Raw genomic sequence first — 72089 nt, forward strand, 5'->3', positions numbered from 1 at the left:
CGGCCTCTTGTCCGTGGTTCCCCCTTTGGACGTCGAAGTTTTCGGCGCCGGGGCTCCCTTCGTGGACTTTGACTCAGATTTTCTCGAGTCACCCTCGTGTTGTCGAGGTACTTTCTGTTTTGCGCTCGACGATTCTCTTACCTAGTCTTCTTTTTTCTTGTCGGTCTCTACGACCGTGAAGTTTTCGGCTGTCTCGGCGACGTTGTCCTCGTCGTCCGAGGAGAGGCCCAGATCGTAGAGCGTCGGGGGCTTCCCCTTGCCATCCATGCTGGCGTTGGCCCTTCTCTGCCGCTCTCTCACCCTGAGTGTCTTCGGCGCGAAGGCTGAGCAGGCGTTGCAGTCGATACTCTGGTGATCGACCGGTAGGCAGAGGTTGCAGACCGGATGCTGGTCTTTCTGCGCGAACTTGTGGTGGCAGTTTGGGCAGAACTTGAATGGCGTCTTGTCCATTGCGCTCAGGGTCTCTGAGCGTGCATTCTCCAAGGCCGTCGAAGAAAAAGGGCGCTGGTCCTCCTTTCTTCGCGCTCCTGATGAAATGTTTTCCTTTCTTGATATCTTCTAGTGTTTCTATCGACGAAACTCGCTTTTCTTCCTTCTTCCTTCGAGTGTAATTCTGGAGCTTCCCGATGACGATCCAGACCCAACGGCGGAAAAAAGAATCTGAAGATGGCGCCCCAAAGGTGGGACTTCCGCAGGAAGCACGACGACGTCACGGGAGGTGCACCAAATGGTGGACGTCGACGCCCACCTGGGCTACGAAAAAAAAAAAAAAAAAAAACAAAGAAAAGACTATGAATCCGGACCCAACCACAAGATCGTGGAATAATGCACAGCATAGTGAATCCAGAAAGATTCACGCTGCAAAACAACAAAGTAGGAAATCTTACAGTGTGGTCTTGCGAGCGAACGGTTCAATGGCAGTTTACTTCACGTCGACGGGTTACACGGCTCTTATTATGAACCTAAATGGAGTCTGTGTGTCACGTGTGTACCGACGTTGACACGCACACCAGGAAGCGAAACGTGAAGAAAATCAGACTGAACCCGGAATGGATCTAGAAATTGAGCATGAAGTTAGAGAGTGCATGCAATGTAAGATCAGTGACAAAATCTTAAAACCTAGGACCAAGCCTATGGTTTGTCACAGACTTCCTAATAGTCCATGGGAAGATATTGCCATTGATATTGTTGGCCCTCTTAATGGTGAACATCGTACACCCTACTTAATAGTCTTAATTGATGTCTATTCCAGATGGGCGGAGGTTTCATGTGCATCTGTTGCGACTTCTACGTGTGTCATTTCCTTTTTGCAGGATGTGTTTAAAAGAGAGGGATTTCCAAAAACTCTTTTATCTGATAATGGTCCACAATTCTGTTCTGGGCAAATGAATGATTTTTTTACTGTCATGTGGAATTTTACACAAGAAATGCTTAATTTATCATTCTGAGACCAATTGAGCTGTAGAAAGGTTCAATAAGGTGATTAAAGAGAATATTCAACTTTCAAGGGGCAATTCTTTGAAGTGGAAGGATGAGCTGCAGAAATGTATTCTGGCTCATCATTATACACCTCATACTTCTACTCGGAAGTCTCCTTTTGAGTTATTTAAAGGAAGGGCTCCCCACACAAGTTTGTGCTCAGGTTGGATAACTTCATGTAAAGGGGTAAAAGACAACAGTGTTGGTATTTGGAGTAAAAGAGAAGAAAGTCTACAACCTAAAAATAAAATGTATTTTTATGAAAGAAAAAGGGTAAAGCATGCCACTGTGAAAGTAGGTCATTGGGTTTGTGTAAAGGCTCCTGTAGGTGCATGTCATGGTCTAAATACACTGTTCCCATTGGTGTAACGAAGTGTTTTAAAAATGCTGTTAAACTGGAAGATGGGAGAATTTGGAATCTTAATTGTGTTATTCTCAAATCTAATTATGAAATGAATGTTCTTGGAAAAGTCACACCTGAAGTTTCAACTAAATCGTCTAGTTTGGATTTAAGACGAAGTATTCAAAAGTCAACTGTACCATCTTATTTAAAGGATTATGTTAAATAGTGTTTTCCTTGGTCGTATGAAGTGTTGTTAACCTTCATATATATTGATTGCGGTGTTATCTGTACTTTTCATTACTGGAAGGGAGATGTGTGATGTCTTCCTTCATATTCTTCTTGAGATACAAGTTCTATAGAACTTGGAATGTTCCAACTTGCTCATCTGTCAGTTGCTGTCTTGTGGCTGATGGATGAGGTATTAATAAACTCTTTTTACTATCATATCCTGTGTGCTTTCAATAATTAAGACCTTTTCACACATCACCGATTTTCTAATAGTTAAGGCAAAGAGAAATGTATCCTTATGAATGCCAAGAAAAATCAGCAACGACATCAAGTTTGTTAAAGAACCTTCAATGTCACAAAACCAAGGCTCCCACAATGCACTGCTCATTACTTCACATATGCAGTGACAAGGACACTGCACAGATATGGTACCAAGAACCAGGAAGACCTTAGTTAAAAGTCGTTGCGCATTCCTGGTTGGCCATATACCATGCATACACTCAACACCATGCACACTTCCCAGCCCCTCACCCCAAAAAAATATCAGTACCCATGTGTATATTACAACCATGTGTTAACCAATAAAGCTCCAAATAGTCTCCTTGTGCATACAATCCTGACCAGGTCACGTTACCTAGTGCCAAGACTACTCCAATGCTAGACTATGTATGCTCTTAGCATCCATATGCCTGCCACATATACAATAATGAGATTGATATTAAAGTACTGCAAATCTACTGATGTGTTTTCCACTTTTCTCCTCATCTTTAATTTTAGTATTGACACTTGTACCACCCATAGCACCTTGTATCCACCTGCTCCCTACAAATACTTCATGTCTACGTAATAACATTAATAACCATAACACTTTTTTTGCACTTAGATTGGTATACACTTTAAGGGCACGCAGTTTGAATGAAGTCCATATTACATGGCAACATCTATGGTGCTTAAGTGCACGGCCTTTGAAGTACTGGACAATGAGCCACAAGCTATGGAAGATTAGCTCAGAATTGATGGACCAACACAATACAGACTTAGTGTATTAGAAGTACAGAAGAATACATATAGCAAAACATGCTGGAATTTTGAAGGCACTACGTCGTAGCTCTCGCATAGTGAAAAGGAGATAATTGATTTGTAAAGATCGTGTGATTGCGAACAGAATACTTTGGGGGCAATTCACAACTGCATGAGCATCCCGTTAGGGAACACAGAAAAATTTGTAAATAGGCAGTGGTAAGGGTATATTGGGAAGGAGAGAGACCTGGTAAGACTCAGGTGGCCCAACTGCAACCTAGATGGTTTGATGGAAGTTATTACTAGCATTCGAAAAATAGTCAATGCCACCCCCCCCATCCCCTGCTCCAATGACCCCCAGTGCTGCTGGACCCGCTTTTGGCTATTTGACGAAGTTCCCACTTATGACTCCTTCATTTTTGTCGCACAGAAGGTATTTAAGCCATATTTTCTCTCTTTCTTACTAACATCCTAGAGATTCCAAAAGTACCCAGGGTTTGCGGATTCTTCTGGAGGCAAGTGCTCTGGATAAGTGCGTTTTTTTTTTTTTTTTTTTTAATGGCAAAGGGTTTGCTGTGTAAAGTCGCCATACTCCCAGCTTTCAGGAACATACAGTGCTGAACAAAAAAAAAATTACGATTTTTTTATTATCCTTACTAGCATTTTTCAAAGAGGTAACCCATTTTTCCTATTTTTGGTTCTCTCAACCTACTTCCATTTTGTGGAGGAAACCAGTGGGTAATTTCCCCCATCTTCGAGGTCGACTGCTCTAGCCGCCAGGCTACATACTCTCCCCAACACCAGCATGCACGGATTGTCAGTACAGTAAACAAAACAAAATAAATAATACTCAGGCTGCTTGTGTAGCTCTTCCCAAGCCAACAATAAAGGAATCCCTCAGATGCAGAGCACCAGATGGGCCTTTATATATCTCCCCTGTGTCAGCCAATGGCCGACATGCATTGGGAAGGTGGTACAGGTATCAGCCATTGGTCCACCTGGATGATCGGACAATGGCAAGGCTTGACAACCAGCAAAGAGAAGCATTGCCTCATCTCTCACTTCAGCTGAAATCCAAAAACATAATTAAGAGTACGCCTAACAGCTGAGCTCCTGCAACAGATTGCGTTACCAATAATTTTTGTAAATAATTCCTGGAGGACCTTACTTCCCATATTAAGACATTACTTGAACGTAGTACGGAATAGGTGTCTTCCACCTTCAATGCGCGAGAACTTGTTCAAAAGTATTATGTAGCATGGGCAGTCCGGTGACTGCAGACCACTTTCCTTACTCAATATAGAACCAAAAGCACCTGCAAAGATTTTCGCCTTTGTTCCTACGTGTCTGAGCAAGTAGGGTTTGTTCCAGGGAGGTCGACGGCATACAATCTTAGAACTCTTTGGTGCAGATTAATCCTGATGTCAATGAAACAGCAGTTTATAGACGCAGAAAAGGCATTCAACTTTGTTGAATGGGAATGTGTTTGCAGTGTTAGCTAAAATGGAAGTCTATGATAAACTTCTCAAGTTGACTTGCCTTTTATATACTGACCTACTGGCCTGTACCAGCCTGATTGGCACTACAACTGCTCTTAAACCCATAAGCAGAGGAACCCACCAAGGTTGCCTGCTTTCCCCCACTGCTCTATGTCATAGAAGCAAAAACACTGGCATGTCATGCAAACAGAGGGCTCAGATTCATAGGGTACAAACGTATATTATCGGTGTATGATCCGCTGCTTTATGACCAAAGCCTCCGTACTAATCTTTCTCAAATTTTTAATGAGATTATATATTATGGGGCGGGGGAGAGAAGATTGATCTGGCCTGAGGATCAACCGGAATAATTCTGCTATATTGCCACTCACTAAATCAACTCTATAGTGTACTTTGGAGTTGCCTCTAAAATGGAGTACAGAACATGTCCATTAACTGGGCATAGTGGTGCATAGTGATCTGCTGAGTTTATCACAAACAATTACAAAGTGGCCTTTATAACCCTCTGGGACACCACATTGATAAATGGGTTAAACTACTACTGTCTCTTGAAGGCAAGGTTGCTATAATGAAAGTGATAGTTTCCCCAGATATCTTTTTGTCTTGAATACTTCCATTGTCTTGCCTTGTACTTTTTTCTGCACATTACATCACCTGATGACTAAACTTGCATAGATGGGTAGACAGCCACTTGTTACTGGGCAAAAATTAATATTTCTTTATGAGACAGGTGGATTGGCTGCCAGGGATTTTTTGCTTTATTATAACATAGCACAGTCAATTTGCTATTTTGGGGTACACAGTCCTTCTTACTTGCCGAATCTCTAGATGGAAAAATACACTACCTCGCCCCAGCCTCGTGACTGCGCTTTGTAGCTCTCCCACCAGAAAGTGTGGCTCTAAAGTTCTGAACGGCACCACTGTGCATTCATGGATGTGGCAGCTTAAACGTGAACAAGGAAGATCGTTGTACACTCTTGCAATGCAAGTGAGTTGGAGTTTCTGGCTTCCCATGTGTCTTGAGAGAAGGGTTTGTGACCAGTTAGAAAGATTATAAATATCCAGTATGGCAGATTTATTTTGTGGGGAAAAAAAAAAAATTAAAAAAAAAATATCACATTGGACCAGATCCGAGAATAATACTCTAATCATAGCGCTATATTCCTTTATTGCTGGATATGCAGTGCCCTTAAGGATACTATTGGCAGCTCCCTTGGCGAACCAGACTCTCTTCCTATTTCTGACATATCGGATACAAAATGCCAGTTTCAAATAAAGTGTTCCACAATTATAGGCATTGGCCAGAAGTACAAGACTTTCAACAGCCATGAAACCCTGCTGGGAATCGCAACTAGATATTCCGCAGGATTACTCTGATGATCAGTGTTTTTTTTGCAGTTCAGATATTAACAATATTTAGTTAACAAATGTACAGTTGAAAGTGGTATATTTATTAGAGAAGTCAAAAAAATAAAAAGCAAAGTAAAAATTATATTTTTTTAAACTGCAAACAGACTCATACAATTTAAGTATATTTAGAGGTTTATTATACCCCAGCCAGGCAAAATTGGTAGAGCATAAGAGAAGACCCAGGGTGTCCTAGAAGTCATGAAGAAGCAGCAGACTTTATAGATATTTCTTGAAAATGTCCTGGAACATAAGCTTATAGGGGTGCAATTTTTGATGAATATAGCACCTGACCCACTAATTGCTTTGCTGGGTTATGTTAAAGACGTACCTGTATCAGTCAGGAATTTAACAGCATTAGAACTTTCACTGGCCAAGATAAGCATAGCAATGAGATCGTGTAGGGATCACTCCCGGCCCTTGGCAATTGGTTGCACGACTTTACTTATGTAATGTTGCTTCTGATAACTTTTGCCTATTAATACCGCCTAAAATCTTGGTCTCGAAATATCTGGGTGCCCTACCAGGTACAATGAGCTTCGATCAATGAGACTGTTGATTAAGTGTTATTTTGGAAATGGGTGCTTACTATTCTCTCTCCCTTTTACTGAGTTATTGAATTATGCCAGTGTTCCTAGCGATGGTGCAACATGTCGGATATCACTTTCAATTTTGATTTACTGTAAAATCGTGCTGCAGAAATCACACAAGCCATTGAATTGCATTTGCCTACTTTTAAATGTCTTCATGTCCTTTTATTCTAAATTATAATGTTTATCGTTGGATAAATAACATTAAAAATTGTGTTTTAGAAGTGAATAAAAATCCACTATTAGAAACAGACTTTGGGCCACAAGAGCCAACAGTTTAATACAAATTAACATTGTGTCAAAATAATGAGCAACAAATGAATTTTCAATATTTAGAAAAGAAGACCAGCAGAACAACACCCAGCCTCCCACACACTACGGACGTCAGCAGCCAACACCCACATATTAACCATATGATATTCCAGTCCAGTTGGTCTGTGGCATCCAGATTCCCACTGTATTGCTGCTGCTATCAAACACTGAAAAGCCCTTATTGGGTGCCTCACTCGCTGGCCTTGTACTTCTGGTGGAGGTCTGCTACGTCATCCTGAGACACACATACCCAGCCGTCCTCACGCACGTGGTAAAGGCGAACTGTGCCGCCAGAGTAGGCATCACGAAAGGTGGCCTGGTAGATAGAGCGACGGGCCAGCTCACAGGCATCCTCCGCTGACATGTCATACTTGTAGCCGCGGTCCATCACGCCATAGGCATACATGGAACCAGAGCCCACGGAGAAAACAGAACCAGAGATTCGATTTCCCTCACTGTCCACGTAGTAAAGACCTGTAGAGAGAAGACATTTTAGATACAGAGAAAAAACTGGTATCCAAGCATAAGCACCAACCTGAAATTTTACAAGAGGAGGCAGAATGAATACAACTAAATGGTGAAACCAGAATGGAATCCCTGATGAACAATCAGGAGCTTACAACTCGTACTTCTCCAGACAGCCAACCATAATGTATTCAAATTTAGCAAGAGTCAACAAATAACCTTAATGAAGCCCCTAAAGTGGTGGAATGCGGAATTATAAGACCACAAAATCGATCTTACGGCAAGCAACACAGTTTACCTGACTGAACAGCTCACTTCACACATGTGTGTCTATTTGCCCTTTCCGCAGTGCCATTGTTTTGAGGGAGTTACAATTGCACCTCTTGCGTAGTATTCCCAAACTTAAATACATTTTTAGATCATTGTATGTAAATTGCACCCAGTTGTCAGAGAAATATTCATTTTGACACCCTTGCTGCGTGAAAAACGCTTAAAAATTAAATCACACTTAGTTTTGGGTTTCCATACAAATCACAAATCTAACCACTTTAATGTGTGATACGCCAAGACTAAAGCAAACTTAACTGCAGTCGGTAAAACATGAAGTGGTCCAAAAATCTATACTTTCCCCCCACAATGTCTGGCACACCTACCACAATCACCTGCATGCTAGGACTGAACATTATGTCAGACTGATAAATCACATATCCCTTTACCATTCTCTCAGCATCCTAATCCATTGCTGGAATTTATTACCTTTCACTCAGCAGTTTTTTTCGTAATGCCTCGATGTTATACATAGAACTTATCAACCTGTCCCTCAATTGTACTGGGCCAGTTAGTTTATCATACCTAGACAAAAACATCCCCCCGCTTCAATAGACTAGTTGGACTCCGCCTTAAAAAAAAAAAATCAAATTTGATGACAAAACTTTCTCTGACACATTTTCTTAACATTACTGCACTACTTGCTTTAATCCTGTTCACTATTGGTCTGACAATTCCCTCTAACCACACTACATTAGATACCAAATATCCAGCAGCCTTAAAATATTATGTTGAAGATACTTATACAACGCGCGTCTAAAGTTAGGTGTATAGGCGCTAGCATATCATGAGCTACTAAGCTACGGCATTATTGATTTCTAAACAGCCCAAATCTTCAGTTCCCTTCTGAAAGCAAGAAGGGTGGGTATGGACCTATGATACAATGGGATGGAGTTCCACAGCTTAGCTGTGCTGTTAATGAAACTCCTTCCTCCCCATTTCATTCCAGATTCTTATGATGGTAATCAATTTTGCATTAGTTCACCGTAAAAGTTTACTTGGTGAATGCCAGTTGAAAACCTTTCAAATGAATTTTGGTCCTTTTCTGTGAAAGGCTTTATGGGCCACACAGAGTGCCTTGAATTCAATCCATTGTTGCACCAGGAGCCAGTGTAGCTCCCAAAGGCCTGCAGAAATCAACTGGTATTTGGGGATGCCCAAAGTCAGTATGGCCGCTGCATTCTGCACCGCCTGGAGCTTATCAAGTAGTTTAATCTGGAGATTCATATACAAGTCATTACAATAGTCCAGTTTAGATAAAATCAGTGAGGAAACAACAATCTTTCTGGTATCTCTGGGAATGAAAGGAAAAATGTTCTGCAAGATTTTGATTGCAGAAAAGAAAAAGGATACAACTTTTGACACCTGCGCATCATATATGAGCTTATCTATGATAAATCCAAGATTTTTAGCTTTAGCCACCAGGGTGGGAGGAGAGCCCAGACTGTCCGGCCACCAAGCCGGAGACCATACCGAAGAGCAATTTCCAAACAGAATAACCTGTTTTACTAGAGTTCAGGTTTAAGCAGTGTCTACTCATTCAGTTGCTCAGGGCAATCACGCAATCGTGTAATCTTAGAGAATAGTTAATATTGTTATCTACAGCTGATACGACCAATTGGGTGTCATCGGCATAGGGTGTTAGATTTAAATTAAATCTTTTCATTAGAGGGGCAAGTTCTGAAACGTAGATATTAAAGAGCGTCGGGCTCTATGCAGAGCCCTGAGGGACTTAACACGGCAGAATAAAAGGTGAAGATTTAAACTGACTAAGATTCAGAATTTTAGATCTGATAGAAAGGAGGTCAGTAGCGAAATAGCTTTACTTTTAACTCCTATGGCATTCAAACGGTTGACCAATAATCCATGGTCCACCGTATCCAAAGCTGCAGATCGGTCAAGCAGGATGAGAGCTGCTGACCATCCACCATCCAATATTATTCTTATCTCTTCAGTGGTTTTTAATCAGTGAAGTCTCTGTACTGTGATTCGCTCTAAACCCAAACTTACTGGGGTCCAAAAGTTGATTGTCAAAAAAAATAATTCAATAGCTCAGCATGGATTATTTTTGCCACCATTTTAGCTGGCAAATGAGTCTTGAAATTGGACGATAATGTGCCGGATCACTGGAGTCAAGAGAGGGTTCTTTTAATAAGGGGAGAATATTAGCTTGTTTCCAAATTACAGGAAATGTCCCTTGCTCGAACATTTGATTGAATACTAATGAAAGATGAGGGGATTGGCTGATTTGCGAGCTTTAGGATCTTAGGGGGGGACATGGATCGTCAGGAGGCCCAGATTTGGCAGCTAAAAGAAAAGATCCTACTTGGGTAGGAGATATAGTAGTATATTTTGTTAAGGAACAGTCTTGATTACTTCCTGGTCCCTAGAATCCATGTCAATAATTTGTCTAATTGGTCAAAGATTAGGTCCACCTTATTTCTAAAAGTCTGAGCAAGAGTGTCGCAGAAATCTTGATTGTGAGTGATGGAATTGTGTTTTGTAACCACAGTCAATTTTGTTAAAACTTAGAATACATTCTTTACTGGAATTACCAGCTTTTTCAATTAATTGTGTATAGTAAAGGCTTTTTTCTTTGATAACCATTTTTTATAATGTGCAAGAGCCACTTTATATCTTTGGTTTTCAGATTTGTTGTGGTGTTTACGCCAACTCCTCTCTTGCCTCCTGCAGGCTTGCTTTTGGAGTCTCAATGCTTCTGAAAACCATGGAGCCGAAGTGCCCCTCCGTGCTTGTTAACAGATAGTGGGAGCTACTTTGCAAATGTAGATTTCAGCCATACGGTATAATTCTTGGCAGAGGAGTTAAGAGTCCATGCAAATGTCTGGTGGGCTCTGCAATAGTTGAGTCGTTAAAACCTCTGCGTCTATTTTATGCCACGGCCTACTAGAAACCTTGAATACTGGTTTAATGGAAGTCCGACAGGACGGGGGTAACGAACGTATAGTCAAAGAGTTAGGAAACGGTGGAGGGTGGTGCCTTCTTAATTGGTCCACGTCAGTGGATAATCAACATCAAGAACATTGCTCAGAATGAAATTACTTGTGTTGTTTTTATTTCTGGCAGACAAAACAGGTATAAATTGTGAGAGGAAAAGCAACAAGCCGACACGTGTTTCGCCCTAGTGGCCCATTGGCCTTGGGCTTTTTCAAGGCGGTTTTCAGTAAACAACAAGCACTTCCTGCGGATGAAATAGATGAGTCTCTGCGGTCTCAGGGAAATCTGAGGAATGAGCTGTCAGAAAGGTATAGTCAAAGAGTATCGCTCGGTGGTCTGACCAAACTAGTGGGAGTACTCCAAGTCTAAAGTCTTCTCTTAGTAATGTCTCAACCTAGCAAATATAGCTAATCTGCTTTCTTATTATTTTTTTTGCACCAGTCATGTTTTCCTGTTCAGGGGAGTTAAGGCAATCATAAAGGTGAAAGTATGTGCAGGATGTACCAGAGGGTAGTTAAATGCCTAAGCCTGGTAAAGAATCCTATGTGATTTTGGCTGAGATTGTCTGAACACATTTGTTGTGGAAAATGGTCGTATTTTATTCATTGAGTGTTGAGCACTAACTGTGTAAAGTTTATGCTGTCCTTTGTTTCAGCTGAGATTTAATGTCTGGTAGTGGTAGTTCCATGAGTGAGTGGTCGTCTTCAGTTCAAGTGAGATTTGTTGCTGTACTTGGTTCCTGTGGGTTTTCCATTAATTAGGAACTCTATCTCACCAATCTATCCGTTCCCCTCGTAGAGTTCCAACAGCTTATGGTCAGTGCAAAGAATGATTTTCATACCATACTAACAGATCTTAATAGCATCCACAGTGATCACCACTTCCTTCCCAGGAACAAATGGACTAAAAACTGGGGCATGCATGAGAGCTCATTTTTATCTTATCAAATGCCATCTCCTAGTCCCTTTCCTAAACTTAAAATGTTGCTTTAATAAAGTGAACAATTGTTCTAACAACGAAGCAAACCTTTGCACACATTGTTTAAAATTCAGACATTCCCATCAAGGATTTCAGAACGAAGAAAGTTGAGATCAGCCTTTAATGGAACCACACAAGGAGTTCCTTCCAAGGGGGGGGGGCGAGGCTAATTGCCAAACATCGCGGCCGCAACTTAACAGAGCTCTGATATGGCACCCAAGAATCCTATCAATATCGCTGGAACTGGGGACCATCCGGTCTTAATCTTTCCCCCGACTCTTGTACAGCCATAAAGGTAGTGCAAAACAAGAGGCGTGACCGCTGAGGTGCAGTTAACAGTGCAGTCCTGGCCGAGGAGTTGGCGCCATACTGCGTACTTGCCCTGAAGTCGGCACGAGTGGCGGGGCCTGGCGCGTCCCTTGACTCCTGTGTGGATCTGCTCTGATGCCCATCGAGCCGCTCTGCGGATGAGCCAGAGGGAGGTGTGAATACCCTTGGCGGGGCTCTGCGGTGGGCACTGTCGGCAGCTGTGACAGCGACTGGGCCTGAGAAGTCCTGCACCCCCGCCCCGTCTGTTCCTCTGCACAGGCAGAGTAAAGCCAATGTCGACCGGGTGGCGTGACTGAACGTTCACCAAAGGCGTATGTATTTCTTGCAGTAGACCAGTTAGGATGGGAGTGCCGCAGGGCTCCATTTTGAGCCAGACACTCTTTAATCTTACCGCGACTCCACTGGCCAGGGTGATTAGATCTTCTGGCTTTGACGTAATGTCATACGCCGATGACACTCAGATCCTGATCACCCTTGGCCCATTTCTAACAGACACTAAGTCACGTTTTAAAGATTGCATGACCCAAATCAACTGTTGGATGAACATATATCATCTACAATTAAATGGGGGTAAAGCTGAGATAGTACTCTTCGGCAGGGCTCATGAGCACCGGTCCAGCGATTGATGGCCCCCAAATCTCGGCCCTTGTCCAACACCCAGGTAGTCAGTCCGAATTGACAATCAGTTATCAATGAAAAAAAAATCAGGTAAATTACATAATAGGTTGCTGTTTTGGCATTTTGTGCAAGGTCTTCAAATGTATTCCGATGGAAGCCTGGAAACCACTAGTTCAGGGACTGATAATCAGCCATATGGACTACGGAAATGCCTTATCGTCTTCAATAAATGAATACCTTTTATCTAAACTTCAGGTCCTGCAGAACACCGCAGCCAGGCTAATCCTGAACCTCCTGCCTGGTTCTCCTTCTGCTCCCAACCTGAGACTTCTTCATTGGCTTCCTGTCAAGCAGCGAACTCTTTTTAAGATGCTCTGCTTAAAGTACAAGAACATGTACTGCAGTGGCTCAAACTATTGGGCAAACAAGATCAGTTGGTAACAGCCTTTTAGGACCTTGAGATCCAGCAATAGGTTTCTCCTTACTGCCATCAGAACCTGTAGGATCAGAAACGGAGGAAGATCCTTCTCTTATCTGGCACCCACTCTTTGGAACAAACTGCCTTAACACCTACGCGCCATCACTGACCACAATTATTTTCGTAGGGAACTAAAAACGTAGCTGTTTGATAACTAACCAACTTTCTTTTCTTAGCTGACTATTTGAGTTGTCAGCTAGCGCCATGAGACTTATGGGTGATTTGTGCGCTTAATAAATGCCCCCGATTTGATGGGAGCACGGCGATTCTCGAATGGAGCAGCGCGAAGATCTGTTGGCAGCCTGAGGCCCGCCGGTATACCCAATAAGTCTGTGTGCAACTGCGCACAGAAACTCACAGAAGAATTGGTGAGTCACAATCCCCCCCATTTTCTGCACAACAGAGGGAGACCCTGGGCATTTTCCGTAACTGAGCCTGCACTCCGCTAGCGCTGCTGGAAGGCAGCTGGTCCCACACGGTCCATCTTGAACATTGCCCTGCCCGGAAGCCTGTGAGTGGGGAGCCCCTTAGTGTGCAATGACCGTACCGGTCTAAGGCCTAACTAGCTGCAGGATCAGACGCTACATTACCGGGGCATGGCTCCTATAACCCGTGGCCCCTGCTATGCTTTATTCACTGAACTGCTCTGCAGCGTGGTGGTTTACGAGCTGGGCTGTGCGAGGCACTGGTGGTAGCCTGATGCCAGATGGTACATCCCCGATGAGATTTGAGCGACACGGTGGTAAGCTGCGCACAGAAACGCAAGGAAGACTGAGTCTAAAACCCTCATTTTCTGCGCTGCGAAGAGAGGCTCCGGACCCTGGGCCGTTTCGGACTCTGAGCCTGCACTTCTTTAGCGCTGCTGGAAGACAGCTATGCCCGCACTGATCACTTTGAACATTTCTCTGCCCGGGATCGAGCCTGTAAATGGGGGGACCCCGGATGCAACAAGACCATGCGGGGAAAGGCCGAAATAACCGCAGGATCAAGCGCTACTCTACCGGAGCTTGGTTCCTGTGACCCGTGGCCAATGTTCCCTCTAATTTTTTTCCTGTGTGTGCGGCAGTGGAGGGTCTCTGTGCGCTGCAACCATGGCTATGTGCGCCAGGAACCACACCGCGCGTGTGCGCGGCGCCAAATGTCACTCAGAACGTTTACTTTAATAAGTAAAAAGATGGTGCATTTTCACACATACAGTGCCACAATAAGTGTCTTAAGGGCAGTTTCCAAATCGGATAAACACGCCATGACATGAATTGGTTACACAGGCAAGTACACTTCAAGTTTAGAAAAGCACAAGACTTAAACGGTGGTACCATCATAATATTTACAAAAATAGAAAAATCCTCATGGGAAGGTTGGTGCTGCATCTCGCGACTAACTTTCCATTGTTTGGTTTTAGTTCACAGCCTGGAGGTCCTGCTCCTGCCAAGGCTGGACTGGAAACTTAAAGCTGCTCTGGAAAATGTTGGCAGACTAGTCCCTATATAGTGCACACCAAGTGAGTCTGACCACTACAAAGGGGGCATTGGAGGCCTCTCCCCCAAGAACGTTTTGGGGGAAATTGTGCATTTTACAACAAATTTGTCATTATATATTGAATTGAAATGATGACATTACTATGCACCAGCATACAACAATCTCTTATCAATCTTCATAGATTCCCTCACTACTACCCTCCAACAGTGCCTCTCATCTCTCCAAAGCCCCACTGTCGCATGTCTTTAATTTGTTTTATAGCACCTTTCATACCACTGTAGGGTGTCAGAGCACTTTACATCACACACATACAGAGAGAAAGAATCATACGTCTGTAAATCAGTGACTAGAAAATGTTACATAAGGCAAAGGGAACTACAAGGTGTAGGATTCACAAGTCATCCATACTGGTAGGCATTTTGTAAGAGGGCTTGGTCTGGAGAGCACAAACTCAGGATTCAGAACATAACACAGGGGTTCGCATTGACTTTACTAATAAGGATTTATTTCTAACCAAACAAACCTTTTTAGCAGCTATGCACAAAATATACTGTTTTTTTAAAAATGCGTGGTACACATTTTTTGCAGCAGGCATATTAACAATCTGGGCTTCCTGAGAGGACTCAAAGCTGCCACTGGACAAGTGTCATTCATACTGGTAGGCATTTTTAAAGAGTGCTTGTCTGGAAAAGCACAAATTCAGGATTCGGAACACAACAGTGGTTAGCATTGACTTTCACAATAAATATGTATTTCCACCCAAACAAACCCCTTTAGCAGCATCAGGATAATGAAAGACAGGGAAAAACATAAATTACTAATTTGTACCATGCAATGTGTAAGCAGATCTTTGATGACAGTTTTTAGGTCACTGTGCTAGATTATGATTGTCTCTTATGAGCTGCAGAGTAACAAAAGAATCTATGTGACAAAAGCAGTAACCAACTGACCTATGCACATAAAATACATGGTATACGTTATTTGCAGCAGGTATATAACACTGTGCTACATGAGATAATTGAAACCTGCCCTATACCTCCCCATTTGTCCGCCTACCCCTCCGCCCCCACTTACTACTGTCCCACTGCTTTTTTTTTTCCTGCTGCATCACTGCTGTCCCTTCGTTGACTCCCAAGTATAAAACATGACACGTCAATGAGACGCACATTTTTTGGAACAGACATGGCGCTGGCAGCAGGCTGGCACACACTCCCAAAAGATGGCAAAAAGTGCTTTTCAGCCACAGAGCGTGACCTGAAAATGGGTCAGTGTACAGACGAAGTCACCGGACATACAAGTTAACACCAGGCAAGAGCTGCCAGGAAAACAAACAGTTTTATTGGTAGACAGCAGAGTCTACCAAGAAATCTGCCACGGGAGGCCAACATCCAACTTGCTGTAAAAAAGCAACACGCAAACACTGGTACATGGTAGGAGTACCTGTGTGCGACATCTTGCAGGTATTGGAACGCTTTAAATAAACACCATCTTTACATTACATATTAAGGCACAGGGAGATTAAGTGATTTGCCCACAATCACAGGATGTGGGCGCGACCTCGAACTCTGGCCTCTGGCCCCAAACTTGCTGCCTGAAATTGTCCCCGCACCATGCTTTAATAACAAAAGAGTAGAGCCAGTTTAAAAACACAGCGTGTACTTTGGTACACGCTGTGATTTTAAACCGACTCGGTTTTGTTAGTAAAGCGCGGGGAAGATTGTGGCGGTTTCTGCGCGATTAGTTTATCAATCCCAGATTTTCTGTATCCATTCTGGGACATGTACTTCTGATTTGGACAGGATAAACAGGGCTACAACTTTAAGAATGAAAAGCTAGAATCTGGACTGGTCATGGTTTGTGATGTAGGTTTCAGACAGCTGATTGTCACTTCCTCCTTTCCAGTCACTTATAGATCAGCTTGGCTTTGTGTATGCAAGAGGGACAACCGTCAGGATTTTAGGTGGGGGGGGGGGGGGGGGGGGGGGAGAAGAGGAGGTGCCCTACTTGGGTTCTAGCTTGGATGAGGGGGGAAGGAAGCAGGGCATTTGAATTAAAACCCACCTAAAATGGACAGTCCAATAACCTGGAATTCACTTATGAACCATTGAAGCATGCAAACAAAGCTGAGAACAGTTATTTACTGTTCCTGTAATTTTAACCTTGCTTTCACCATATTTGTATGGCTTTGTGTGGGCTTCACTGGTCCAAGAGCCATTGTAACAAGCATTGGCATAGCCAATAGGTCTCGCATTTGGGACCTTATAAGTGTTTAGCAATGCAATACTTGATGTTGTTGCACCAAGGATATTGTGCTGGATAACTAACCCATTCCATTTGTAAACTTTATTTCGATCAAAAGATCATAAAAGTCGCATAAAATACATTTAGACAGGTAATAAAAACATTAAAAAACAAATAATTTAAAATGGACCAAGACAGAGTATAAATAAGAGCAAGACATTATTTGAAACTAAGACGCTTGATCCACATTGCTTGTAAAAAACGTGAAACAGCAAAAACTACAATAGTTCTTGTATCACTAGCTAAGATGCGATGGGCTTCAATACATCTTGTGAATCCTAGACTTTTACATAAAGGAATAAGCCAGTATTTTCTAGGAGCTCTATATGCGACACAGAGAAATAGTACATGTATTAAGGACTCAGTCGACCTTCCACAGGCTGGGCAAGTTGTTTCTGCGTTTTTTGACCAGTTCTTGGTAAAATCCCTGAGTGGTAAGGTGCCCAACCTGAATTGAATGTATAATTTCCTCGCCAAAGGTGGACACAATTCATTCAGGAAAGGCTCAAAGATATACTGGTCTTTAATAGATAAAAATTGCCTTGAAAGACTACCGAGTGTTTTACTTCCCCGTAGTACACTTAGCCTATACTGTCTATATGCCTGGACCAGTTTTACACGAGGAAGGGTCGAAGAAAATACACCAGGATTAGTCCAAAGTTCAGACCAGCCAATCTTAAAGCACATTTCCTTGATATAGACAAGCCAAGGAAACTTCTTAGAAGTGCATAGTGCTAGTATTGAGCCAAGATCACTACAATAAAGTCTTAGCTCCTCAATGAGCCACACTCTTCGCCAATACGTTAAAGGACATAAGCCAGCTTCTTCGTCTATTGGTCGAATTGCCAGATCAAGACGTAATGGGATTAGAGGGGTACTTTGCGGTAGTCCCAATAAAAATCTAATAAACTTGTTCTCGAGTAGAGAAAGACTTCATCTGGGAGTGGCCCCACAATTCTGCCCCGTATAAAGCTGCATTTCTCACTTGTATTTTATAGATTTCTGCGGCGGGGCCAGGAGCCTTGTATGTAGCGTATCTAGAAGTTCTTAGAATCGCTCCAGAGAGTTGGGCAAGCCGCATAGCTGCTTTATCTAATTGAGGAGCCCAGGAAAAAGACTCAGAAAGTGTAATTCCCAAATATTCAAACAATGAAACCTTTTCTAGGGTCGTTCCATTGAGTGTGGGATTAGATCGCGTTGAGCTAGCTGGATTAAAAAACATATATTTGGTTTTCGAAATGTTTATTTCGAGCCCATGGTCTACACAGAATGCTGAGAAACTGTCTAAAATACGTTGAGCACCCATCGGGGATTTAGATAACAATAAAGTGTCATCTGCAAAGAGCATAACTGGAACCTTTCTACCATTGAGTCTAGGGGAGTCACCATTATCCGTCCTGTTGATATGAGATACCAGTGCATTAACATATAGGCAGAACAGGGTAGGGGCTAGTACGCATCCCTGCCTGACACCTCTGTCGACTGGAAAGCGCGCTGTTAGTTGGCCTGCCTTCCCATATCTGACCTGAGCATAGTTACCAGTATGCAATCTAATAATCATAGCTAATAGGTCCGGGGGAACTCCCATCTCATGTAGTACAGCCCAAAGTTTAGCTCTCGGAACCATATCGAAGGCTGATTTCAGGTCGACAAATATCAGGTAGAGACTGCCACCCTCCACTGATACCATCTTCCAAAATAGTAGTTGCAGCCTTAAAAGTTGATCAACAGTTGACACCCTTTTCCTAAATCCCGCCTGTAGGTCACTCAGAATGTTCATCTCTTCCATCCATAAATGCAGACGATTAAGTAATATTCTTGCAAACAGCTTTTGGGCAACATCTATTAGGCTAATTGGCCTGTAATTTACAGGGAGCAATGGTGATCCCTTTTTGAATATGGGAAATATTTCAGCTCCTAGCCACGTATCTGGGAAACTCATACCTTTCATAATTGCGTTAAATATGGTCCATAAATATGGTACCCATATGGAAGGTTCTTCTTTATACAAATCCCCGGGGATCTTATCGAGGCCAGGTGCTTTAGAGTTAGAAAGAGTTTTAATAGCACCCTCTACTTCTAAAGCTGTTATTTCCTCAATAGGTTCAGATTGGACTAATGGGAGGGAACCCTCCACAGCTATCAAGTCATCTCCAGTAGAGTACAGAGACTTAAAATGAGCTTCCCAAACAGATGCTGCAATGTTCTGGAGAATTGGGGATCGTTCGTCCTCGTTACCTGCATTAGAGACTATTTTCCAAAAGCCCCTCATATCTTTATTAGAAAGAGCTAATTTCAGGGCCTCCCATTTTTCAAGTTCCCATGCTTTTTTTGCCTTTTTAATAGTCTCATTGTAGACCCTCCTGGAGGAGTTCAATCTAACCTTGTTTTTTGATTTAATTGCACCAATAAGAGCAGTTTTAGCCTGTCTGCATGTTTTAGTGTACCACGAGTAGGAAGAATATTTTGGTCTAGATTTACTTGAGGAAGGATTAAAAAAAAGTTTTAAGAGCCGAGGTGAGATGAAAGTAAGTAGATTCTACCGCTTCTAAATCCCAGACACTCGGAATTGGGGTGACTAACCTTTCTGTTTCAAGAAGTGCCGGAAGAATCAACCCGTAAAGTTCCAACATTTTATCCGGGGTACGTTTTACTGAATCCCATCTAATTCTTCTTTTATTGTTGTCCAGAAGGAGGTTCTGTTCAACCATTGGGCCTATAGTGGGAGATACTTGAACAGGAATTAATACCTCGAGCATCAATGCATCATGATCACTGTCATATCGAGAGATGACAGAAAAATCAACGATGCAGTTCCAAAAAGATACTTCCACCAGAATGTACTCTATTAGGGAAGAGTGGTTAACCCTATTAAAGGTAGGCTTCCCTGGCTGGTCTGATTTTAGGCGGCCATTGCAGGCCCTCATGGAATGCATAAGAACAAATGCATTAATTTGCATGACCAATGGAGTCCAGGCCCTTACCTTCTGGATTTGGGGATCTGGTATTAGACTACAGATATCCTCCTCATTAGATAATGTATATGGGAGATCAACAAGCGGTTCATATTGACAGTTAAAGTCGCCCGCAATTATTAATCTATCATGTTTGGGCAGATCTAGAATACAAGTAGATAATAAGTCAAAAATCGGGGATTCCTGAGAGAGGCTCATTGGACGTGAATAAACATTGATAAAAATTAGTTTAAAAAGAAGAACCAGACCTTGAAGATCCAATGAGAAGAAATCGAATTCAGTGATGATACAATCTAAATAAGTCGCAACCCATAGAGAGCCCTCCATAGGGTCTGCCCCTCTTACCCTTGGTTGCTGGTACATTATAAACCGAGAACCCTGAAAACAATATAGGGTCAAGTGACCAGGTCTCCTGGAATAATACAGCATCATATTCTGATATAAACTTGGACCACTCTGGATTGTCTAACTTCATTTTTATACCAGCACTGTTCCAAGATAGGATCCTGATTTTAAGGTCAGAGCAGGGGGCAGTAATAGATTGTAGTGGACGTAGTCTCCACATTGGGTGCGTTTATGATTTCTTCCCTTGATGCTGGTTCATTGAAACTAAACAGTGTGCGATAAGTTGACAAATGGTTTGAGCTAGCTGTATTAACCCCTTCGGTGCTCATGACGGAACGGTTCCGTCATGAGCCACGGTTGAGCTGTGCTCATGACGGAACCGTTCCGTCATGACCACGCCCGCGCAAGATTCCGTCAGCACAGCGGCGGAATCTGCGCAGCATGGAAGGGGTTAAAACAAGACCCACTGGCATTAGCGTTTACTTTCTTATGTTTAGTGGGGATTTGTTTTGTGAGTAAAGGGTTTTTCCCTAGTCAGTCGCACTCTTCTAGATTGGAAAATACTTCAAATCTATTGGAGAGCGGTATCATATTACCACAGGATGGGTTAGCCGTGATTAAGGCGCTAGGCTGTACTATGGAACTGGTTACCCTGGCTAGGCTCGTATTTTTAAAATGACGTTTGTTATAAAAATAATCAAATGAAGGCACTATTTCATATGATCTCCTTTGGGGGGGGGGAAAGAAATTTCTAAGGAGAACAGGCAAGACATTACTGTTCGAAAAATGTACGATCACACAGTCCCCCTTTAGCTTCTTTTCCTGGGTGCCCACCCAATCAACTCTTCTCGCCATAATGATCTCATCTACAAGCGAGTGGCATACCCAGTCAGGAGCATTGAGATTCGACGCAATCCAGTATGCACATTTGTCCATTAGATGGATAGTGGACTCTCTTTGGTTAGCTTCCAACGGAGGTACCTGTGCCAGTACCAACACTAGGGGAGCTGCTGAAGGAGATAGGTGGAACGTTGACTGCGTTTGGGCTCTATTCTTCATTGTGGGTATCACTTTGGGTGTTTTCGGCTGGTCTGGTACACAAGGCCCATCTACTCTGCATTTAGGAGCATTTGGATGGTCTACGCTCCTCATGGGTTCCGTGCGCTCCAAAGATATAACTGTTGTAGCCAGGGGTTGGGCTGTCTGTGCACTTAACATGGGGGAATTTCCTGTTAAAGATGGCTGAGAACAGTTTGAGGGACCATCAGATATAGGATTACCCCGAGCCTGTATAGGAACATTATCAAATAGGGTCTCCAACCTGGTGATCCTTGCTTCGATGCTAGCCAGTTTGTCAATAATCGGGTCTATAATGGAATCCAGTTTCTTTAGTAAAACGTCCCATATTGAGGCCTGGTTAATGACGTGAGGGACAGAGAGCTTAGATGTTGCAAGAGTTACTTTAGGCTGAGGAAGCTTTTTAGTGGATTTTTTTAAGGGTACCTTCTTTTTCGTGGCACAAGCCGTTTTAGCGGGCATAGGATTATTGACGGCCAACGTGTTCCTAGTTCTGGTCGCTCTCGGCTTAGGTGGTGGTGTTATGGCCTCGATTGAGGAGGATGGACTTTGGTGGATACCGATTGCTGGGTTGGTTTCTTCAGTGCTTGGAGTCAATTGTGTTATTAAGCCTTCACTTCCAAGTAAGTCTCGTGGGATACCTGGGGAGTCCTGGATAGTTATTGGAGGAGTTAAGGGGGGGGGGGGGGGGGCAGGAAAACCGTGGCATCTCAATGGAACACACCCAGGTTCTAAAGACAGTCTCCTTTCAGTTAATTCAATTTCATGTTCTAGTAAGTTTGTAGCCCTGATCAAAAACGAATCCAAAGTGGCACCCGCACCAACTGGTGTTTTTCCCTTGGAACTTTTCCGTTTCGCCATGTCACACACCATTTAAGCACTTTCACACTGGTTACCTTGTATAAGCGTGTATCTCAGAGGGGTGGCCCAGCCCGGCCTCTTCCGGCCCCTGATGGCCTAAGACGGGCCCGCCCTTGGCCCGGGCTTCGCCCGGCGAGTCCCACGCGCGATCCCGCGACGCGGGGATCGCGAGATTCTTTTAAGTCCGGTGCGGGAGGCAGGGAGGGGCCGCTGATGGTCACTCTGCCCCTGAGCCTCCTGGAGCCTGTAGTCTGGTATCACCTCGGGTCTACAAATCTGCACTCGTCGTCCCTTCTCTGGCGCTGCGCTTCCCTTGGATTCTCCTCCTGCTCTCAATAGACCTCGGGCACCTCTTGGTTTATCAGGGAGTCTGCAGCTGCCTACAATGACCCCTGCAGCCCTAGTGCCTCACAACAGGCCTTAGTGCTCTCAGCTTCCAGCAATAGATGCGGGCGATCTGCCTGCCACAGAGTAGGTATGGAGTCCCCAAAGGACCGCTGCAAAGCTGATGACCTCTGCCTTGTCCTGCTCATGCCACTCTTCCCTTTATACTTCTGGCCTTGGTCTGACAATATTAAAAACCCAAATAATTACTGGACAGACTAGAGGCACTAGGGGCACTAGGAATGTTTGCCGTTACGGCTTCCAGAACCTCCCCCTCCTCCAACTGATTTCCTAGCCCTCCACTCTCCTCTCCTTTTGCTTTGAACTTTTTTGTTTCCAGGCACACTCCTGCGTTTCCTACCTTTCTTTCCTGTTTTACCTCCCGATTTATCTCGGTCTCCACTGTCCCCAACGTCTTCTCTGGCGCCTATCTGCGCACTGTTTTCTTTGCTTGCACTTGAAGTTCCAGGAAATGGGCAGGAGATACGTCCTCCACTCTACCTGGAGGTGCCTTTAATTCTTTTGGTGTTGCAGTGGCAAATGTGGGGTCCGGAGCTGCCCACTCCGTGGAAATATCGCCACCGACACTCCCCGCTCCGCCAGCGCCCGCTGCTCCGAAAAAAGCACCCGATGCTGGCGCTGCCGACCCGGAGGAGCCCGCAAACCGCCGCTCTGTGGCTGCGCCTCAGCTCCAGGGCGGCCGAACACCAGCGCGGGAAACAAGATAACTAAACACTTATAAGGTCCCAAAGGCGAGACCTATTGGCTATGCCAATGCTTGTTAGAACTGCCGGTGCGAGCACCGGCTGAACCCGGCCCACATAATGCCCTGCTTAAAAGTGTGCACTGGATGCCAATTAGAAGTGTTTGAAATGAAGGCGTAAATGTGTATGTATGCAAGTACTTTGTATAGCATGTACGTGTGGTGTGTGCTGTGTAATTTAGTTTATATGTAATTTGTCTATGTTGTGTTTAGTTTGTGTGCTTATGTGTGTGGAATATGTCCGTGTGTACTGTATTTTCTGTGTCTCGTGTGTTGTGTGTTGGTGCCTGATGTGTGTGTAGATGTGTGTGTGTGTTTTATGTTTTTGGTGGGGTGTGTGTTTATGCTCGTTCATGCACTGAAAGTGTGAGTGTCCACTTTGGCACAAGTGAGTGCACTCACACACAGTGGGTCCAGCCGCCTCCTAAGAGTGCAGCCAGGGGGGTCCGGGTCTCGGCTGTAGTGGAGGGGACTAAAAGCAAAGCAACGAGCGATGACTGCAAAATCGTATGTACAATAAATCCGTGACCCGTCCCAAACCCTCCTCTCCAAATACCCCTCATTATTAATTCATCCAACCCCATTCATTTCCATAGTAACAGACGTGCACCTGCCCGCCACAATGGGGGGCTTTCTGAAACTAGAGTGCGGTGTGCAGAGTACAAAGACCCCTCCTTCCGGCCGGGCCCTCCGCCTGCAGTGAAACTGAGACATCCTGCTCCAGAGGCAGAACAGGGGTGACAGCACGTTTGCGCCATGGCGCGTCGGAAGAGGGCTGGCACATGCCTATCAACTGTGCTCCGCATATCACAGGTGACCTTACACTTCGGTATCTCTGCTTCCTATGAAGGGGTATATTGAGGTATTCAGGGGGCGCGAGGCGCAGCTAGGAGGGATGAGATTTACTTCTGAGCCCTGCTCTGCATTTCAACAATTCTCTGCAGTCTTTGCTGAGGTCTCTGTGACCTTACACAGCTGCATCGTTGGTTACTGGGGTATATTAGGGTAAGGGGAGGCATAACTGCAGCGAGGACGGCTGAGAGCTGCTTCTCAGTCAAGCTCTGTATTTCAACAATCCTCTGCAGTCTTTACTGAGGTCTCTGTAACCTCACACAGCTGCATCGTTGCTTCCTCATAAGATGGTATATTGGGCTATGAGGAAGTCACATCTGCAACAAAGCACCACAAGGAGGGCTGCATCTCCGCCTGTTCAGAAGGTGGTATTTAACGGTATGGGGAAGGCATGTCTACAACGAGGTGCAGCGAGGAGGGATGAGAGCTGTTTCACAGCCTTGACCCACATTTCATCCAGTAACCTCACTGTGTGTACACGCTTCTCTTATCTGACACAGCTGCATCTCCTCCTTCTCTGGGAGGGGCGTTTGGAGAGAGTTGGGGGGGGGGGGGGCAAGCAGCTCAGAGAGACTGCTTTACATGTACCTAACTACCTTCGCACCCATCTAGCCGTTTGAAGCTTGCTTACACACCAAAGCCGGCGCTGACCTTACACAGGCGGCTGGAGGGTGCGGGCTATCTTGTTACTTCACTCAGTGTGGGGTACACTGGCCAAATCAGGGCCTGTTGGGTCGGGGGTGCAGAGAACGTTATCCTTAGAGGCAGGGCTTTAAGTGGGATGAAAAAACTGGGGGGGTCCCTCAAAGGGGCGTGGACAGTGTAATTAAGGGAGTGGCTTAAAACGCACAAGCTAACAATTTGTGTTTATCATAGTGTGCTGCCTGACTGGTATTTTTCTGCTTCTGTCATTGCATCCAGATATATAATACAACAAGCAACATTATACCTACAACAAGCCAGTACTATTGGCTTTGTCAATGACTGTTAGTTGCCTTAGATAAAAAAGCAACAACTATGGCTACCTTGTATATAACATGGAAAATGCTTCAGTTTTAAAATGATGAGACTGTGAAAGATCTCTAACAGCTGCAGAGTTAAGATTTTTTTTTCACAGAGGGTGAGGGACCGGTCTCAGCACCTGCTTTTTAGAACTGCCGGTGCTGAGCACCGGCTGGACCCGGCCCACTTATAACCCTGCTTAGAGGGAACTTAAGCAAACAGGACCAATCACGAGTCACTACGAGCCCGCTTCCCTGCACCATGAACTCTGTAGCCACATCAAATAAAAGATCCTTCTTGTGTTCGGAGAGGGCACACACCTCAGACCTAAACACACCATAAGAGAAAGACGGGCCATTCTGCCCGAAAGGCCCACTCAGTGCACAGACTCCCTACCCACATTCATTCATTTTACTTTGTAACACCACAGCATGCATCAAGCCGGTATGGTCTTTAGGTTTTGTGTTAAAAACAGGCCCAGTATGGTGCACCATCAGTAGTCCAGTCTTGCTCAGTATTCATTGCGTGTGTGGTCATTAAACTATTTAAGACTCTTCCCCCCCCCCCCCCCCCCCCCCATTACTGAATGACTTGGATGCGGCGAGGTCCTTGACACCCCGACATCCCATCCAGTGAGCCCACTCCACTCCTCACTGGCTACCCATTTTCGCAGTGCGGTGTTGTTTAATCTGCTAATACGACTATAGAAGCCACGTGGCCTAATCTTGTGCAACCAAACAAGAGCGATGTCAACCTGCCTCTAATTCTATGTCAAATAGTAAAAGCGGTGCGTATGTTGAAGGCACGTTCAGGCAGTGGCTGTTTATTGGATAAGACACACTGGGATGTTCTGCTGCAGTAGTGCTGTAAAGGCCATATTTCAACCATGACAAGCCCTTTCCACGCCACTGCTTGGTGCCCCACTGCTTCTGGGTGAGGCACTGAACAGGGGTTCAGGCATAGCATGAATCTCTCTGCGGAGTGGTGGTGGTGAGGGGGGGGGGGGGTGCATGTGGCCTGCGCTGAAACTGAGTAGATAGAACACACTTACTTTTCATGTAAAACAAGAAAACACCATTAATCTATTGACACTTTGCTGCCAGAGAGAAGTCAAATCTGCAGATCGGAAACATACCCCTACACATGCCTTTGATTTCGCAACTTCCAGCCCGTGTGCAAATAAATGAAAGTCCTGTAAAAGGAACATAAACAGTCGTTAAAAATTACTGTTTTATCACCATAAATTCTTGATGTTTTATAGTGTGTGTAAATCGAGCCATCGCTGCCCCTTCATGTGTCTCGCCAAACAAGCAGAGCCGGTTCTATAAAACAAGACAAGCCCGGCGGAGCGTGGCGCGCGCGCTTGGCGGGGGCGCGCATTCCAGGCGGGGGAGCGGACCCTTTGAAGTGCTCCCAAAAAGCGGATTGCATGGCGGCACGATGCGCGTGCTAGCCATGCAATCCGCTTTTTGGGAGCACTTTTAAAAGCCCCTATAGTCTCGTTTTGCGATCGCTTACGCGATAGCAAGGCGAGACCTAATAAATGACCCAATTTACTAAAAGGTATCCGCCCATATTTTTTAAATGGTTTGCTTCCACTGCTTTTTAAAATTGGCATAATAACTTGAAAAATGGCTGTTTGTACTTAATGAAACTACATTTTTTCCTCTTCGTTTTTCATGGCACAAAACAGAGCAAGAGTTTTCTTAACCCCTTCAGTGCCCGCCCCTTTCCCCGCCCTGTGCCGCGCCTTTCATTAGCGGGCGGGGTCTATGACGAGCTGGACTCGTCATGGGCACAGCGCAACCGCGGCCCATGACGAGTCCAGCTCGTCATGGGCACTGAAGGGGTTAAAGCTAAGTATTATGAGAAATAAACACGAGGAACTGCATTTGTATATCATCATGAATTAAATTTTGGAAACCAGGTAATACGAGGGGAAAATAGCCGTGAAAACCAATGTAAACAAAAACAGGTCAATAGATACATATAGGTAGCGTTGTGTGCCAAAACCGCAGAGCATCAGGGGGCACAAACTAGGAAGTGGGGAATGCAGACTGAGGTACAACTACAGGCTTTGGGATATGTCAATATGTCTGTGCCATACTGCAGAGACCAATCCCAGGACTGCTGTGCAGGGAAGGTTTGACTGCTTTCTTGAAGGAATCTTTGAGGTACAGTTTTCCTGTATTTACGCCATGGATTATGAAAGCGCGGGCCCCACTAGGCTGATTTTAGGGGAAACCGGTTAATGCTGGTCATCATATTGGAAGTCATGGCCTTACCAAATTTAAAGGTGGTTATAGGAGGGAGTTTCCATCAGGTAACCAAGAACAATCTGAAGTTCACGAACTGTACAGTTAATCTCTCCTCCTGGGTATTGCTGGCGCTATGCCAAGTGATAAATTCTGCCACTGCACCACTCATATCAACTTATTCGCATTATTTGCAGAACCCAGTTAAAGGCATTGATTAGTGTTTGGGATTAGTGTTCTCACTACGTTAAAAAGAAAATAGCAAAATTCCTGCTGCTTATGGAAGTTTGCTGGACTATCTGCCCATGTCAACTGCATGGCTCAAGTCAGCTTCTTCTTGTCTACGCCATCGCTTGGCTCAAAATTAATCATTCAAGTGCAGCATAAGTTGTACTGAAGGCTCAAGTGAGGAAGGTGTATATTTTAATTTCTCACCTTTGGTATTTAAGGAACTTTTGAAACTTTTTTTTGTCGTTGAGAAACTATGCTTATTTGAGGCATTTTGTTCAAATTTGTACGTGTTCATAGACACGCTCAATGGGAGACACTACGAATGAGAGGCACATACATGGGGGCTGAGAAATACAGCCACGGAGACACCTAGCTAGGCAGACACAAGGCAGGAGATTGGAGACACACACTAGCCGTCCCAAGCCGCCACAAGCCCCCCCAAGCCGCCACAAGCCCTCAAGCCCCCTTACCTGCACTCTCCACGACTCCTCGCCGGCACCGCTGAAAAAAAGTGCCTGGTTTTCACGCCGCACGCTTCTTAAAACGGCAGCGCGGCCGGCGCCTCTCCGTCGGGAAGTCCTGGAATCGTTGTGCGCGCTCCACATCCGGGAGTGCGCGGTGACATCGGGGAAGGCGAGTGCGCGCGCCTTAAAGGGAACGTAGCCCGTGGCCCCTTCTGCTGTGCCTTATCCACTGAACCACTTCACTGCATGAGCAGCGTGTGGACTTGAGACCCCCAGCGCACACTCGTAATACTGCTGCACGCACTGAACTGCATCACATGCGAAAAGCACAGGAGACAAGCTGAAACCAACACAGGAATTGTTCCTTCGCACCGCTGGTGGTAGTCTGGGCCTCTCTCCTTGAAATTTGCAAGAGCAGCCGGCAAAAGAACAGCTAAGCGGCACCACCTTGTTGGCAGTAATAGATCAGTTGACACTCCCCGAACACTGCATCATGGGGCGCACAAAAGGCAAAACGCTGGAAATGTAGTCTGCAAACTCGCCGGCACAGGAGGAATCAGATGCAGCCTCCTGAGCACCCCCACTAAGCTGCATACCGCCGACTTATATGGCTCCCACCCCGGACAAATTAGATCTAATCCAGCAGGAAATACGTGACTCGCAGAAATCTATAGAACAACAACAAATAGGAACTCTTACCACTGGACTCACTCTTCTCTAAGCTGACCATGAGAAACTATCTGCCACAGTAAAAAGCAACAAACAGACCTTAACGGAGTTGCTGCTACAGCCCAAAGAACACGCAGGACACAGATCTCAAATGCAATGACAGTTCGCAAGTCTCCTTGATAGGGTGGAAGACGCAGAAGGCAGGGCACGATGTAGCAACCTATGACAAATCCAGATATGACTCCCTGATTCTGGTCCGACCACCACCTTATCAAAATTTCCACAATCTTACCAAACCTAAAATTTCTCTACCTGACCCTGGATCTTTTAGGAGCTGGATCATCATCGACAATTGTCAATTCCTAGAAACACTGGCCAACACACTCCCCATTAGCCAATCCTCGATCGATCAGAGTGAGAAAAACCTGTATGACTGGCTTTTGACAGCCAGCAATAAACATGCCCAACTTAGGAAAATACAGCGAGCACGTCACCACGAAACCCAGAAATGGTTTTCCACTGACTTACAGGAATTAAAACTTGCTCTACGTCAAGCGGAAAGGAAGTGGAGAAGTAAATACTCACCGGATGACAAAAGAACCTATCTAGCAGCCCTCAGAACTTACAAAAAAACGATACTGACCACAAAAGCCGAATATTTCTCTTCCAAGATCATCACCGCCACAAACCGATCAAAGGATATCTTATCAATAATTAACGAATTATCCAACCCTGATAGAGTGACATTAAAAACTACACCTTCGCAATCCCTATGCGACTCCCTGAACAACTTCTTCATTGACAAAATCAAAACTATTAAAGCAAGCATCCCCATATGCCCAAGGCCTACTTGTCCAATTAAATCAAAAAACCCACACAGGATAGAACAGATCTCAGTGATAATTCAAGAAGTTTTCACAGACCTATTGACCAAAGTAAAATCTGGCTCTCAAAAGGACTTCTGCCCCCCTTTGATCTTAAGGTAAGCCTTTACTGCCTGCCCAGACCCAGCCATGGCCCTCCTAAACAAGTCGCTATCCCAGGGTTACATGCCTGACGCCTTTAAAGAAGCGTCTGTTATACCCCTCCTGAAAAAGCCAGGAGCTGATCCGGGAAATCTAGCCAATTACAGACCTCTCTCGTTGCTTCCTTACCTGGCTAAACTATTCGAAGCCCACGTAGCCGAAAGCCTATCTGCCGTTTTGGAGCAGTCCGATTATCTGGACTCACATCAAGCAGGGTTCTGCCCAGCTAACTCTACAGAATCAGTGATACTGTCAGTCCTGGATACCCTGCGAGAGAAAGCAGATGGAGGATCCCCACAAGCCTTGGTGCTGCTGGATCTCTCCGCAGCTTTTGACACGGTCGACCACAACATCCTGGTCGACCGGGTCAAGGATGCAGGAATCCAAGGATCGGCCCTTGAATGGATTAGCTCCTTTCTAAAAAAAACGATATCAGGCTGTTTGCCTAGGAAAATTCGCAACCCCCAAACTTAAACACACTTGCGGTGTTCCCCAGGGCTCCTCACCTATCCAATTTATATCTCCTCCCTCTGGTCCACGCCCTGAAAGAAAGTAAAGTCCAAACGTTCAACAACGCAGATGACTTCCAACTAGTATTCCCCATCAAGGACTCCCCTACCACAGTTCATGAATTCCAGGCGACAATGTTTTTCATCCGCGCTTGGATGAACAACAACCACCTAAAGTTAAAATCGGACAAAACGGAAGTGATCCTTACGGGAGGCTCACTGAACCCCTGGAGCTCCCACTTCTGGCCTAAAGATTTGGGATAGCCTCCCATCCCTTCCACATCTGCCAAAACCTTGAGTCATAATCAACCATGACCTAACCATGAAAACTCAAATTGGATCCGTGATCTCAACATGTCGTTTTCAACTAAGGAAAATAAAGAAAATCAGCAGGTTCCTTACACAGGAAGCAAAAATACAGGCAGTACTCGCTATGGTGATATCCCACATCGATTACGCCAACTCACTATACTTTGGCATCCCGGCCTGACCTCACCCACCGTCTTCAAACCAGGCGACCAGACAGATTTTTCAAGAAAACAGGCACCAACATATTACCCCTCTTTTGAAGAAGATACACTGGCTTCCAATAACCCAGAGATGCGCCTTCAAGGTAGGATGCATTATCTTTAAATCCCTGAATAGCAAAAACCCAAAATTCATCAACAGTTTGATCAACAGGTACACTCCGACACGCACACTACAATCTGCTTATATGCATCACCTGATCATACCTCCCTTTAGACTAAAACACGTTGGTGGGACAAGGTTCGCCACTCTAGGCCCCAAATACTGGAACTCCCTACCTCTTGAGATCAGATCTTGCACAGACCTCATGACCTTTCGCAAACTCCTAAAAACATGGTTATTTAGACAGGCATACTAGTAACATCTCAGTCCAACACTGTCAGAGTAGCGCCAAGAATCCAACCTGGTGTACGTGCGCTCTACAAATAAAGGTTAACATAACGTCCGTGTAATAGGTCTGCCGGAATGCACAGAAGGCCCTAACGTGACCGGATTCATGGAGCAATGGCTGCGAGACGAGATAGCCCCAGCGGCCTTTCGAATTTATTTTGTGCGGAGAGAGTACACCGGATCCCAGTGGGTAGACAGACGGCGGGTGTGATGCAGAGACCAATGAGAGCCCGTATTTTAAATTATAAGGACCGAGATATCCTGCTCCAAGCCAGGGAGAAAACACCCCATCAATATGAAAATCATCGGATCTCCTTGTATGTAGATTACACTGTTCTGGTTCAAAGACAAAGAGCCTCCTATCAGCCCTTTAAAAAAAACACCAAGCCTTAAATCTTCAAGTATGCTTTACCGTTTACAACCCGCTTGAAAATGATCTATGACCAAAATTCACATTTCTTGGCTAGCTCGGAAGCAGCAAATGACTGGCTGGAAATCACCCTCCCCTCTCAAACACTGGAAAGTCTCGACCAGAGGATACGCCAAGACCCAAAACGGACAACAGGACAGAGTACCCGCCGGAATCGATCGGCTTGCAGAGTCACTGATAAAAAAACCACACCGGAGCAGGCCCTGCAGGGGCAGAAGTCTGCATTAGCAACGACTGCTGCCATGCGAGATGCTAACCCTCCCCTGCCCCCCCCCCCCCGTCATCACCTGAACAATCGGACGATAACATTATGCACTCCCGACTCCGAAAGTAACGAATCACTGTTCCCCTCGATTACTCCACAAACAGTGCAGGAACTATTCGGCTAATGACACACGGGAGGTCGAGAAATGCTCCAAGAACATTGCTGTATGGCCTCACTTATGGTCAGTAAGACCTTATTAATGCAACTGCCTATTTTTTCTCTCCCCAGCTCCCCTTAACCTTAATTTACAGCAAGGGTCCTAGCATACATGTAGCTCCGCCTTGGTTAAGGTACTATGTATCGCACAGGAACCACCCCCCTGTAGCAGATACATATTGTAACCGAATGGAAGCACAGACTGTTTTGTATAATGTTTGGACCAGCATAGTTCATGCGTTAGTCCTAGTATTGGGAGTTTTAGGTATTGCTCTTTTGTTGGGTTCCTGGCTCACCCTACGCTATACCATACATATCGCCTCTTACATGACTCCAGGCTACCGTACAACTAAACAAACTTATACGTGGCTACATTGGGTAAATATCAGGCAATAACCTAGAATGTTAGAGGGATGGGATCGGTGCACAAACGCCATAAGGTCCATGCAAAATTAAATAGACGAAAAGCACAGATCTCCCTAAACCAAGAAACCCATTTCAGTGACTCAGAGGCAGTCAAACTCCGCAAAAAATGGAGAGGCCAAGTATTTACCACATCTTTTTCTGTATTCGCGAGAGGGGCACTTGTATGGATTAGACACGGAGTCCCATTTGTGATCATTGAGCAGCGCACAGACACTAAGGGGAGATATGTGCAAATATATGGTACACTATATGACATACATATAGTTAACAGCATATAGGCCCCAAATTACGAGCAAGACAAATATCTCACTAACTTGAACACAGTGTTGGCAGACTGGGTAGAGATTCCATGGGTGCTTGGGGGAAGACTACAACTCCATCCTAGATATCCATCTGGATCGTTCCCACCCCCCCCTTCGGGGACCCGCCTCAATTAAACAAGCAGAGTGTTTGCGGTCCTGGGCGCTAAAAGATTTATGGCGCCTCAAAAACCCTGCCAATCATGAATATTCCTTTTATTCCCCACCAACTACATACTAGAGTAGATAGAATATTCTGCTCCCTGCCCATCACAACCCAAATTTACCAGACTAGAAATCTAGGAAAAATCCCTTCGGATCACAACCCACTCTAGATCACTTTAGATTGGGGACAAATACCCACCCATGTCTACATGGAGACTATGGCTGCAGATGCTAGAAGACGCGGTCTTCTGTGACACATTTGGGTCGACCATTACAAATTATTTCAATGAAAATGCTAACTCTGCCTCTTCCCGCCTCATAGAATGGGATGCATGTAAGACAGTGATCTGGGGCACAGCGACGGTAGAAGCCCGCCAGGAGGTACATAAAAACCAGAGGCCTCTCTAAATACACTCGAGCAAGAAGCAAGTAATGACCCCTCCAAACAAGAGAAATTACAATGGCAAATACCGCACGCTGAACTCCTTAAACAACTCCGACCACTCCGACCGATAGATAAATCGGGAACCCTGTTAGCACGATTATTACGAGAAACAACACCCCCCCCCCCCATACATGAGGTGGCACTACCGGCCGACACCATAGTACACACTCAAAGAAATCAACCTAGCCTTCAGTAATTATTGCAAGACGTTATACAGTACCCCCAATATTACAATAGTAGAGCCCATAGAGACATTCTTAGATGGTTTGACCTACCCTAAATTAACTGATGCTGCTCAAGAGGAATTGGAACCCCATCACATGGGCCGAAATTAAAGTGGCTATTCGTGAGCTCCCACGTAATAAAACCTCGGGCCTGGACGGGCTGCAGGCAGAATTTTATTCTACCGTTGCGGATAAATTAACACCACACCTCGAAAGTTTGTATCAATCAGCTCACGAGGCCCATTCTCTCCCATTAACCACTATGCAAGCACTAGTCACCCCCCCCCCCCCCCCCAAACCAAGCAGAGATCCAAGAGATGTCTGGTTACCACCCGCTCTCCCCCTTACCCGCTGAAAACAAAATACTTAGCAAAATGCTGGCCCGCCGTCTTCTTCCTTATCTCCCAAAATTAATTCATACTGACTAATGCGGTTTTGTCCCAGGACGTAACACACCTCTGAACATCAGGCACCTGCATTAGGTCATGGAAGCTGCCTCTGAGATTCCCGTGAGACTGGATGCATCTCCCTAGATCTACAACAGGCTTTTGATACCTTAAACTGGGAATACATGGCAGCAGCCATGAACAAATTTGGCATTCCAACAGGTTATATGGAATAGATCAAGCTATTATATACAGCCGGCACGGCCCGTGTCCGTAATGGTTCCCACATATCCAGTGGCAAGAGGCACGTGACAGGGCTGTCCCCCTGTCGCCACCGTTTTTCGTTTTAGAACCCCTTGCCATTAAGTTCTGGAAGGAAGCAGAAAACAAAGGGATCCGACTGGGTGAGACAGTACATGTAGTATCAGCGTATGCTGATGACCTCATATTATATATACACACCCTGACAGAAGACCTAGAGCCTATTCCAAATATATTCAACAATTCGAACGTATATCAGAGCTGGCCAATAATGAAAAATCACATGCATTCTTTATGTATCATGGGGAGGGCCTGGAGTCCATCAAATTTGGACAACTCACCTGGTTAATCGCCCCACAAACTTTCAAATATCTGGTTATACAGATTTACAGGACCCGACAGGACCTTATAGAAGGTAATTTGATGAAAACGATCAGGTAGTTATGTGCTCAGGTCTCTTTTTGGACATCATTTAGCCTTTCAGTGATGGGTAGAATAGCCATCTTTAAGATGGTGGTTCTCCCACGATTGTTATATTTCTTCGTGAATCTGCCGGTCCTGATCCCTGCAATAATTTTTCAGATATTAGATTCCCTCCTCTCAGATCACATCTGGGGGAAAGGGTGCAAAAGGGTGAGCCTGGCCAAGATGCAACTGAGGCCAGGGGGGGGGAAATGGTGGCCCCCAGACTTTTGCGCATACTGCCTGGCTAGCCAGCTGCAATGGCTGTCATATTGGCTTGCTGGACGCAACTTATATGAAATCTATTATACGCGGCAAACACTGAGCCCGGGCTCGCTCCATACACTATTGCTACTGGGGGGGTAGGGTGCCCCCCGGCATCCCCCCCTTTGCTTCAAATATCTCTTCTTTATTGGAAGAGGGCATTGCAATACACCAGGTGGAATCCCCATATGCACCCAATACTCCTTTACAACAGGACTAATCACTAGACGCAGTATTTCCCAATGGACACAAGAAAAGGTATCAACTATAGGAGCGTTTATAGATGGTATTCTAGCAGACAATGAGAACTTCCTTCATAATCAGGGAGTTCCGCATTCACTGTTCATACTACACGCTACCATCACCCGATTCATTAAAAAGTGCTGGCCGCCGGATGGGAACGAACCCCCTACCCATAGGCTAATATACGACGTACACCTGATGGGAGAAGGAAGTCATCTAATCAGAGGACTGTACAAGGGCGCCAGGGCTCACACAGGTGCTTCGAAAATGGACGAGGGATCTCGGTAGAGATCTGACTGAAAAGGAATGGTCCTCTTCTGGAATTCCCCAAGAAAGTGTCATGTAACGCCAAATTCAAACTCATACAGTACATGATTCTACACAGGGCATACCTTACCCCACACTGCCTTCATTGTATATATCCTGACGCACCATATATTACACATGCAGATATACTACACATGCTTTGTGCATGGACACACTTGAGGGGATTTTGATACATATGGGCAAATGGTAAAAGACACGACGGGCACCTCTGGTTGGGACACAGTAGAGAGTGGTCTATTAGGACTACGCCGCCGCCCGAAAACACAGAAAGTACAGTATCATTTTGCAGACATGGCTATCTTCATAGCGAAACGTGTCATCACAATGAGTTGAAAATCAGATTTTCCCCTTACACTCATCACCTGGCACAAAGATGATCCGCTGGGGTAGAGCGGAGAGTGCTGTCATTAGACGTGAGGAGCTCCGAGGTGTACGTAAAACAACAATTTCCTTGGAATGGGACCAGATGTTAGAATCACTAAAGGCCACCGATCCTTTTGCCCCCTCCAATACACAAAACATGTCAACCCCTCCGCCGAGCAGTAAAAAAAACTTGAGTCCACACAGAACTATGCCGCTCCTTACGCTATTCACTAGAAATGTTTGAAAACACAATACCTTATACACTCCACACCGCTGCACTCCACACACCGCTTTTATGAGAGTTTATGCTACTGACATTGTAAATGACAATGCCTTTTATTTGTTTTAAAACCAAAACATAAATAAAAGGCATTGTAATTTTACAATGCCAATAGCTCAAACTCTTATAAATGCGAGACCTATTGCATGGCAAATGCTTGTTCTTTTTTGCTCCGATTCTCATGTATTTGAAATCCTAGGAACTGCACAAATATAACAGTTACTGTCAATGGTAGAGATGCAATGCAGATGCATGACAACAGCTGCCAAAACGGCGCATAGAACAGATCAAATGTAAGATCCTAAAGATATTGTTAACATGCACACTTTGAAATGTTGTAAAAATACCCCATTGGGTAAAATAATGCAAGATTACGATACATCATGTAAAGTCAAAGGAGTTCCTTCCAATACCACCAATAACCTCTTCTAAATGGATTTGTGCAGTGCATTTACATTCCATAACTTAGCTATGCAAGTTCCACTATGGTGAGACACGCCTCAGTATAACAGAAGGAAGGCAGAGGACAACAGCGTTACAGAGAATATATAATTGTAAAAGGGAACAGCGGGTGCTCTGAAAAGCACCTGATTGGACTGGGGTGGCCTAGGACAAGACAAGACGATTGAAAGGTGCCATCTTGGGCGCATTGGATATTTAGGAGATGTGAGACTTGACTAACAGTGCAAACGAGGCACACAAATCCATCTTTCTTCCAGATTTTTGGCTACACTTGGCAGTCCTCCATTTACTTCAGCACAGCAGGACTGCAGAGATCTGTACCAGACTCGATCTTTTGAGGTCAATAAACAAAGACAATGGCGAAGTGGAGGGAATATTTTATTTAAGAAATAAGAGAAAAGTTAGCCTGTGGTGGTGCACTGCATTTGCTGTAGAGTAATTTTCGCAAACTACCTCAATAGCAATGACCTACGAAATTACTCATGGGGGCTGCAAGGATGAGACTGTATATGATTAAAAAAAAAAGGAAAATCACAGATTAGGAAAATCACAGAATTAGGAAAAGATACTGGACAATATGCTTACTGGCAACAGAAGCAAACTCTACACCGCAAGGACCGACTTAGGAGTCGTTATTACAGCCGCAGAGCTAGAATATGCCCTACATAGAAAAAACACAACAAAAGAAAAAACACTTAGGAGAAACTTTAAACACTTACTAAACAACTAGATGAGCAATAAACCTCACTAGCTCGACATTAAATATTCAATGAACCCACATTAATACTCAAACACCCACAGGAACCAAGTCCCGCAACAAATCTCACTGAACTGAAGACAACCACTCACTCTGTCGTACTTTGCAATTTGGGACCGCGTAGGAGGCAGGGCCCTACCCCTGTCTATCCCGGTATTAGCGAACCGCGAATGGTCAATGCGGTATGAGCAAGTGCTTTGTGTAACGTTTTAGCTATGAATGCACTATGTATACGTTATTATACATCACTACGTGGGTTCCATCTTAGAGCGGTGGCCATCTTATGGTTGCCCTCACATAGGCTACATAGCATGAAGCAAATGCGGGCCTTTTAGAGCACATGTGCTTTCCTTTGACTTTTCTGTGACCTGGGCAGCTTGGCTCCGCTGCCCCAGGTCAGTCCGGTCTCACGAGCTCCCAGTCCTCTGGCCACCTGTGATTAGCATGAGGGCTTGACACACCATAAAGTCTTTTCATCCTACACAAGCCTCCAGCTAATCTCTTTCGCACCTGACTGTTCCTGCTTTATGGCTTGTTTTCCAAACAGGAGATGCTCATGTTTATTGGGGCCTATCGATATGTGATGTGGGATCTGAGCCTTGCTGGGTAAATAATTGTGGGCTGGTTTGACTGGAATGTGGGATGGTCATCATGACTCTGCCTTTTCGTTTGAAATGTATACATATAAATGACCATGCCATAAAACAAGGAATGTATGCCTGAAGCAGGAAATTTTGTATTTCAGGAGAAGCCCGTTTCTGTGATTTTTAGCAGTCTCCTGAGAACATACACGCTGTTGTACTTCTAGGATACCTGTAATTGGTCTGCAGCCAATAAACTGATCTTTGACTTCACCCAGAAGACTCTGTGTTTCTGTAGGTCTGAAACAGGAAGAACCCGAAGTCATAGGGTGTGTTCCCCTGCACCGCTGGGCTTAAAATTCCTTGTACTTCAGTTGGCGCCCAACTCGGCGCGATTTCAGCGGTACCGGTCCAAGCCAGAGGTTCGTGAGGAGCTTCGTGTGGAAATTCTGGAGGAAGGGCGCCACTTCATCGACCCCTGCATGTCGACGTGGTCCGAAAGTCTTTTCTGCGAGGTTATCCGCGTCCCGACGGCTACGAAGGACTGCTGCCCTGATTAATCGCCCTGTTTTGGACCCTTGACGATTTTGGTAGAGCGAAACAATCGAGAGAGTCTTCTGGTGACGCCATTGATGATCGATATTCAGTTAAGTATAAGTGGAGCGTCTCCCAGTTTGAATTTGGTATCCTTCGGGATTATTTTGATTTGGAGTTTGCAAACCCCAAAGCCAGAGGACTCGTGTATTCACGAGACTATCGTAATCGATAATCCTTTGAAGTTTGGAACTAGACTAGTGAGCGAAGATGCCTGGTGCTAGTGTATTTGGAAGATTATTTTGTTTGAGTTGTGGAAGGGATTTCCAGTTAGAGGATTCCTGTCCGGTTCCTCCAATTGGAACTCCAACTTATGAGCTGTATGTAAAACATGGCGTGGGCCCCATTGCATATAATGAAGTATGGATCCGATATACCAGAAAGGACGGTGTTTTAAAATGGCCCCAAAATGGTAGTTTCGATACAGATATCTTAGATAATTTGGAAGTGAAATTGTTTCAAAAGAAAGCCCGGCCGGCGAGGTTTGATTCTTTCCGCCTATGGCGAAAGGAAGCCAAACAGAAGGAAATTAAGCTAGCGAAAAGAAATAAGAGAGAAAGAGGTATGTCAGTGATGCAAGCAGCTGTGCAATTGCAGCCTCCAGTAAATATGCCGCAAGCCTTCCCGCAGCTGCCAGCTCCTCTTCAGCTGGCTCCTATCCCTGCAGTGCAGCCCTCTCATGGGCCGCCAGTTTTGCTACCTGTTACCCCCGCTCCTGGCGCTCCTTCTTACACTACCCAGGTACCTGTATCTGAATCTGTTTTCTTCCCTCTGTCTATCCCCCCGTTTTCGCCTCAACTTCTCCTTCAGCACGACAACGACTAGCTAATGTAGTTACTAGTTTAATGTCGCCTCTCTTTGGGTCATCTAGTGCGACTCCTGGCCTACAGCGTAAGCAATTGCGCAGTCAGCTGCCTGGTCCCGACGAGAAAGAGGTGTTAGATCATCTGGCGCGTAGGTGGATTGGTTTCCCTTCACTCTATGATGTGGAATCAGTTGTTAACGTTTTTCACCAAGGGGATGCCCCAAAGCAGAGGTATGTCTTTGATAAGATGTGTGAATTCCTCTGTGAGGAATTGGAGGATAATGGTGCAAACCCAAACCCCCAGGAAATGTGTCGAGTGCGATTTGATTTTGAAACAGGTATAATTGTGGGCCCCAATGTAGATAAAGCAGTTGCGACTTTACTGTCCCTCAGAAATGGGGATTGTCAGCAATCATTGTTCGAACAGGAATTCCCTGTGGGGAAGAAGGGAAAAGCGCGATAATGAGAGAAGTCCCTCCGGTATGGAAAGAAGCTGTTGCGGCTAATGCCGCTCAAGGTATTGCTGCTGCTCCAGCACATTTTCAGCGTGTTTGGGTGCATGTACCTTGGAAGCGTTCTGAGGTCTTAGCGCTTAAACAGACATTGCCTAACCCCCGTAAAAACCCTACAGGTTATTATAAGGAGTTATCCCAAACTGCAGAATCATGTGTAATGAATCTGGCTGACCTAGACATGTTGTTTGGGAATGTTGTTCCACAGCCTTTATGGGGATCCATTCGTAATGTAGATCACGCTGCAGAATTGGGTAACACATGGGCTAATATCATTGCTGCAGATGCTGGCCAAGTTGGTGGCGCGAAATCTGACCCTTTAGTAGCAGAACTCCCTGGTCGAATTATTACCTACATGAAAACTATAATGTCTGCGATGCGCGTAAATTGTGATAAACTATCCGCATGTAAGCAGAAGAAAGATGAGACAGTGTCCGATTTCTTTACCAGGTTTGAAGAAACGTTTATCGACCACAGTGGTCAAGACATGAGCACTGAAGGTGGCCAACGGTCATTTGTTGATAAATTTGTGCAGAATCTACTTCCAGAGTTGTGTAAGAAATTAAAAGACTCAGAAAGTTCCTGGGCTGTTTCCTCTTCAGCGCAAATACTGGCTACTGCACAGTATTATGAGAATAGAGACAAAGATGAGAAGGATAGAACAGATAAGAAAACGAAAGAACTGAAGACAAAGGTCCTTTTGCAGCAGGCCAATCCGCCACGTGGAGGAAAGAATAATTATAGGCAAACACAAGGTATCTATCAGCAGCCCCAACAGTTTCAGAGTAATCAGCAAATGAACGGGTATTATCAACCACGTATCCCTGTAGGTCCCAACCAATGTTCATACTGCAAAGAGGAAGGTCATTTTAAATATAGTTGCCCTAAATTAATGCAGCGTAACAGTAATGCGTATGGCGCAAGAGGTAGAGGTGGTCAGCAAGCTCCTAGAGGCAGAGGGCGTGGAAATGCTCCCCAGAACGCGCGTCCTCTTCCGCCTCAAAATACCATAAATAGCTTTGATCAGCAAGCCAACGCGACTGGTAATACAGCTCAGTACTACAATAACGATTATTATGCAGAAGATGACAATGTAGAAGATAACGATGTAGAAGATAACGATTACTAGGACAGCCGTAGACAGAGAGAGGGAGTTGTTTCAGTGCCAGTGGATCAGAGTGGACCCTACGTTAAAGTAACTACAGCAAATGTAACGGAGCCCTTTCTGCTGGATACTGGTGCTGCAAAGAGTTCAATCATGCATTCAAAACTCCCTGGCGCGCCTTTGTCTGGCGAAATGAATGTCTCAGTAGGTTTTTCTGGTGCCCCAGTTAGGAACCCGATTTCTAGTCCTATGTCACTTTCTGTTGGACCTTGTGAGCTAAAAGCACCCCTCATTCTAACGACAGGTTGTGGTGAAAATTTGCTAGGCTTAGATTTGCTAAAAAGATTGCATGCAACGTTATATTGTTCTCCCTCAGGAGTACAACTTACATTAGGTAAGAAAGTGATTTCCCCAATGTATTTGTCTAAAAATGCAATGCCACCTGAATTGTCATCCCTTCCGGATGTCCTTTGGGCTACTGGTCCCAATGATGTGGGTCTTTTGGAAATACCGCCATATGTGGTCACTTTAAAAACCAATGTCAGACTGCCACGTATTCCCCAGTACAAGATCTCCAATGAAGGTCAGAAAGCATTGTTAGCAATTGTCAGTGATTTGATTAAAAAGGGTGTAATTGAAGAGACAAGAGGCAACGTTTGCAATAGTCCTGTTTTACCTGTCTTAAAACGAACGGACCCTTCACAGCCACCTGTTTACAGATTTGTGATTGATCTGAGAGAGGTTAATAAGATTGTTGTACCACAGTTTCCAGTTGTCCCTGATATAACTGCCTTGTTAACCATGATTCCAGCCTCCGCTGCATGGTTCTCAGTGATCGATCTGAAGAATGCCTTTTTCAGCATCCCAATTGCACAGGAGAGCAGAGACATTTTTGGCTTTAGTTTAGGAGGCCGAAGCCTCCGCTTTAAACGCGCTCCCCAGGGCTACTGTGAAAGTCCATCAATATACAGTCAGGCTTTAAAAGCGCAGCTTGATGCACTGGTTTTACCCAGTGGCGCTATTCTTATTCAGTACGTTGACGATTTACTAATCGCCGCGGATACTGAAAAGATTTGCAAAAACGCTACCTTGTCATTGTTGCGTCATTTGTCTGCCTTCCATCACAAAGTGTCTCTCTCAAAGCTGCAATATTGTCGACAAGAAGTGACCTACTTAGGTCATCTCTTATCGAAGGAGGGAAGGAAACTGACCCCAGAAAGAATTCAAGCCATTACACAGTTGAGTGTGCCAAGAACACAGAGAGAAGTGCGTGCTTTCTTGGGCATTACTTCATACTGTAGGCATTGGATTCCCAATTTTTCCTTGTTGGCAAAACCTTTGTTAGCATTAACATGCAAAGACACACCGAATCCTATTCCATGGTCTGAAGAGTGTCAGAAAAGTTTTGTGGAATTGCGTAATGCATTGTGTTCAGCTCCTGTGTTGGGTACCCCTGACTACAGCAAGCCTTTTACATTGTATGTTCATGAGAAAGATGGTTGCGCATTATCAGTGTTAACACAGCCCTTTGGCGATAGACCGCGTCCATGCGCATATTTTCTGTCAACCTTGGACCCGGTAGCGAGGGCATTGCCAAGTTGTCTGAGAGCCACAGCCGCCGCAGCTATGTCTATTCGACAGTCTGCTGGCCTAGTAATGGATAATACATTGATTGTTATGGTTCCACATGCTGTGGACACATTGTTAAACAGGACCAAGACACAGCACTTAACTACTGCGCGATTATCTGGTTATGAGCTGACACTGTTAGCAAATCATATACACATGAAGAGATGCAACACGTTGAATCCAGCTACATTATTACCAGTTCCAGCAGACCTAGATGAGATTGAGCAACATGATTGTCTGTTCAGAACAGAAGAAGAGACGAAAGGGAGAGTAGATTTTAAAGATACTCCCCTGACTGAGTGTGATGATACTTTATGAGTGGATGGTTCGTGTTTCAAGCTTCCAAATGGTGATACGACTGCTGCATATGCTATCACGACTTTGCACACGATTGTAGAAACTGCGCGTGTGCCACAGAATTCGGCTCAAGCAGCAGAATTGATTGCCCTTACGAGAGCATGCGTGTTGTCTGAAGGAATGAAAGTGAACATATATACGGATAGCCAGTACGCCTTTGGCGTGGCTCATCGTTTTGGGCGATTGTGGAAAGAACGTGGGTTCCTGACTTCGCATGGAGCTAAGATTCAGAACGGCAAGTTGGTGAATGATCTCCTTGAGTCGCTGACCCTACCGTTACAAGTTGCGATTATGAAATGCAGTGCGCACAAGAAAATCACTGATGATGTTGGTCGTGGTAATGCGTTTGCTGATGAAGTCGCGAAAGAAACAGCAAAGGATGTGAAGACTCGAATGTATGTTGCAGGCCCTGCCAGATGGGTTGGTGATGTTGGAATGTGTGAAAACACAATAGAGAGTGTAAAGTCCCTTCAAGCTGAAGCCACAGAGAAAGAGTTGAGCAAGTGGAGAGAAAGTATGGGTAAGTTGGATGAGTGGTTGTTGGATTGATTTGTCAGAACATAGGCGATGGTTGTTACCTGATGCATATGTGCTTCCAGTTGTTACTATGGCACATGGAATGGCACATATCAGTATGAAAGGAATCTGTAAGTTGTTGGCTCCAGTATGGCAGAATGCTGGGATTCCCAAGTGTGCAGAGAATGTGGTCAAGAATTGTATGGTATGCTTGAAGTACAACCCTGGTAGGGGAACCCCAACTCCAGCTGGTCATTTTGCGCCTCCATCATATCCTTTTGAAGTTTTGCAGCTAGATTTTATCCACATGGAAAGGTGCAACAACCTGAAATATGTATTGGTGGTTGTTTGCGCTTTTTCAAAATGGATAGAGGCCTATCCCCTAAAAGATAACACTGCTCTATCCACAGCCAAAGACCTTGTCTAGGAATTTTTCCCTAGGTTTGGAATGCCAAGAGTGGTGTGGAGTGATAATGGGAGTGAGTTTGTGGGTCAAGTGATGAAGAATGTGTGTGAGGGATTAGGGGTTAAGCAGAAATTCCACGCTGCAAATCACCCCCAATCAGCTGGATTAGTAGAACGCTACAATGGTGCTCTAAAACTCAAGCTGGCCAAAATCCAAGCGAGCTCAGGTCTTAAATGGCCGGACGCTCTGCCTCTAGCACTCCTGTCCACCAGAATGACTGTGCATTCACGAGTGGGACTTAGTCCCTACGAGGTCGTTTTTGGCCGCCCGGCTAATGTATGGGGTGTGCCAAGACCGGCAAAATCGAACATCCAGTACTGCTTGATTATTTGTACGAATTGACGGCTAAATTACGTGTTTTACACCAACAGGTGCACGATACTCTTCCCCAGGCCTCTGAGGCTCCAGGACACCCTATCGACCCTGGCACGTGGGTTTTGGTGAAAAATTCTCAGCGCAAAAGCAACGATGAGCCTCGTTGGATCGGCCCTCATCTCGTACTTCTGTCTACAAGATCAGCTGTTCGAGTATAGGGGAAGAACTGGATCCACGGCGCCCATGTTAAAAGGATACCTTTGCCTCTGCCGTATGACCAGTGGGTCCAGGAGGGTATCGCTGACTCTGAAACAGACACTGTACCTCGTTTTGTGCCGTTCAGTGATGCACGCATAAAAGGCACAACTTCAGCACAACTGAGTGACGATATTTGCAAGAAGCTGTGCCACCGTCAATTCGATTGGACACCACAGAGCCTGAACTTTTGTTTCAAGATCAAACAGTACCTGGCCGTCTCCACTATAATCTAAGACCAAGGCCTATGGACAAATAAATATTCTTTTTTGATAACCAGAGCTCTCCCATCTGAAGGACTTTCTTGATTTTTGTTTTTCGAACCACCATCCGGGTTCAGCCGCAGGGTCGCGGTGCCAAGACTTTGGGGTACAGGCCGAAGACGTTAGGTCAACGGTTCTGGTTGGTCTAGGGCGTTCCCTGGACTGACAGGCGTACTCCTTAGCAGAAGATACTCACCCGCCGCGAGCGGCACGATTAGAGGATGGAGTTTTTCAAGATGGAGAGACTCGCTGAGGAAATGAAATTTAAAGCAAGAATGTGTAAAATAATGAAGAGCAAACGTTTTGTATTTTTATGTCTGTTTATATTATGTAGTATGGTAGTGTTTACTGTAGGATTTGTATTCTTCTCCTCTCAAGAGCCCATTGCACCCACTGTACAGCCTATACCTCCTCCTACGGTCTCCTCACACTCTTTTCACCCTCTGCCTGAACACGAACAAGCTAGACGATCAGAGTTTGTGAACAACTCGTTTATTCAGCTCCTGCACCAGCACCAACTAGTTATGAATACAACCAATTGTTGGGTGTGTTGTTTAATGCCATATACCATTAATAAGGGTATTCCTTATCTAGTGCTGCCGTTTAGTTACAATGGATCGTCATGGGCATTCCAGACCATGTTTCTCTTTGCCCTAGATGCCTACTCCCCGCGACAACCGCGTCCATCAGACCTAGCACCAATAATAAAGCCCTAATGAAAGGAGTTACCGATATGAGCAGAGATATCGATGCATACTCATCTATTCCCAAAGAAGAGTTGAGAGCTTATGTAGGGTGGAACGCGACGGGGTATAGTGTTAGTCTGGGTGAAAGACAGCGAAAAATCTCATCCCCAATCTGGGTCGTACCCCACATAGGTCGGTTCTGTTTACAAGGTAATGGTCAGAATCCTAGAGCTCAACTGGGAAGAAGTGACTGTACTGAAACGTACACTTTTCCGTCACAGTTTTCCCCTGCGTTTTTGGCTGCCAAGGGTACATATTTTATATGCAATGACCGAGCATATACATGGTTGCCCCCTGATTTCTCGGGCACGTGTTATATTGCAAATCTGCTACCGCCAACATTTACTGCCGCCTCCGACTATCACAAGACCAGAGTTGTAAGAGGCGTGATTAGTGAGGAGGATACTGCCGATCAGGAAGCGGGAGATTTCTTTTTGGGTTTCCTGCCGTTTTGGGGACCTATGGTCAATAGTAGGAACCTGAGACAACTGACTCGTGTGGTTGAATCCACTGTTAATGTTACGGCTGGTGCCCTTGGTAATTTGACAGCTGAGCTCCAAGCGGATCGCCTCATGACTTTGCAGAACCGCATGGTTCTAGACGTTATACTTGCAGACCGCGGTGGGGTATGCAAGGTTATCCAATCTAGTTGTTGCATTTTCATACCAGACAACGCTCCAACAGTTTATCAAGCCATCTCCAAACTACATAAAATATCTGAGTCCATACACGTGGATAAAGGAGATTGGTCACTGGTGGGGTGGTTCTGGGAACTGATATCTGCCTGGGGTTGGAAAGTTCTGATGGTCATTGGAATGATCTTAGCCATCCTTTTCCTGTTCTGTCTGTGCATACAGTGTGCTCCTGCGATATGTGGCCTCTGTGCTACATTATGTGTAAGGAAACCTGTATCGAGGGACGAGCTAAGTAATAGGATGATGCTACAGCAACATCTCCATGACTTCATGAATATTGACCTAGACTCGGATTGAAATGAGTATAGTTATTGCCTATGTAAGGGCAAAAGGAGGGTCTGTCGTACTTTGCAATTTGGGACCGCGTAGGAGGCAGGGCCCTACCCCTGTCTATCCCGGTATTAGCGAACCGCGAATGGTCAATGCGGTATGAGTAAGTGCTTTGTGTAACGTTTTAGCTATGAATGCACTATGTATACGTTATTATACATCACTACGTGGGTTCCATCTTAGAGCGGTGGCCATCTTATGGTTGCCCTCACATAGGCTACATAGCATGAAGCAAATACTGGCCTTTTAGAGCATATGTGCTTTCCTTTGACTTTTCTGTGACCTGGGCAGCTTGGCTCCGCTGCCCCAGGTCAGTCCGGTCTCACGAGCTCCCCGTCCTCTGGCCACCTGTGATTAGCATCAGGGCTTGACACACCATAAAGTCTTTTCATCCTACACAAGCCTCCAGCTAATCTCTTTCGCACCTGACTGTTCCTGCTTTATGGCTTGTTTTCCAAACAGGAGATGCTCATGTTTATTGGGGCCTATCGATATCTGATGTGGGATCTGAGCCTTGCTGGGTAAATAATTGTGGGCTGGTTTGACTGGAATGTGGGATGGTCATCATGACTCTGCCTTTTCGTTTGAAATGTATACATATAAATGACCATGCCATAAAACAAGGAATGTATGCCTGAAGCAGGATATTTTGTATTTCAGGAGAAGCCCGTTTCTGTGATTTTTCGCAGTCTCCTGAGAACATACACGCTGTTGTACTTCTAGGATACCTGTAATTGGTCTGCAGCCAATAAACTGATCTTTGACTTCACCCAGAAGACTGTGTTTCTGTAGGTCTGAAACAGGAAGAACCCGAAGTCATAGGGTGTGTTCCCCTGCACCGCTGGGCTTAAAATTCCCAGTACTTCAACTCATGGAACTACCACTACCAGACATTAAATTTCAGCTGAAACAAAGGACAGCATATACTTTACACAGTTAGTGCTAACCACTCACTGAATAAAATACGACAATTTTCCACAACAAATGTGTTCAAAGAATCTCTTAGCCAAAATCACATAGGATTATTTACCAGGTTAGGCAGTCAACTATCCTCCGGTACATCCTGCACATACTTTCACCTTCATGCTTCCCATAACTCTCCTGAACAGTAGTATCAGTCCTAGCCATAAGGTGCTCCATTTCATGTCTGGAAGATCCTTGCCCCTCTCGAGCTTTAAAGCCGACCCCCCCCCCCCTCCCCCCAAGTTCCACAGATATCTGGATTGATTTAATACTAAGGTGTGGGTGACAGAGCATACAGGTTAGGAACAATATTAGGTACAACAATCTCACAGGGAACCTGGGGTGTTGTAAGAGTATCTACAAAAGGCACCAAGCTTCAAACCCAATGCTTTAAGTATCCTACTTCTTTTGCAGTAGGAATCTGTATGAGAGTCACAGGCTGTGCACAGATTAAAAGCTAGTATGCGTGTTACATGAGTACCTCTGTGAGACTTCTCACTCTCGGAATAAGAAATCAGGAAAAGTCCCACACCCCCCCCCCCACCAAAAAAAAGTCCAGGTCTGCTCTTTGTAGGCCTCCCAGAGAGGTATATTTTCACAGCACAACCATTGTGGGTTGTATTCAATGTCATGGACCTGGACAGTGCTCTTACATCGACTCAAGGCAGTGGACAGGTGTATGCGTCATGTGTATGTCCGAGAGTCTGGGTTCCTCGTGAGGGGACATAAATAGTGTGAGAAGTTGGCCTGGTATATGCTGTCCACTAGTTATAGTGGGCACCTTGCACCAGTCCAAACAACCCTTATTGATGATTAGGTTTAAGACAACCTTTATTGAAAGCTATCCTAGTGGTAGCTATGGAGAGCAGCCTTCAGGCTAAGTCTCGAAGGAGTATAAAGCAGCTTGGTATACCAGATTAGAACCTCTTGAATAACCAAATGAAAGGAGAACCACAAAAGGTATATATATATAAAATATATGTATTTATTTTTAAACACTCTCTACTCACCTCTTTATGAGATTAGAGAGCAAGGCCCACAATAATACAGTTCTAAAACCACAGTAAATAGCACAATATACAATGTGCCCCAGGGGAGACCATACCATATATCAAGAAAGTGGTATAAGAAGCACTACTTGACAAGACACAGTGCCTAGAGCACGTACAATCGATGGGACCCCAAGGAACCACCCAAGGTAGTGACACAGGGGACCCACGGGGGATGCATGCAGTGTGAGAACACAGCCGCGAGCTCCGTACAATCCTGTGGGAAAGTCACGGTTGGAATTTTAGAGTTTAAGGACACTTAGGAGAGGACTTGGAGATAACGCCTTTTAGACTTAGAAAGTTCTAAGGCCAGCACCCACATGAGCACCGGAGTACTCGTTTACCTAACCCAGGGAAGCCGGGTGCATAGGTGTCAAATGGTGTCGGGAATCTTCGATGTCGTCAATGGAGAGTTGCTGCCAAGTGCTGCTGCCGTGGAAAGGAGAAGTGTCCGGTGTGATAAAAGCCTGAATCAAAGATGGGAAGAACCTGAAAGCAGAGGGGCCAGAGTCTGGGTCACTTGCCAGTGACCAGGGGCACGATAAGACGAATGCCAACCGATGTCCGGTGTTTCAGGTGCGATGAGGTGAAGCTTGACTACACTGCCACGGAGACCAGGAGGCGTTCATGACGACCAGTCTGCAGGCGAGCTGTCCCACGAAGGATGTCGAGTGCTGGGGGTTCGATTTCCGGATTGGAAACCAACAAGCCTTGGCAATGGCAACCCACGCAGTGAGTAAAACTGCTTCGGTGTGGACCAGCAAGGTCTCGTGGACTCCCCAAGCGATGGAGTCAGGGCACGTCTGGAGCAACCAGGTAAGCCTGTTGAAAATTAAAGTAGCCTTCTCCGGGACCCACAAGTCAACGGACAAGGGATCGCGAAGGGACCTCGAGATACCAGCCCACGGGTCACTCGAGGAGGGTAGGCCAGTAATCTTTGGTGGAATTACTGCTCGGGGTCTGGACTATGAGTAGCCCAAAGCACAGCCTCAGGGATCGCCAAGAAGCATATGCTGCTGCAAATGTGCACAGTGTCCAGGGGTTCGGGTTGCACGGTCCCCACGAGGGCTTTGGATCTCAGGGTTGCTGAGAGCACGGATCTGTGTAGCAAAGTCTTCGGAGTCCTTCAGGAGCTGCGTAGTTGCAAACCGGACAGATGTGTCTTTTTGGTGCCTACCTTGCAGGGGAGTAACTCCTTTACTCCAAGGGAGATTCTTCGGTCATCCAACGTCGTGTAGATTGTAGAAGTTCTGGGATTCTGTAGCAGAGTTTCTTCCAAGTAAATCTAAAGTCCTGTAGTCAGGGGGTTCCTACTTTATACCCAAGGAAGGGGTGGGACAAACTCTGGGGACCCACCTATGAGAGGGTCAGGACAGAGGGGTGGCTACACCCATATCCTTTGTCCAGTTTTGCGCCAGAGCAGGGGCTGGTAGCTCCTGCAACCGGTTTGAGCTGTACTATGCACAGGGACACCAAATGTGCCCCCAGTGCAGACATCAAAGCACTCTTGAAGTGCACCCACCCAGCCCCAATACAATAAAGCCTGTCTGGGAGGTGGTCACAGCTCCCTGTGACAGGAAACCTATTGTCCAGGCCTCCCCTTCCGGAGTTTCGTCCAGCAGCAGGAGGGCAGACTCGTGTCTGTGGCTGTCAGCATCCATTTTGTGATGCCAGTGTTCTGTTATGCTGGTACCTGGTAGGTCATGCTTCTCCCTCTAGTAGGGTGGAATCATACCTCCCCCGCCAGTTACTGGCAGGGAGGTATGATTCCAAGGTGTTTGACACCAAACACGACATGTTTCCATGCAGCCAATCCAAAGTTAGCATTTACTGCGAGGTTATAAGGCACTTAAGAGTATATGGTTTGGCTGCATCACAAACAACCCCGGAATAAAGGTTCCCGAAGGCTGAAGAGGGGCTCTGCTCCTGCTTGGGCTCCCTCTCACATAAAACCCAGCACCCTATCTTCAGGATTGATAAGGCCTGCCATAGGGGTGACTGATAGGTTTATACGTACAGTGATATGGCTAGATATAGGGAACCTACATCTGAGTAAGGGGTGCATACACCACCTTACACAGGCTGTTGTAGCAGACCTGTGGTGTCATTTTAAATGGTCTCCCAGGGGTGGCATAATACATGCTGCAGCCCCCGAGAGGCCTCTGGGGCACCCATTACCTGGGTATATAGTATACCATATACTAGGGACTTATAAGGGTACCCCAGAATCCAATCTGTGGTGCACCTAAAGTACATGCAATCAATTTAGAGAGGAAGCAGCTAGGCTGGGGCCCTGGATAGCAGGGTCCCAGCCAGACTAAGGTCGAAAAACAGTGAAACATCAGCAAAAAGTGGGGGTAACCACAAGAAGCAGATCCTACTCTCCTACAGATAGGAGGTAAAAATTCATTCAATCCTTCGGGTTTGCTAGTCAACAAAAATTCAAACCTGGTTTAGGTCATACACTCCTGTGACAACTGATTGGGGTAATTAATAGTTTGTGACTGAACATTCAAATATACAACAGCAAGTAACTTGTTCTGCCAACAGATAGAGTGTGCCTTGTGGTTTTCTCATTCCCAGCCTCCTATAAAGAAACTGATTGCAGTAGCTGGGTAATACTTCTTACCTGGCCCTCTTTTGTCCCAGCCACAGATCATGGTTCCCATGGACAACCCCATGCCTTTGTACTGGTACACCATATTGGCAAGCAACTTTGAGGCGGCTGCCACAGAGATACGTTCCTTGTTGCGAAGTTCATAGATCCGACATTGCCGCGCCAGCAGGCGCTCCCAGAAGCTGCAGTCAGCGGCTCCACCTGCCATAGTGCCCAGCAGATAGGGATTGATCTCAATGACTTTCTTCACAGTCTGCGAGGCAATGTAGGAGCCAGCTGTTGCACGGGAGTCCACAGCCACAATCACGCCATGGAGGAACTGAAGAGAAACAAAACAGTGCCATGAGCATACAAAGCAATGATGCACTAAGGCTGCAGCTCTTCTAACAGAGGATGCTACAGTAAAGTTTTATAGCGCTAGGAGTCAATGTAACTAATACTATAATCCACTGTAGTCTGTGTATTAACCATAGGGAGCAAAGGGGGTATCAGAACAGCAAGGATTTGAGGGGGATATCTGTGGGTCACAGAGACCTCAGCAAACACTTCTTAATTTTTTTTTATTTGAAATGTGAATCTCTTCTCAAACTCATTCCAAATTCTTCTCCCGTACTACAAATTTTAATATAATAAATTACTCTTCCTGATCTGAAACTAACTGATGCCTTCTGGTGTCTTACATATAAATCATTAGATTCCATACTCTTCACCAGACTGATTAGGAAACAAGCTTGCACTATACTTTGTTTTTGACCATGCTTTATTTACAACAACAGTTCTGAACTAATGTAGAGAAGTGTAGGTAGTGCCCAGGGTCAAGGAAGCAAGAGACACACAAATGATAGACCGAATGCAGAACAAATCAAGCATTCACCACCAGTCAAGAGATCTGGGTTAAATCCATTGTTCACTATACCACCTCAGTTTAGACCCAGACATAGGCATATCAGTCTTGACCCTGCTCATCATGGAAGAGTACAGCCCGAACTGCCAAGCCAAGTCATCCCTGAACCAGAAACAAACATCCTGGGACCAGTTTCGGGTGGTCTTATTTCTTCCAATATTTGATTAATTTTGTTCTTAATTTTGCTACTGTGGATATATTGATGGCTCAAGTTACTGTTTTAGTATTACATTCCGGGTTACCACATCAATATTATAGGGTTAGGCAACCCTATTAAAAAAAGGCAAAGGATGCCATCTAAATTAGCTAAACTAAAAACAGATATTGTGTTGCTTCAAGAATCGCATCTTTCTGAACTTGAGGCTAGCAAGTTAAAAAGATGGTGGGTAGGTAATGTGTTCGCTTCTTCAGCTTTAGGGTGAAAAAACAGAGTATGGATTCTTTGCCACAAAAAGTTGCATGTTACAGTTGTTAACCAAGAATCTGATTCCGAAGGTCAATGGATCATTGTTAAACTCCTTGTGGATACCATACCTTTAACTATTTTTAATATATTCGGTCCAATGTCTGATGACAATAGTTTTTGGATCCAAATTTCTGATAAACTGCCTTTTTGTGATGTGTATTATATTTGGTGGCGACTGCAATCAAATTCATGATCCCATACTGGATAGCCATTCGACAGTCAAGTTTGCCACACTAGAATGCACTCACAATTCAAGTCCAAAATACAGTGCAAATCATTAGTTGATATTTGGCCGTTGTGCCACCCTGATCTCCGAGAATACACTTTTAGCTCAGCACCACCTACAATCATGTATAGATTATCTTTTTCTCAGTAAATCTTTAGCCCAATAAGCCCTTCAGTCTGACAAAGGATCAAATTGAATAACGGATCATGCACCAGTAGATATGGATCTTGACCTTATACACTTCTCACCGCATGCAGGTAGATGGCACTATACTTTTGGATTCCAAATTCAAAGTCCAATTTGAAGCTCCTGCTTCCGAATTGTTTGCCATAAACACTACAACTAACTTTTTTTGCAGTGACTTGGAATTCCTTTAAGGCGGCGTCAAGAGGTTTTATAATGTTGTCTTGCAAAAGAAACAAATCTATGTATGCTTAATCTAATCAATTACTTGAGAAAATTAAAAAAAAAAATTAGAATATGCCTATGATCACTTCAAAAATTAGTCCTCTTTACAAAGTCTTACAGACGCCAAACTCCCTACTAACAGGTTACCCACGAATGCTGCTTCCTCATTTTTATTGAAAAGCAGTGCTCGTTATTAGCGGTCAAAATAAAACTGAGAAATTGCTGGCCAACAATTTCAAAATAAGAAGAAACAGAACCAAACTAGAATCCTTACAACGCAATACGGGGACTACTCTCTTTCAGGACAAGGGTAGCTTAAATTAGTTTGTCTCTTTTTATACAAATTTATATTCTATAGAAACACAAACGTTGCAATCAGATGTGTTCAAATACTTTCAAACACTTACATCTCCTCCCTCACACCATATTGATTTATTTTGATTCATTAGGGGCTGATATCTCTTTCAGAAATTAGTCATGCAGTTCTGTGCTACGCAAAGGGAAAGCCCCTGGGCCAGATGCTTTATTATTGAATATTATAGCCATTTTGGGAAACTTCTCCTTCCCAAATTTTTACTTTTATTTATTTCTTTTGTTGCTAAGGGTGCCTCTCAAGGCTCTTCCAAGTTGTCATGATCTGCCATCAAAAAGACAATAAAGAACTTTCCCTGTAGAAGAATTATCGGCCCATCTCCTTAGTCAATACTGACTAAATTTTTGCATAGATTTTGGCACTACACATTGACCCTGTTCTGCCCGATCTCATACGCCCTGAACAATCCGGCTTTGTTAAAGGCCAGTTAGACTCTGACAATTCTAAAGTCTTTTTTAACATCTTAAGCAAGCCTTCCACAGACTATCCTATTTATGTTATTGCTTAGGATACAGAAAAGCTTTTGATAGGATTGGCTGGGATTTTAGGTTTCTAGCGTTAAAATGGATTGGTTCCCCGCCCAAATTGGTTGCTTTAATTTCTTTGCTATAAAAAGGCCCTAAAGCTACAATTTTTGTTAATGGTATGCTTGCAGACTATTTTCCTTTATTCAGGAGGTGTATGCCAAGGTTATACTTTATCACTTTTGTATGTCATTGTACTTGAACCCTTGCTAACCAAAAAAATCCAACTAGATGCTCGTATTTCAGATTTCCAAATTGGATCTCAGAGTTAAAATGTCAGTTTATGCTGATGACATTCTCCTGTATTGCTCCAATCCTACAACCTCCCTGCATCCTTTTCTTCAACAAGTTGACACTTTTCCCCTTATTTATCAGGGTGTCGACTAAATACTGATAAAAGTGAGGCATTACCTTTAAATGTTTTATGTAATAAGCAACTTTTTGAACACATAGGTTTTGCATGGCAACCCTCCAAAATAAAGTACCTAGGATTGTGGTTTTCAAAGACGGTTACAGAAACTTCAAAACTGCGTTTCGACTACATAACCAAAACACTAAACAATACTATTGCGCGCTGGCACCCCCTCCTCTCCTGGTGGGGCAGAGTTTATTCTGTAAAATGATGTTCACTCCCTTGATATTATAAGTCATTGCTATGATTTTGTTCACATTCCTGTGTACTACTTTAAGAAAGTAGATTCTCTCTTAACAAAACAAAACTCCTTGGGAAAGGCAGGGCCCCACATATAGCTTTGTCTGTCCTCTTTAAAAAAGTATAAATTTAACGGGGGTCTTAAGATTCCGGATTTCAAAAACTACCATTGTGCTTTCTCTTTGAAACAAGCTGCCCGATGGCGCTCCTCTGAACTCCCCTTACATACCCCTTTGTGGCTGCAATTAGAAAAATCTCTTACTTCCCCTTTAGTTTTAAAGAAGTTCTTTCTTTAACAACAAATATTCCTAAAATACGCTCCCCAAATATTTCCACTCCTGTAAACCCAGATTTGACGCCTCTTCTACCATCGTCATACCATTCGGTTGCTACCTATAAACAACAACCCATTTGGCATAATACATTGCTACAAATTAAGAATGGTTTGATTTATTGGAAGACTTGGCGAGCCAAAGGTTTGCGCTGGATATCACCATGTCTCGCTGATGGTCAACCTTTGTCCTCTTCTGATTTCCAAACTAAATTTTCACTGCCATCCGCTGTCAGAACACAATGTGAACTTTTTTGCATCTCCCTCTACCAATATCTTCGCACACTGCCAATTACCTCCTGCCCCACCCCTCTATTTCTGCTACACCTTTGTCATTTTTAGATAATTGCCCATCTGCTTCTGCTATATACAAATCCTTACAATGGTCTTTGGACAGAGCCAAATCAAAGACTGAACTGGCCTGAGAATGGGATTTAATGCAATGTTGATCTATTACCGTATGGGATAAGTTATGGCTTAAGCTACACAAAACTACGAGTACTGCATATACTAAGCAGACCCTCTACTTTGTCCATCATCATCCGTTATTTACCCCAGTGACTAGCATCCTTTTCCCCAGCTACACCCTCTACTTGTTGGTCTGGTTTATGCTGAACTGCCGATTTAAAGCGCGTGTTATTATACAACTCTCCTATTAAGCAGTTTTGGGAATTGGTCTGGACGCAAATTAATAAGATTTTTAAAATTACTATTTCATTTTCCTCAATGAATATCATTTTAGGTACCTTGTCACCCCAGTAGCCGCACCCCTCCAAATTATAAGTGTCTACATTCACTGTTAGCTGTTGCTTTTCACTGAACGTTAATCTGAAAACAAGCCCAAAATGTCACTTTCAGGTCGTGGTGGTACGCCATTTGTTTTCATCGTGGATTAGATACTAACTCTGTTTCTCTAGCTGTAAAGCAGGACCCCTTATGGCTTCCATTAACTATTTACCTATCCCATTCGACCTCATCTAATAAAATTATCACTGTATCAGATGAAGTAGGGAAGTCACCATGAATTACATAATGCAGTTGCATATTGTTCCCTTTTCCCCCCTGTCCCCCCACCCCCTTTACTCCAATTTCATGTTTGTCCAGTGTGGTATTTATCGCTCTAATGTATACAAACTGTTGACAATTCGGCATGTATTGCATTTTATGCTTGCGGTTATCACCTTTATTTTTTGTTAATAGGACTTACTCTTATTATTGTATTGCTGTTCTTTGTTGCTCTTTATGAACAACTCAAATTTAGTACAGAGTGGGCAGATAAATAATGAGCAAGGGAAGGAGCAAGATGAAGGGGAAAGAGAATGGAGGGAGAGAGGCGGAGGAAGAGATATGGAAAAGGAAATGCAAAACGGAAGGAAATACCAAAGTAAACAGAATGCACTAATGGATAAAACCTCAGGTGGCTGCTCACCATTAACATTATCTTGGGAAAACATGATGTCAGCAGTATCATGGAACACGACAATGGAGGATTTCAACAACTGATTAAAACACATTTGGTGGAATGTGGCTGACAGTCAAATCTTGTGCTGCCAATTCCCCCTCACTGTAATATCATTTCAAGCATACGTAAACAAACAGTTGGCCACCAGTTTCAAGTAACTTGGTGCGCACGTTAAACATATAAGTTCCTGAAATTAAAATGAATTTTTAAAATGTTAGTCCGCTTTTTTTATGTGCTTTTTTAAAACAAGCAAAGAGTACAAAAACATTACTACTATCAGTGCCACATACATTTGCTTGGTTTAAATTATCTGTGCAATAATATATCAACCAGTGGATACATTGAATCCACACATCCATTAAAACCGACCACCTGCGGACCACCGCCATATATGCCGTTTCCAAGCCAGATAGCAGATATGTAACAAGAGGACCCCAGATGTCTTTTGACATTGAGGGCTGCAGGAGTTCATCTGCATTTAGTTCTAGTTGGTCACTGCAATACGCCAAATAAGAGAGCTACTGTTGCTTAGTAGGCACTGCTCTTGTGCCCCTGTGCAGAGCAACCCTCCGTTTTACCAGCAACAGGGCTACTGCCACAAACATACAAAGCCCTTTACCAGACCCAGTAAACATAGTTCGGAGCTAAAGTCCATCGGTTCCAGCACCATTGCCACAACAGCCACTGTGATTTGATTCCAGAAGTTCCTGACAGAGACGCACCCCCAGGCCAGATGCAAAAAGTCTGCGCCTGGTTTGCCACCGCATAAACAGCTTGCATCCCCTATCCAACAATATTTATACAATCTGAGAGGTGTGTAGTACATTTGGTGTAGATACTTGAAGTGTATGATGCACAAATTACAGTTGAATTTAAGCATATTCATTTGAGCACAGCAAAACTCCAAATCGACCAATTCCAACGGCTGATCTGGAGTTATTTGTCTATCGGTCTGCGCCGCATTATATAATTTAGTGGTTTTGTGGCCACCCAACCAGGGCCCATCAATCCACTTCCAATAGGCCAATCAATGCATATCTAGACACCAACTGTCACGATGTCAGACTTTTTTTTTTTTACCAGTGTTAACCCCTTCATGAGCAATCCGAGCTCCTCTTTAAATGCCGATTTTGTGAAAATGGCAGAACAGATTATCAACAACAAAAAGCCTGCTTTTTGAGTAAAGTTCTAATGCTTTCCCAAATTTGGTGCAATTCCGCGCAGCCATTCTTTCTGTAACTGAGAACAAACTGCTCAATGGGGAAACCACACTCTCGTGACCCCCCCACCCCCTTCTTCTTGGCCACTGCTTCACGGATCGGTACAAAACTTTCAATGAAGGAACCAAAATGGATGAAGTTTTTTAACTGGAAAATCTCAGGAAGATTCATCAGATGGTACCAAACTTATTAAGGAAACAAAAAATGCCTTTTCAAATGGAAACTCTGAACTAACTATAACTAATCTGTTATATCTTTGTAAGAGACCAGAGATGTCATCACCCACAGTGAAGTTAGTTGGTGGCTAAATTTGGCTAACCAACTGTCCCAAGCATACATACCAACAGACCCGATGCAGGTGGGAGACAACCGATTTTCGAAGCAAAAAAAAAGACTTTAAATTGTGTTTACATAGCACCTACTACCCATGATGAGGCTTTGGCGTCTACCGCTTAAAACAGACTATGCCGCAACTAGAGACAAATTTCGGGGGGGGGGGGGTGAATCTTTTAAGCCATAGGCAGAGTGGAGCTGCAGGGGCTTTTAGAAGGGGTGAAACACCAACGAGGCCTCATTAACATGCAAATGGTCTTTTAAAGACCTGTGAAGTGCTCGGGTGCGGCTGGGTGTGCGCCGGGAAGCTGTCTCACCCCGGGCTGCCACACACGGGCGGGGGGGGGGGGGGGGGGGGTTGGGGCTGAAGCCCTGTGAGTCCAATGGGTGTTGCGCGCCTGAAACCAATCCATGCTCGTGTACCTACTACCTTGGAGAATCGACAATGGTCCGGCGCTTCCGGTATGTACTCCAACTTTCCCGATTGGTAACTTGAACCTCAACTGCACTTCGCAGTAGTATTACTCCCTGGAAAATAATAGGCAATCTAGGAAATACTTCCCTGTACCCCTACCTCACCTAGATAACGTGAAACGCTTGTGGTGTCGTATCATCCTTTTATTGTCATCTCTAAACGGCATAGTTACCTTGAAAGCAAGGGTAGTTGTCCCGTGCTCCATCTCCAATCCGAGTGGGGCCTCGACATCGCCTCCAGGCTTGACTGCGAAATTCAACCCCTTATCGGAGACTCTCTCCAGGGGTCCCAACGGCTCATGAAGCCCCCAACTCCCGGCACTTCGAACGATACTAGCAAGCGCCATCTTTTCTGTGGGTGCGTTGACTGACAGTGCTGTGCGCATGTGCGACTTCACCCAATGACTTAATACGAGGTGATCGCCATCCTTACTGAGGGCAGTAATGGCGATGACGTCAGGGCACCGCCAGGCATACGGCTTCGTCATCTTAACTAATGGCATTGTAAGTGGCTTCATGTCTTTTGCCTGTATGTAAAAAAAACCCGCCATATTTTTAGGGCATGACGGAGCAGTCGCCATCTCCTCTACCCGGATCTTCAAAGCTGAACTCAAAACTCTTCTCTTCCAAAGACACTTTCATAACTAATACTTTCATACTCCGGCCCCTCTTGGAAATTCGCTCTTCATCGTAAATTTGTATTTTTTCCTGTGCATCCCTCACCCCTGCGTGCTGTGTTGGATTTTGTGTTTGTGTACCCTTTATTCTCAGGCCCCTCTTGGAAGTTCGCTCTTCGTTGTAAATTTGTATTTTTTCCTGTACATTCCTCACCCCTGTGTGCTGTGTTGGATTTTGTGTTTGTGTACTCTTCATTTTTAGTCTGTGTAATGTTATATTCTGTACCACTTTTCTCTTGTAACATAACTAGCTCTATTGTACAGCGCTCTGACACCTTTGGGTAATGTCCGCGCTTTATAAAAATGAAGCATGACACCTTTCGGGGTGTGTGAGGGCAACAGAGGACATAGAGTGGTCTTCCACTGACCTGAGTGGGTTTTTAACTAGGAACTCTTTCACTCTCTTTTTTCCTCTTTTAGGGCTTGGGTGACTTTTTGCACCCGCCCGTAGGAACTTCGTCCTCCTGGCGATATATACTTAGTCTAGGGAGCATGGACACTGGACCTTTTTTTAGCTCCCAGATCCCCCCTCTTTTTTGTGATTTATATGTAGTACGGCGGTGGAGCCGTGGGATCATTTACCTGTAGTTCCTTTTCTTGGGGCACACAAGCCTTGATAATCATTACATGGGTAATATATGAGTGCTCTACACGATCCAGATATGGCACTACCTGTCCACCACTCACCTTATTTCAGTTATTTTGGCAGCGAATTTGATGGGGCTGATCCTCCACGGGCATTTATAATGTCAATACATTCACCTTCCTCACGTTGATACTCCCCCCCCCCCCCCCGTTCCATTAGTTTTAAATTACAGTATATTCCAAACCCTGCATGTCACGTACATACTCACTATCATGCATATGTACTGCTAATACTATGAATATACCCTGGGATAACTTTTATACAAACTATCTTCCACATTTGGTGCGCATGGGAGACCTTTCGATCTTGCTCATTTTTGGCAGTGCGATGGAGTGACGTGATTCCATATGTATTTGGCATTCCCATATTGGGATAGAGGGGATTAGTTTTCCTCTTACACGCACGCGCACTTCCTGAAATGCTATACGCATGCGCAGCTCTTGTTGTTGTGAGCCCGGGACCCGGAACAAAAAAGTATCCCGTCACTAGTTCCCGTGACCTATATAAGAGGCATGCACTGCCGTTGCCATATTATGTTTGGCAGCCGCATGGATGGGGGTGGCACAGCTACGTGACTTCCCGGACGGAATCCCCGTTAACATGAAGGAAGTCCATGCGCCTAACTGATGGAGTATCCATCCTTTACCAGTCAGGTTAGCTCCGGGCATAACCTATTACTCTACCTATACAGCTTTTTTCCTTTGTTATTAAGGGTGTATTTTCCCTATTGGGATTAGAAGCGTGATGTATTAGGCGAGATTTCGTTACCCTGGCCCAGTATATGGTTTTTAGTCTACAGTTTTTGACATGCCATAGAGTGACTACTGTTGGGTGGGATATTGTGTAAGATGCCGTACATGATGTTGGTGCCCTCATACACATTTAGGCGCTGTGTCCCTTCTTTGCTTGGGGTTGATGTGCACACGACTGTGGCACACTTATGTTGTATTAAGTTGTACTGATACACATCCCTTTGTCCTTTCTTTTCTTTTTTCCTAGATATTTATCTGGAGCGATTTTCATCGTTGACCTGTTACCATACTGAGGGTGTACAGGCAATTGCCCAGACCGATATTGAGGGTATTTTTAACTTGTTTATGTAATTTCACGTGCACCTTTTTTTAAAAAAAGAATATGGTCCTGATGAAGCGCCACCGACCCTTTGGGCGCAAGAGGCGCGAAACATGTTGGCCTTTGATCCATGATTCCTGGGCGTAATGTACCTACAGGGTCAATTTTTTTAGCAGTTTATTTCTGCTCAGGGTACATCTATATGATTCGCTGCATGATGACCCTCCATATTTTCACAAACTTGCACGCACCCTTTTTACCCTCTACACCGAACCCACTTTTTCACACACCCACATGCACCATCCGGCGGTTCTTAAAAGATCTCCGTCAAAGTGACCCTTCGGGGGCCCGTGGGGAATTGCAGCGCCGGCCCCACGAGGAGCAACCGCCCGATGATGAAGCATGACACCTTTCGGGGTGTGTGAGGGCAACAGAGGACATAGAGTGGTCTTCCACTGACCTGAGTGGGTTTTTAACTAGGAACTCTTTCACTCTCTTTTTTCCTCTTTTAGGGCTTGGGTGACTTTTTGCACCCGCCCGTAGGAACTTTGTCCTCCTGGCGATATATACTTAGTCTAGGGAGCATGGACACTGGACCTTTTTTTAGCTCCCAGATCCCCCCTCTTTTTTGTGATTTATATGTAGTACGGCGGTGGAGCCGTGGGATCATTTACCTGTAGTTCCTTTTCTTGGGGCACACAAGCCTTGATAATCATTACATGGGTAATATATGAGTGCTCTACACGATCCAGATATGGCACTACCTGTCCACCACTCACCTTATTTCAGTTATTTTGGCAGCGAATTTGATGGGGCTGATCCTCCACGGGCATTTATAATGTCAATACATTCACCTTCCTCACGTTGATACTCCCCCCCCCCCCCCGTTCCATTAGTTTTAAATTACAGTATATTCCAAACCCTGCATGTCACGTACATACTCACTATCATGCATATGTACTGCTAATACTATGAATATACCCTGGGATAACTTTTATACAAACTATCTTCCACATTTGGTGCGCATGGGAGACCTTTCGATCTTGCTCATTTTTGGCAGTGCGATGGAGTGACGTGATTCCATATGTATTTGGCATTCCCATATTGGGATAGAGGGGATTAGTTTTCCTCTTACACGCACGCGCACTTCCTGAAATGCTATACGCATGCGCAGCTCTTGTTGTTGTGAGCCCGGGACCCGGAACAAAAAAGTATCCCGTCACTAGTTCCCGTGACCTATATAAGAGGCATGCACTGCCGTTGCCATATTATGTTTGGCAGCCGCATGGATGGGGGTGGCACAGCTACGTGACTTCCCGGACGGAATCCCCGTTAACATGAAGGAAGTCCATGCGCCTAACTGATGGAGTATCCATCCTTTACCAGTCAGGTTAGCTCCGGGCATAACCTATTACTCTACCTATACAGCTTTTTTCCTTTGTTATTAAGGGTGTATTTTCCCTATTGGGATTAGAAGCGTGATGTATTAGGCGAGATTTCGTTACCCTGGCCCAGTATATGGTTTTTAGTCTACAGTTTTTGACATGCCATAGAGTGACTACTGTTGGGTGGGATATTGTGTAAGATGCCGTACATGATGTTGGTGCCCTCATACACATTTAGGCGCTGTGTCCCTTCTTTGCTTGGGGTTGATGTGCACACGACTGTGGCACACTTATGCTGTATTAAGTTGTACTGATACACATCCCTTTGTCCTTTCTTTTCTTTTTTCCTAGATATTTATCTGGAGCGATTTTCATCGTTGACCTGTTACCATACTGAGGGTGTACAGGCAATTGCCCAGACCGATATTGAGGGTATTTTTAACTTGTTTATGTAATTTCACGTGCACCTTTTTTTAAAAAAAGAATATGGTCCTGATGAAGCGCCACCGACCCTTTGGGCGCAAGAGGCGAGAAACATGTTGGCCTTTGATCCATGATTCCTGGGCGTAATGTACCTACAGGGTCAATTTTTTTAGCAGTTTATTTCTGCTCAGGGTACATCTATATGATTCGCTGCATGATGACCCTCCATATTTTCACAAACTTGCACGCACCCTTTTTACCCTCTACACCGAACCCACTTTTTCACACACCCACATGCACCATCCGGCGGTTCTTAAAAGATCTCCGTCAAAGTGACCCTTCGGGGGCCCGTGGGGAATTGCAGCGCCGGCCCCACGAGGAGCAACCGCCCGATGATGAAGCATGACACCTTTCGGGGTGTGTGAGGGCAACAGAGGACATAGAGTGGTCTTCCACTGACCTGAGTGGGTTTTTAACTAGGAACTCTTTCACTCTCTTTTTTCCTCTTTTAGGGCTTGGGTGACTTTTTGCACCCGCCCGTAGGAACTTTGTCCTCCTGGCGATATGTAAAAAAAACCCGCCATATTTTTAGGGCATGACGGAGCAGTCGCCATCTCCTCTACCCGGATCTTCAAAGCTGAACTCAAAACTCTTCTCTTCCAAAGACACTTTCATAACTAATACTTTCATACTCCGGCCCCTCTTGGAAATTCGCTCTTCATCGTAAATTTGTATTTTTTCCTGTGCATCCCTCACCCCTGCGTGCTGTGTTGGATTTTGTGTTTGTGTACCCTTTATTCTCAGGCCCCTCTTGGAAGTTCGCTCTTCGTTGTAAATTTGTATTTTTTCCTGTACATTCCTCACCCCTGTGTGCTGTGTTGGATTTTGTGTTTGTGTACTCTTCATTTTTAGTCTGTGTAATGTTATATTCTGTACCACTTTTCTCTTGTAACATAACTAGCTCTATTGTACAGCGCTCTGACACCTTTGGGTAATGTCCGCGCTTTATAAAAATGCACTAAATAAATAAAATAAACGCTGACTCACGGCGCGCGCCATCTTATTTGAGGGCTTGGCCATGACTTGACTAATTTTTAGGTCTCGCCTGATCCAGCGCAAGCGCTGCTCTGGCCGAGGCATTTAGTATACGGGTTTTGAAAGTGCTGCCACACGCCTAGCACTTGCGTTCACGCGAGCGTGCACGCGCGCAGCCGGCAGCTTTCAGCGCCCGAGGCGCGGCCAATGCTTGTTTTCCAAGCTTTGGCCGTGCGCGCACACAAGTCCCGCTTCTCTCCCACCACATATGGCGTCTCGCGCACGCGGCCAATGCTTGTTTCTTTTGTCTTAAGCACTCAGCAATAGCACGTGTGTTATCCAACTGCCTCCCTAGTGAGCTTCTCTTCCCCCTTCGGTGCTCCGTGTTGCTCTCCTGCCTGTGTACTTCTCCCTCCTCCTCTCTCGCCCCTTGTTTCTGTGCCCCACCACATAATTTCATGGTTGCCTACCTGTCTGTGTGCTTCTCCCCCACCTGCTTTACATTACTCTCTCGTCAGCCCCCTCTCTTCCCCACCCCGCCTTGCTGCTGCTCCCTCCATCCTACCCTCCGTGTTGCTTCCCCCACCTGCAACTCCTTCTCCTGTCAGTTTCATCTCCTCCCCAACCCCGCCCTCTGTGTTGTATCCGTTATCCCTCCGCACCCGCCGTGTTACTCCCCCCCGAACCCTATCATTCTATGTTGCTCACTTCCCACCAGTGCATCAATAAAAAAAAAAATTGCTTACATAATTTTGTTGGCATGGGCATGTAAGCGAACTGACAAAATGACGCAACTGCTATGTCATAGTGCTTGTTTACAGTTTATTTGCTGTAGCCATGCTGCACAGCACCAGCAATTATGTACAGCATTGGCTAAGAACCATCAGGAAAGCCAATAGTTACCAAAGGCAAGACTCATTGGCTTTGCCAGTGCTTATTTTTTAGCTTGTGCTGCTTTGTATTATGGTGCCTTCAGCTCTGCGACTGCCTGTGGCGAAGGTAGTGCGCCCTATTAAGAGTGCGGCTACCTTAGTGCTCCATTCTGGCACACCCACCTCTCTCCACTGGCTGGGACTCCCAATGTCCGTCGTCGCTCCTCACGTTATTTCCTGGCACAGGATGGGGGGCCTGGGGTCAGGTACTTATACCTGCCCCACCCAGTGGCCGTCCTCTTTTATCCCCCTGCTGGACACGCTATTTCACTATTGGTTACTCCGCATCTGCACCGGTTATCGGTTTAGTGCTTCACACGCCTCTCAAGACGTGAGGCGCTTCGTTGTGGTTAGGTAAGGGTTGCTCACATTAATGAGGTTGGTATAACTTCAGGTGCACTATGCAGTGAAAACAGATGGATATTTGTACGGTCTCGCTTACAACTGGTCGCTTCAACTGCGGGCTATAGAGTATTTTCTGTTCGTTCAGTGTAACTGAGGGGTACCTCATCTCTCACCGGCTGTGTTCTCGGAGGGCTGTGTTGCGGTATTAGAAGCTACGGAGAACTCTGTAAGGTAAGCCCTAATTGACCTACCCACCTCGGAACAATAGCTTTCTTTCTTATCGTTTGGTATGTAGAGGATGTGGCCTTAAGGCCAGCGCTGCCGACTTTGGGCGCTGGGGAACCGAGTTCGAGCCTCTGCGTTGGCTCAGCATCATGTGATGCTGGGCCGTGCCTACCCAAAAATGAATATGTCCTTGTGTAACGCAACTGGTATCTTGTAAAGCGCTCCAATACCTTCGGGTCGAGTTTGCACTGTATATATATTTTTTAAATTTGAGGCAGGCCCGCAACGCCCCTGGGGCTAAAAGGCCGCCCTGTTCGTTGTGGAGTCACCAGATTGATTCCACCGCTTCCCAACAATCCCATGCGGCTGCCATCTAAGATACATTTTTTGTGGCAATTAAGCTCTTGGGCTCTTGTTTCAGAAAGGGGCACGATAGACGTATTAGAAAAGTAGCTTCTCATGATGCCTACCGGCTGTGCTGCTCTGGCTTGCTATTGTGGGTGAAAAAAGAACTGCGACTACAGCTTTCACGGGTGAGTAACGCCATTGAGGTCTCTGCGCAGTGCAACTCTAGTGCCTCGCAGTTCCCATTAAGCGGATGAAGGGACATAACACATCCTTGCCTACTTAGCACAATCCATATAACCTCAAGCACCCGTGCAGCCCATGTTGATACATTTTAGGTGAGAATAGTTCATACAGTTCTGTGCCTCTATTTTCTTTGCATTCCGGTGCTTGTAGTTTTGCTTTTCCCGGTAGTCGCGCAAAACCGCAAGTACCATGATAGAAACAGCAGCCAGACGAACTATTAACACGTCACGCTGGAAAATGTGACACTTTGAAATTGCATTTATGTAGCGCTTGCTATCACTGACGAGGCGTTGAACCTGTATAATATAAAGTGTTCACCTATCCTGGAGCCTGGATCTGTCCATGCACATGACGTAGAACCAAGCATACCAATAGGCGGCAAGGTGAATAACCGAGTGGAACGGCCGCATTGTATTGACTCTTTTATGCAAACACCAACATTATCATAAGTGAAACCATCCTTGTCTTCCAAGTCAGGGGTGGGATTGATCCTCCATTACGTAGTGCCATACCCTTGCACCTTAGTGAAACTCCACATATCTACCCAGAAAGAGCAAAGCAAGAACATCACTGTAGCCTCAACAAAATGACTTGTGGCCCTCTAACAATCTCTGTACTGTGGTGAAACATCGGAATGTGCCTGGTTATGGAGGTGTCCGTATTATTTTGGGATTCCAAAATTTCAGTATACGTTCCCAGGGTGCCTGAGTTAAAGGCTTGCTTTCCTGGATTCGCTTTGGGTGAGAACCGTCCAAAACATCATAAATGCCAACTTTTTAATGAAGGTAGGAGAGAATTGGGGGCGGTTCCTCCACTAGGAGCGTCGCCCCACTGCTTTCTCAGTGTGAGAAGCAGAAACATAAAATGGTAATAACTAACATTTTATGTTTCTGCTTCTCGCACTGCGAGAAAGCAGAAGTGTTTAGTTGGGGGCGTGCGGGTCTGCTCTAGGTAAGGAAGGAATGGCTTGCCCACTGCTGAGGGCACTGACTGTTTGGTCGGCCCTGTGGGGCCGCTCAAACCAGTCATGCGCACTCTGCCCTTTCTCCATGTGGGCTGCAGTGCAGCCTTCATGGAGAAAATGGCCTCCCCAAAGGCGCCTGGCACCGCCCCGACCAATCACAACACTGCCACTGCAGCGTTGTGATTGGCTTAGGGGAGAGAGGCTGCCTGGAGTGCAGGTTAGTAGCAGAGACGGCACGGGGCCCCGGAAGGTAAGTTTATTTTATTTTTTAAATTGACCCCCTCCCACCAGTCATGCAAGAGAATGTATTTCTCCCATTGTCTTCTATTAAAGCTGAGGCAATTTCAGGCGGGAGACTGCCAAAGTAAAGCAATTTTTGACTTCAGAAATTAGGAGTGTCCTGCTTGAATGGGGTCCATTGGCATTTTAGCAACATTAGTCCCAGTTTGAACAAAAAGACCCACCCTCTTCAGGACTTACAAGAAACTATCCTCATTCACCACCACGAAACAGCCTGATATTGTACAACCTTTTTAAGAATTAACACATCTGTGCCACATCTGCTTAGAGACTGATATTTGTCTGTTGCTGTTGGGTGAACCCAGTGGGCATTTATTTGTTCTCCTCTAACGAGTGCACACCACGTGCTGCCCCTGTATTGCTCCCAGACAGTGTATTTGGCCAGTGATTAACTTGTAAAAAACATAAGTGCCAGGGCTCTCATCAGGAGGCCACTGCAGCTGGCACCACACACTGCCCCTGCCATGCTGCCAATGATAGTAACAGATACCTATTTAGTCACCAAAAAAAGGTCAAGGCGCCAATAAACAAAATACTGACTACCTGGTCTAATTTTATTCGGGAGAATATATTTTTTATTCTTCAGAAAATCGATTAGTTTTCATATATCACATCTTTAAAAACATTAGCACATTATACCCCAAACCAACAAGCATTGGCATAGCCAATAGGTCTCGCCTTTGGGACCTTATAAGTATTTAGTTATGCAGCACAATATCCTTGGTGCAACAACATCAACTTTTGCATGGCTAAGCACTTATAAGGTCCCAAAGGCGAGACCTATTGGCTCTGACAATGCTTGTTTTGGGCAGTTTTTAGGTCATGCGCTGGCGGCGAGACATTTAGTAAACGGAGGTTTTAAAAGTGCGACCGTGCTACAGCGTGGAAACTCAAATCCTCCCTTCGTTACAGACCAAATATCACACTAACACGTTCACTCAAATTCATTCATTGGTGGGGCCCATAACACCAACATTCACACACCTCTGGTCTGCTCATACAGGAGAGATAGATGTTCCAATCGCTGACATGGAAAGAATACCTTTTAACCTAAAAGAAAATATTTACAGGAAATTTTCATTGAACACCCTTCATAAGCTCTTGAGATACTCCTTCCATTTAATCGATGGATCAATTTAGTTGAGATGGGTGAGGTGATACAATACTCTAATTTACGCTCTATCTTATTCTATCCTCTTTCAATGAATAACCCAACACATTTGTTTGTTAATCAAATAATTTGTATCTAATCAATTGTAAATTCAATAAATTTGTTAATCAAACCCCGAAACGTTATATTTACCTAATCTGTCTATTTGTCGTCCTCTAAGTCAGTCAAATCGGCCTGCCACACGCAACTGTCCCAAAGATTGAGCTGGGACCATAAGCTCGTACAGATCAATAATTGCCCATTAATTTGAAAATCCCTGGTCCATCAAGAATCGGGCAGCAATTCAGTCCGTCAAAGATTCAGGGAAAAAGCTGTCCAGCAGTGTCACCGTCCTCTCCGTCACCATAACGTCAGGGAAAGAAAAAATGAGCACACAACTCACTATTCTACCATCTTTTTATAATAAAATCAATGTCAAAATGTAACAAATATCAGTTTTAGGCAATTCTGATTGGTGAGTTTGGGGTCGTTCGGTGAAGTTGTCACACAGTCTATTTGGTTAGGTCATCACACTTGCTGGTTCCGGTTTAAGAGACAGTCTATTGTTTAATGACTTGGCAATTCTCCCATTGTGACCTTGCTGGGTACATCTTGCATGGGGTCAGGATGAGGCCACTGTTGCTCGTGGTGGCGCAGGCGCACTTTACCCGAAACCTCGTGGAATAGCAGTTGTCTAGTCGTACGGTCTAGTTAGCCATCTTAGCGAAGGCCCAAATGGTCAACTTAAGCAAAACAAACACAGAAAGTGATTAAAACATGGAAATAACAAATAAAATGTTTAACCCTCACTAATACCCCTACGTGTATGTAATTATCTAGCATGATAGCAACATTCAAAGCGTTTATATTCACCCAGTGATGTCATCTGGTGCGACATACAATAAAACGTCACAAAAGCAACATATATCATGCAATTCTCTATTTTCTAATTATTAGTATGCGTACGTATATTAGTTAAATAATTATTTTAGAAATGCAAATGCAAACCCACGTATAATTGACTTATTAATACGGTTGGTTAGGGTTTTCACGTCAACTCATTAATATTATTATAATTAATACATTATTCATTTTAGTATGAACATGCAAATTGGGGGGTATACAACATTTTGTACTAACCGCTCCATCAATCCCCCCTTTGGTGATTTTATCACCACACCATCAAAACTTTGTTTCAAATTTTCATGATTTCTTGCATTTTTATATTTCAGTTTTCCCTTCTTCTTCCTTTCTTGCATTCTTATATCTACTTTCTTTTAACTTTTCTAATTCTATTTCTTCAATTTCCCTCCTTTGTTTCTGATCTTTTCTTCTTAAATCTTCTCTTTTTATATTTTTCTGGTTTTTCTTCTTTTTGCAACAAATACATCCTAATCTTATTCTTGATACTAGAAAAATCACACATGTTAATGGTAATAAAATCTTCCCTACAACTACCTAGAGTTACTAAGAAATTTTTAATAGCAGCCATTTTCTTTCCTATCTTTTCCCAAACACCTTCAACCTCCAATTGTACAATCTCATCATGCAGTTCAGTGATATTTTTGATATAAACCTTTAAATCTTTACTTTCATCAGGAATGTAAGTACAACAATGTTGAACTTTCAGCATTTCACAGACTCCACCCTCTTTTGCCAATAAATTGTCAAGGGCAAGTCGATTTTGCATTACCATAGCGCGCATAGCAACCATTTCTGTATTCACCAATAAGAATCCTTCAGCGGTGCTTGTTGACAAGTGATCCACTACTGTTGATAATTTTCTAATTTTGTTTGCATTCAGAGATATCCCCATTGCTGGTATCAATGCTCTAAAGATGTCACCCACAATTTCTGACCAAGACTCTCTCTTTATTCGTGCTAAATAATTGCACCATCATTTCCTCTTTCCATATGAATTTTTTTGGGAAAAACCAGGCCTACATAACATGTGCCATACCAATGGTCTGGCAAACGATAATACGCCTTGTTCCCACAAATAAAATATAATCCAGTAAAACTGGATCTTCTCCACCTTTAAATCCCCATCCACCCATGATTCGGTATGTATCATGGCACTCACTATTCCCTACAAAATAATTGTCATAAGCAGTTTGATTCCTTCTTATACACATTTTCCCCTTCTGAGGCCAATCTAGAGCCATAGTTGGACTAGATTCTCCTTTCAGGTGTTTTTCCATTTCTACATCCCAGACTGTCTTTTCTAACTTTCATTCAGATGCCTTCTTTTGCATTTTCAATCTCCTTTCCTCTACCATATCTAAGAATGATCTCTCTTCTTTCTTTAAACTGCAAGTCAAATTATTTCTAAAAATATACTCTAATGTTAGTTCCTTAGTCTCTAAGAAGAATTCACCTAATACTTTAGCAGATTTAACCTTATTTAGTTTGTTAATTGAAGGTACTTGTGCAAATATACTATCTACATCTGAAAAATAATATTCTAATTTCCCTGTATGATAAAATAAACTAGCTATTACATTACATGTTATTCCATATGTTACTGGAGGGTAATGATAGGTCACTCCCTCTGATACAGATGCAGGTAACCGCATGCAAATGTAGCAGTCCCTTACGTCCATAGTCTTTACATATTCATACAATTATTTTGAAAACACATTGTTAGAAAAATCAGTTATAGATCTATCCTTATGTAAATAATTTTTATCTATTCTAGTTGGAACTACTCTTTGAATCTTTTCTATATTCGTTTTATTTTCACTATGCCCTTCTATTGTATCTATAGTAACTTTAAATTAAATTAACAGTGCTAGAACACTCCATAAAAGCATTAGTAATCCTGTACAACAACAACACATTTTACACCATCTTCTCAGGAAGATGCATCTACTTTTTCTACTATCAATGGTTGCCATTTTGTACAAATGAGCAGTGTCTTTTGACTTAGCCTCTTCTACTTCACAACTAGTTATCTAACCCAAGGCTCTAAGCACCTACTTGGTTCTACCAGTTTTTGTCTTTTTGTCTTATTTTATTGTCTCTTCATCAGTAGCTTTCTTGTTTCATTCAGTTTGGCATCTCATCGTCTTTCACCTTTCCTTTGTGATCTGAATACAGAATTTCCTGAACTTCCGCTTCTTCTTCTCCAATGTCGGACAAGAGAACTTACAGGATTTCTGATTCTTCTTCTTCTTCAATTACTTTTAGTACAGTCTCCTCTGGGTTTCCTTGACTATCTGCCTCTTCTCCCTTTTCAGGCAGAGCCACGTACGTCCATTCCGGCGACCTATATTTCTGGTTAAGTTTCCTTGTTCTTTTGTTCTCATCTACTACCATTATCTCTTCGTTTTTGATCATTCTTGACTTGTTACTTCATTCACCTGTTCAGCTCTTGGTGAATTCACTCTTGTTAATCGATATCTCAGCCTCTTTATTTTATTTGGCCAAACCTCGTCTTTGGCTGTTCTTTTCAGTTTAGCTCCTTTATCATTCTTTTCAGTTCTCCAAGCTCTTTTCCTTAGAACTCGGCCTTCTGGTACTTCGTCTCCACTCTCTTCTGACTCTGTTTCAACTTGCTTTTTACTTTCAACAGTCTCTTTTTCCACCACTTCTTTTGTTTTACCTACTTCTGTCCCTCCTCGAATCTCCGTCACGCAATCTCCCTACTGACTACTTGTCCCTTCACCTGACTGAATGTTGGAATTCCCTACACCTCCTCGGGGGTCTTCCGCAGAAATCTTTCCCTCTCTCTCTGTGTCTGTCACCTGTCCATCTAAATTTGTAATTTCAGGTGGAATTTCTCTCAGTCTTTCATCTGGAATTTCTTTGTCAACAA

General features: G+C 44.5%; 1 protein-coding gene across 1 annotated transcript; it reads right to left on the reverse strand.

The window, feature by feature from the left end:
• Positions 1 to 6817: 6817 nt before the first annotated feature.
• LOC146862504 (proteasome subunit beta type-5-like) lies at positions 6818 to 58957 on the reverse strand. Its single transcript, XM_085641705.1, has 3 exons — positions 58702 to 58957; positions 51168 to 51474; positions 6818 to 7352 (listed from the first exon to the last, which is right to left on the reverse strand). The coding sequence occupies exons 1-3, from the start codon at positions 58912 to 58914 to the stop codon at positions 7069 to 7071; spliced, it is 804 nt and encodes a 267-aa protein (XP_085497831.1). The 5' UTR covers positions 58915 to 58957; the 3' UTR covers positions 6818 to 7068.
• Positions 58958 to 72089: the final 13132 nt, after the last annotated feature.

This window comes from Triturus cristatus, chromosome 2_2 (genome assembly GCF_964204655.1).
Source record: "Triturus cristatus chromosome 2_2, aTriCri1.1, whole genome shotgun sequence".
Taxonomy (NCBI): Eukaryota; Metazoa; Chordata; class Amphibia; order Caudata; family Salamandridae; genus Triturus; species Triturus cristatus.

Coding starts and splice junctions, on each gene's coding strand:
- LOC146862504 (XM_085641705.1), bottom strand. CDS start 58,914: ATGCGCACAGCACTGTCAGTCAACGCACCCACAGAAAAGATGGCGCTT. Junction 51,475..58,701: donor CAACTACCCTTGCTTTCAAG/GTAACTATGCCG, acceptor GTTTCTCTTCAG/TTCCTCCATGGCGTGATTGT. Junction 7,353..51,167: donor CTGGGACAAAAGAGGGCCAG/GTAAGAAGTATT, acceptor TTCTCTCTACAG/GTCTTTACTACGTGGACAGT.